The sequence below is a fragment of the Macaca mulatta genome, chromosome 6 (assembly GCF_049350105.2).
Source record: "Macaca mulatta isolate MMU2019108-1 chromosome 6, T2T-MMU8v2.0, whole genome shotgun sequence".
In the NCBI taxonomy this organism is placed as follows: domain Eukaryota; kingdom Metazoa; phylum Chordata; class Mammalia; order Primates; family Cercopithecidae; genus Macaca; species Macaca mulatta.
Genome location: NC_133411.1, coordinates 109,149,663 through 109,221,751, shown reverse-complemented (window position 1 = coordinate 109,221,751; position 72,089 = coordinate 109,149,663).

The window sequence follows — 72,089 nt, the reverse complement described above, 5'->3', positions numbered from 1 at the left end:
TCACATATGAATAATGTTCTAATTTCAAAAGTACTACCATGTTAATTTACATGGCACACATTTTAAAATGCTACTCAGGAGGCTTAGGCAGGAGAAGTGCTTGAGCCCCAGAGGCAGAGGTTGCAGTGAGCCGAGATCGGGCCACTGCACTCTAGCCTGGGTGACAGAGTGTGACTCTGTCTCTGAAATAATAATAGTAATAATAATAATAATAATAATTAGTAAAGTATACAATAAATTGTTGTTGATCATGTTACCCTGTTGTGCTATCAAATACTAGATCTTATTCATTCTAATTAACTGTATTTCTGCACCCACTAACCATCTCCACTTTCCCCTTTCCTTGCTTTCCTTCCTATCCTCTGGTAACTATCATTCTGCTCTCTGTCTGGATGAATTCAATTGCTTTAATTTTTAGGTCCCTCATGGGTGACAACATGAAAAATTTGTCTTTCTGTGCTTGGCTTATTCTACTTAATATAATGTCCTCCAGTTCCATCCATGTTGCAAATGACTCAATCTTACTCTTTTTATGGCTGAATAATATTCCTGTGTATATGAACCACTTTTTCTTTATCCATTCATCTGTTGTTGGACACTTAGGTTGATTCCAAATCTTGGCTGTTGTGAATAGTGCTACAGTAAACATGCAGGTATCTCTTTGATATACTGATGCCCTTTTAAAAATATATACATACCTAGTAGTGGGATTGTTTAATTGTGATGAAACATACATAACGTAAAATTTATCATCTTAACCATTTTGTGCATGTTTTTGTGGCATTAAGTACTCTCATATTGCACAACCCACCATCCATTCATCTTCAGAACTCTTCATCTTGCAAAACTGAAACTCTAGTTAACCCTATTAAAAAATAACTCCCTATTCCCCACTTCCTCAACCCCTGCAATCACCACTCTACTTTGTCTTCATGATTTTCAGTACTCTAGTTACCCCACATAAACAAAATCATATAGTATTTGGCTTTTTGTGACTGACATATTTCCCTTAAGCATAATGTCTTCAAGGTTCATCTATGTTATAGCTTGTGTCAAAATCCCCTTCCTTTTTATAGTTGACTGATAAGGAAGAATTTACTTGTCAATTTGCTATTGGTTTTCTATATACCTTATAGCTTTTTTGTTTCTCATTTTCTGCATTTTTATTTCCTTTTGTGTTTAGTTTATTTTTGTAATACAAATCTTTACATTATTTTCTTATTTCCTTTTGTGAATATTTTATATCCATAGTCACCATAATTATCTTATAGATTATATATAATATCCTTAAGTTATATACTAACTTAGATTTACACAGCTTAATTTTAATGACATACAGAAACACTGATCCTTTAACTTCTTTGTTCCCATTCCTTTCACTTGTTGATGTCACAAAATTGCATCTTTATGTATTGTGTTTAAAAACATAAAAACATAAACTAATATTTTTTAAACACATTATCTTCTTATGTAGAAAACAAAATGTAGAATTACAAACAAAAGTTAAAATAACACCAGCTTTTAAACTAATAATTATTTTTTAAAAATACATTAGTGACTGTCTGTTGAATAGAGAACAAAAAGTGGAGTTACAAACTGTTATGATAGTAGTAGATTTTTAAGGTGTTTAAGTATTTACCATGTATTTTCTTTACTCAGATCTTTATTTTGCATATGACTTCAAGTTACTGTCTGGTTTCACTTACCAGAATGAAACTAGACAGTACTATCTAGTTACTGTCTATACATTTGAAATAGGTATGTATACCACATTTTTAAATCCAGTCATCCGTTGTTGGACACATAGGTTGATTTGCTGGCTTGACTGTTGTGGAGAGTGCTTAATAACTTGTTTCTTTTTTGTTCCTCTGAAGATTCTTTGTCTTTTGAAAGTTTGATTATAACATATATTTATGTGTGTATCTTTGAGTGCATCTTATTTGGAGTTTATTAAGCTTTTTGGATGTTCATGTTCATATCTTGTGTCAAATTTGGGAAATTTTCAACCATTATTTATTCAAATATTCTCTCTTCTCCATTTCCTCTCTTTTTGTACATTTGCTATACCCACAATACATGTGTTGGTCAAGTTCATGGAGTCCTACAGGTTTTTTGGCTTTGCTCACTTTTCCTCTATTTTTTCTTTCTGTTCCTTAGACTTGATAATTACCATTGTTCTGTCCTCAAATTTGCTGCTTTTTTATTCTGCCTGATTAAACAGTTTTAAAATACCTTTAATATTTTTTTCATTTGCTTTATTGTATGTTTCAGCTCCAGAATTTTTGTGTGTATCTTTTTTGATATTCTATCTTTTTTATTGACATTTCATTTCGTTCATACACTGTTTTCTTGACTTCCTCAATTTCTTTATTTAGTTCTTTGAATATCTTTAAGCAGGTTTTTAAAAATAATTGTCTAGTAGATCTGCTATGAGGTCTTTCTTCAGGGATAGTTTTTGTTTTGTTTGTTTTGTTTTTTGTTTGAGTGGGACATAATTTTTGTTTCTTTGTATGATTTATGACTTTTTTGTTTGAAATTGAAGATTTGAATTTACAATGTGGTTACCTCTTGAAATTAGATTACCCTCTCTCTCCAGGGTTTGCTGTTTATTATTGTTACTTTTTATTGCTTTAGGCTGGCTCTGTGTTGAGGTGTGTAAACTTAAAAGGTATATTTTGCCCACCCTTGCTCCTACAAACTACATGCAAGCTGCTCCAGGGACAGGTACACAGCTGCCTGCCATGCAGCTGGAGGTAGAGGTAGTCCTTATTGTGCTAAAAGCTGTGACTGATTGTTGTCTAGGTGGGAAGACAAATTCCCTGTGTTTCCTGCTCACCAGTTTCCCAGAATTCTCTTTAAATAAAATATTTTTTTCTTTATATAACAACCTAGGAAGGACAGAACAAAAGTTCTAAGTTAAGAATATCCAAAAGCAGTTATTTTTAAATAATATGTTACATTCATTATTAAAAGAAAACTTTGGGCTGAAAACATATTTAAATGTGACAACTTCACTAAGGATTAAAATGGGTATTATCACAGGTACCCCCAAAATAGGTACATCTATTGTGTATCAGCAAAAAATAATAAAATAAATAAAATGGGTAACAGATACATTGGAATTTATTTCATACTTGAAAATATAACTTTTTTATTAATTAGATTTGTATTTTTGGGAAAAAAGATATAAATCACATAATGTTTCATATTCACACAGAAATGACTTTTAAAAGTTTTTTAAACAATATATTATACTTCCAGATGAATCTCTGCTGCTAATTTACCTCATGTTGTTTCCATCATGAAAATATTCTTCATTCATAAGCTTCAAAATATTCAGCTTAAATGACTAATTTGTTGGTTTCCCATAAGCCATGTAACAAATATTTTTTTGAATATATTCTTAAAGTTAGATACTATCGTAAGTGCTAGAGATTAAGAAAAAAGATAAATAAAACCTTTTTTTTTTTCTCAAAGGATATTAAGTCTCTTTGAGCACCGAAAAATATAAAAATAAATTCCACATAATGTATTAGATATAACAGACATTTATTTAAGGTTTAAAAATTATAAAATGATTTTTTGGTAGAATGCTAAACATTGCAATAAAAATTTGCATAATATACAAACATAGAAATGTGGGTGATAAACACATGTGGAAGACATGAGAAATGATTACATCATAGAGACCATTTAATATAATTGGAGGAAATACCTAGTCCATGTTTTTGAAGATGATAGGTACTCATACAGAGAATTATAAGGACATTTTAATACATAAATATGTACTGACAAGTAAGACAAAATAGTGTATTCAATCGACTACTAGTAATTTTATATTGCTAGACTGTGATGTTCAAAGATAGAAAACAACAAGAGATAAAGAAAGGAGACAATTTAAAAAGCCAGTACAGTGACCCAGGCAAAATGCAAAGAGAACCAGAACTAACTCAGTGGCAGAGACCTGAGAAGAAAAAGAAAAATAGCTTCAAGGAATACTCAGGAAACAGAAACTTTGGGACTTATTGATTATTCAAAAGTAGGGGATATTTTAATCACTTTATAGTTTCCAGTGCCTTTTTGATCTTTAAATAAATATAAGAGCTGATATTACTAGAACAAAAAATATCTTTAGGTATTTATATACACATCATTATATGTATATGCTTGCCATTTAAATGTCCTGCTAATTAAATTTTTCACTTATCATCTAGATATTTTATTGATGAGTACACAGAGAGTAGTTAAAATTATTAATACAAAGTGTGTATATATATATATATATATATATTTTTTTTTTTTTTTTTTTTTTTTTTGACAGAGTCTCACTCTGTCGCCCAGGCTGAAATGCAGTGGCGCGATCTTGGCTAACTGCAAGCTCCGCCTCCCGGGTTCATGCCATTCTCCTGCCTCAGCCTCCCAGGTAGCTGGGACTACAGGCACCCGCCACCACGCCCAGCTAGTTTTTTGTATTTTTAGTAGAAACGGGGTTTCACCGTGTTACCCAGGACGGTCTCGATCTCCTGATCTCGTTATCCACCCACCTTGGCTTCCCAAAGTGCTGGGATTACAGGCGTGAGCCACCGCGCCCGGCAAAAGTGAAATATTTTTAAAAATAATAACAATAAAAGATTAAATTTAATGAGTCCAGATTTATTTAAATCCCAAAGTTAGTCAACTGGCATAGAACAATAATTTTATGATATGCAAAACTTTCTAAATTCTCTTCTCTATTTTGAGAATATCCTTCCAAATTGCTCCACAAACCTCTTTGCTTTTAGTTAGTCAATATTAGAAAGAAAGTAGAATTTCTTTACCAGCAGAGTGCAGAGAGACATATTAGCTCCTTTCTCATTTAAAAAAAAAAAAAAAAAAAAAGAAACTTTTCTTTCTTTGATGTATGCAACTTTTAAAATATCTCCATCTGTATTCCCTTCTACAATATAACTAATTGAATTTTTGTTTTATTATAAACTGTAAATGCAGCTGTAATGTCCTGGTTACTAAAAGTGACTGAAGTAATGTAATTCTTCTTAGAATTCATTTGATTACAGACTTGTTCACTGTAATCAAGCAACAGCAAATACTTTTCTTGACAAAACGAGGAAATAATTTATAAAAACCAACTTCAAATTTTTGTTGTTGTTGTTCAGGAATAGTCTTTGCTAGGCATACTCGTAACAGTCATTTTGTTGCTAAAAAAGAAAAAAAAGGAAGTTACAGTTTAGTCGTACAAGGAGTATTTATGAGGATATATCAACTTTGTTCAGCTTCCTTCTAATATACAATCAATATTCAGTAATATCTATGGACCTTGGATTTCATGCATATGCACGTGTGTTTGTATACATACACACACATATGTATGTCTATACATATTAGATATAATAATCTGTAGGTATGTTTATTTGGCCACGTTTTTCTGCTTAACAACCACAAAACCTAATTGATTTAAACATGGTTTTCAGCACTTGAGGCTGTGTATCATCAATTTTTGTTTGGGCTCAGCAGGAAGTTTCTCATGATGTAACCTGGATCTACTCTTGCATCTGCATTCAGCTACTGATTAAGTAGGCAGATCTTCTTTTAAGGGATTGATTATTGGCTGGAACAATATGTGCAAGTGGGCTATGGGTCTCTCAATATCCAGTAGGCTAGTTCCGGTTTGTTAAAGTTGTGGTGACAAACTTCAATATGGAGAGAAAGCAAGCCTCAATGCTTAATTATCATTCAAGCCTCTGCAAGTGACATATTTGCTACTATCCCATCGGTCAAAGCAAGTTGTATTTAGTATGGCCAAGCATAAAATCCATGTAGAATGGAAATTTCCAAAAGGATAGGCATGCAGTGAGACATGAACAAATTAGCAGGCATTATTGCACTAGTCTACCACAACATGGCAGTCTGAAGGCAAGCTTGTCTATCTCTCTTTTTCTGTCTGTTTCTATCTAACTCTCTATCTATAAATCAAGTGACTAAACAAATAAAATCAGCTCCTAAATTTAGCAGTACAACCTCTGACCCATGAGTGGCCATTTCACGGAAGCCAGTGGCATGATTTGAAAGAGAAGTAGACAGAACGGCATTATATCATAGGACCTGTTTAGCCAACACCTTTTATATTGTGAACGCTTTCTAATTATTACTTTATCTACTTCTGTTTATTCTGGAAATGTATGTACTATTTTGCTAATTGCAGTGGGAGAGAAACCCTTAAGGTGACTCCCAATATTTCCCACTTTCTGGCATTTATGCCTGTTATAATGTCCTCATCTGTGACTTATAGATTATGGCAAATTGGATGTCACTCTTATGATTACAATACATTTTATAAGACTCTGTCTTGCTAACAGTATTCCTCCCATTCTTCTGCTGGCCTTAAATATGTTAGTTGCCATGTTGTGAACTGCCTGTGAAAAGGACCACATGACAAGGAACTGCAGGTGACCTCTAGGAGCTGACAGTATACAGCAAGAATCCAGGGTCCCGTGTTATAGCTTGTAAGAAGATTCTTCTCCAGTTAAATCTCTAGATGAAAAAGTAGCCTTGGTCAGCATCTTGAACGCAGCCTTGTGAGACCCTATGCAGAGGATCCAGATAAGCTGTATGTGGACACAGAAGCTCTGAAATAATAAAAGTATGTTGTTTTAAACTTCAAATTTTTGGTAATTTATTATGCAGCAATAGAAGACTAGTACACTGGCAAATATGTACTTCAGTTAATATCCACATGAGAAAAGCTTAAATTTGTCCCTAGTTGTTTTTGTTTAAGGCTATTTTTAATTCAAACCCAATATTAAAAAAAGTAATGGCTTTATGCATTTGAAGCAAATGGAAATGTATAGATTTCTTGCATTATACATTTTTCACACTCTCCACATATTTTCATACATTATACTTCAGATCAAGGCAGAATTAGCTTTGGGAATAGAAGACTTAGTGAAACAGTTTAAAAATTGTATTTCCTCACTGTATTCAGCATTTTCCCATGATGCGGCATATGTGTTTACAACCTTATTTCTTCCGAAACAGTAGGGAATAACATTTTCATTTTCATTGTATAAAGTACTGTGAATTTACAGTGGCTATTCTCTCCAAGTTATTATATATTTAACTGAAAATTTTTGAATATATGCAGAGTTCTTCACATTTTATGTTAAGGATATGTGTTCTTTTCAAGTATTCAGGGTTGGTTGGGTGAAATAAAAGACTAGTATCAGTTTTCGCTATTTGTGGGCCATAGAAAAAACACTAAAAGTTCATATTTTAAGATTGTTTATAGAATATTTATTGTGGCTTATCAAAATGTATTGATTTTAAGTTTCTTGTATCTACAGGCACACAATTATTTTAAGAGAAAGCTGTTCTTAACATATTTTATTTATTTTCATCTTCTATTTATATGCCCATTTTAACATTGTGTGAAATGAGAGTCAGCTGGTGAAAGATCATTTTGATGTGATTTTGACATAAAAGCATTCTGTGCCCTAAAATAAATGCTATGATGGTAATGTTAATGAGTTTGGAGCCCTATAGAATTGCAAGGGAAATATTAGAAAAGCAACAGTATTATTACTATTAATTGTGCAATTACCTTCCAGTTATTTCACCATTAAAACATTTTTTTTGGTACTTTCTTTAAAAAATTAGCATGTCTACTTGAAATGGAAATTTCAAAATCAAGTCCTATAATGCTATTGTATTATAATAGTAGAGGTAAGCAGAGCTTTAAAAGATGCATCTGTATTAAAAGAAAAAATATGTCTGTTGTTCTCCAAAGTTACTCTTAGAAGAAAGCTAGCATTGAGAGTAAGGAACAAATGCCAATGATGACAACCCAAACACTATGTGAGTAACAGACAAACTTTTATTTCCGGATGACCGTCACTCAGTGTTACAGGTAGCTTCTACATTGGACACTTGCTTAGAATCATTTAAAGATACTATTTAAAGGTTATGTTGCAGAGGTAGAAAAAAACAGGGAGAATGGAAGAAAGCAGATTAGACTGAAACTGTGTGTTTTCTCAGAGGCCATCATGGTGTTAGTTAGAAACTAAGCCACCTACAAAATAAGACCAAAGATGAATGACATCACAATGTTGTGGCAGGAAAGAGTCTTCATGGGTTTGAGCAAGAATCAAATAGTGTCAGTTTGCATTTTACCAAAGCCCATAGAGCTGATTAGAGATTGAAATTCATGATTATATTACATGTACCATTCCACATTTTCATGCATTTTTCTAGGTCATTTCCTTGAGGAGAGATTCTAGCAAAAGCCAATATATCTTGTTTCATTTAGGATGCCAAGATGGTGTGACATTTTTGCAATTGAGATAGTATTGGTAGAATAACAAATTGAATACTTGATAAATATCATTTTCTCAGCCAACCAGATTTAAAGATTGAGTATCGCAAAGTCCATTTGCAATAAAAAAAAAAAAAAAGGGACACAAAGTACAACCAGGGTGGATAGTGCGTATTCAAGATTTAAGAAATGACAATCAATTAAGCCAATTATAATTTCACAATATTCAATAAAAAAGGACTGTCAAATAGATATACATTTCAGCAGAACAAACAGTAGCATATTTAAAAATACAAGGTTTACATTCAAAACATTAACTAGCAGTGATACTATAATGATGCTATTCAAAACAATCTTTTTCAGATGAATGGAACTTGACACATATGTAAATTAAATATATTTAGATCTCATAGGATATATGGAAGAGAATAGAATTTGGAAATAATCTAATATAGTTTTCTTATTGTCTCAATGAATAAACTGAAGCCAAAATTTGATAAGCATGTTTTATAAATCCTCATTCAAATTATTCAGAAAAAAATAATGAGTAAGAGTGTAGTGGGTGAAGATTTATACAATTAGAATCATTTGTCCTCAGTAAGTTATTAGTCAAGAAATTATGGCTATCATTGCATAATGAGTTAGCATTATTAAATAATGTTAAATAATTAAATTATTAATTTGGCAGAGTCAGAACAAGGATTCTAGACATCTGACCTTAACACTTTGCTCTTTATATATTATGCTGCAGCAATTATGTAATGTTTTTTCAACATGAGAAAACTGAATATGTTATAGCTCTCAATTTAATACTTACATGTCAAGATAAATTTATAACATTTAGTGAGCATAATGAAGATAACCTGTTTATCACTATATATCTGTATATGTTTACTATAAAAAAGACATGTGTGTACAAACATTGTAAAAACTATGGATCTCTTTATTATAACAAACTATTCTTTAAATAAAGTTGCTAGTTTTGATATTTAAACAAATATTTTTTCAATAGGCAAATGTCACTGTGTGACTTTATTTATCTACTCATTTCACAAATCACCTTATGATATTTTTATATCAGGAACATAATATTTGAATGTGATGAATGTTAGTGCAACTAGGTGGATTAGTAACTCATTATGCAATGATACCCATAATTTTTGACTAATATTCTTACTGAGGAAAAATGATTCTAATTGTATAAGTCTTCATCCATTACACTCTTACTCATTTTTTTCTTGTTAATTTGAATGAGGATTTATAAAACATGCTTATCAAATTTTGTTAGAATACATTTCAAGATGATAGTCCTTTCTAAATATCAGAAACAGAATTCAGAAATACCATAGAGAGAGAACGAATAAAATGGATTTGATAAGATAAATTTTAACATACATAAATGTAAGACTTTCTGCCTAGAAAAAATCAAACCGAATAAATATCAGTACCAGAATTTATACAGTAATTCTCATATTTTAGTCCATCATTAATTATCTCAATATGGGGCATGTGACTTATTATTATAATGTCAGGGTAATTTCCAATTTTTTGCTAAGTACTCAATCAATTCATGGATCAGTAGATGGAAGTTGCAGAACACTAAGTGATATGTACCAATAAAAATAATTTTTCAACATTGGAGTTGAAATTCAATATAATATATAATAAAATATTATTCACAAATTCCATCAGCTTTTTGCTGATCAATATCTTTATACCATCTTATATATACATTTCCAAGCAATGGATTTTGTCTTCTTCTGCCCACCATCTTTAAGAGATGTAGAGAAAACTAGTTAGATCACAAAAACTTTCTCCAGCTTCCCCGAAATCCCTCATCAGTTGTTTGCCTTCCTGAGAGAGAAAACAGAGATGACCTTCAATTACAACTTTCCTTTAACATTTGAGAAGTGGGTATTCTCTGTCATTTACAGAGATTTTATAAAGTAGCAAACATGCAAAACTCTCATGCCATATAACAATTTATAAAGACAAAGAGTCTCTCACATTTTTGTTCCATTACTATACAAATTATCTAATTGGAAGTAGAGAGTCTAAGGCTTATTTTGCTATATTCTCCCTGTAATGTAAATTGAGATGACCTGTGCTCATACTGGTTCTTTTTTAATGAACTCACTGTATTATGGTTAGCTCCTGACACCAAATAAATAAATAAATAAATAAATAAATAAATAAATAAAAATAAAAGAACACATAGAAGTGATTATGATGAGATAGAGCATGTGTCAAAATAATGTCACTATGAACAAAAAAGCATATAGGAAAGTTTTATCTGAGTGTGTTATGGTAGCTGCCTTCAAATGTGTTTTTGTACAACTTTAAAAGTGGAATTAGTAAAATTAGGATATATAGTTATAAAGTTAGGTGGAATAAAACAGAGCTCCCTAAAATGGAAGGCTGTGTAACCGTGTATTTCGTAGATGACACAGGTATTGTCAGGATTTGAAAATTTCTGGTTTATGCAGACACTTGATAGTCATTTATAAGAGACTGATTCTTTAGCAATTAATGTGCCTTAGCTTTAAGCCTAGAATTTCTATAATTTTGCAAGTGGTTTCCTTATTACTACTTTTCATTCAGCATGATGGGATGCTGAATGGGATGGATAGATATTTATTTAATGCAAAATTATAATTCTTATATATTAAGAGATAAATATAGCCATCTGTGAAAGCAGAAATGATAACATGAAAATTGTAAATGAAAAATCCTATGCTATTCTGTTCCAGTTACAAATGAGCCCCTCTTATATATTTTTTTGTATGTATTGATATTAGCGTGTACATACATGGAGCAGGGAAGGGGCACACAAAATATTGCCTTATGAGTCGTAAATCCTCTACTCTCTGGAATCTATTCTATACACAAAGTTTTTTCTTTATGATATTTTGCCTTTTCATTTTAACTCAACCCATTTGTTCATTCTGTACTTTAGAAATTCCCTCTTTGAAATGTTCAATAATTTTTAGCCCTACCTATTCTTACACTGTCCATATGTTTGTAGGCTTTTATCATCTTACCTTTTAGTTATCTTTTTGCACAGTTATAGAGACTTCTTTTATTAAAATCTTTTTTTACAAGTCAAAACCTATATTCTCCTAATCATTTCTGTTATACTTCTCTAAACTTCTTTACAAGTTTCTTATGTACAGTGTTTTAGTTCTGAGATGTTTAAAACCAAGCCTTTGGTAATAGTATAAAAAAGTGTGTCACAAATGTGGTTTTGAGACTCTCTACATTGAGAAATGAAGAGTTCCAGTTTTTCTCTGCTATACTGCTGTACAGAACATGAAGAACCTCAGTTTCTTAAAAAAAAAAAAAAAAAAAAAACTTGTTTAGAGGGAGAATTTACAGTAAGATATATTATATCTTATATCTATAGATATAGATCTATGTGTATTATAGATCTATATCCTATTATAGATCTATATCTATAGATATAAGATATAATATATCTTACTGTGGAAAGTAATTTACAGTAAGATATATAGATATCTATAGATATGTCTATAGATATAGATAGATTTATCCATAGATATAAATATATATCTTACTGTAGAAAGTCATTTTGCTATAGATAGATAGACAGATAGATATAGTACAATGACTTTCTGGCACTCAGCTGGTTATTTTGAAAAGGTATCTGGGTTTTCTGTAGGCTCATCTGCATGATTACTTGCAAAATTCTGCAATAAATTCTTATAATTTTATATTACTTTAGCATCTATTTTCGATACTTTGTTTTTAATTGGAACATAATAATTTTACATATTTATGGAGTACATAGTGGCGTTTTGATACATATATACTGATCAGATCAGGATAATCGGCATATCTATTATGTCAAACATTTATAATTCATGTTGGGAACATTCAGTATACTTCTGGATATTTGAAACCATGTATTATTGGTAACTGTAGTCATCTTACAGTGTTATAGACCACTAGAATTTATTCTTCTTGTCTAGTTGCAATTTTGTATCCTTTAGAAAATCTCTCCCTTTCTTCTTCTTCCTACCCTTTTTAGCCTCCAGTAGCCCCTGCTCTAGTTTTTATGTCCATGAGATAAACTTATTTTTAATCTGGCTTCAAAATTCAGTGAGAACATGTTGTGTTCAACTTTCTGTTCCTAGCTTATTTTACTTAGCATAATGTTAATCAGTTCCATTTATCTAGGAATCATAAGATTTCATCCTTTTCATAGCTGAATAGCAGTTCATTGTGTGTGTGTGTACATGCCAGATTTTCTCTATTCATTTACCTGTTGTTGGACACTTAGGTTGATTTATATCTTAGCTATTGTGAAGAATTCTGCAATAAACATGGTGGTGCAGATGTCTTCTGAATATACTGATTTATTTTCATTTGGATAAATGCCCAGGAGTAACACTGCTGGGTCATATGTTCTATTGGTAATTTTCTGAGGAAACTCATACTCATAGTGGCTGTACTAGTTTACATTTCTACCAGCAGTGTAAAAGAATTACTTTTTCTCTGCATCCTCAGAGAATTTATTGTTTTTTTGGTCTTACCTACACCAGTCATCTTAATTGGCATGAGAAGATACACCATTGTGGTTCTGATTTGCATTCCATGATAATTAGTGATGTTGAGCATTTTAAAATTCACTTATTGGTCATTTGTATGTCTTCCTTTGAGAAGTGTCTGTTCAGATCATTTGCCCATTTTTTAAATTCATTTTTTTTTTTTTTTTTTTTTTTTGCTGTTGAAATATTTTGAGTTTTTATATATTCTGGATGCTAATCCCCTATAGCATGACAGTTTGTAAATATTTTCTCCCATTCTGGTGGCTGCTTTTCACTCTGTTAATTGTTTCTTTTGCTGCGCAAAAGCTTTTTAGTTTGATACAATCCCAATTGTTTATTTTTGCTTTTGTTGACTATGCTTTTGAGGTCTTATTTATAAAATGTTTGCCCAAATAAGTGTCCTGAAACATTTTCCCTATGTTTTCTTTTAGTTGTTTTATAGTTTTAGGTCTTACATTAGGTCATTAATTCATTTTGATTTTTTTTTCTTTTCTGTGAGGTGAGAGATAGGTATTTAGTTATATTCTTCTGTGTATGGATATTCAATTTTCCCAGCAAAATTTATTGAAGAGACTGTCATTCCCCTGATGAATGCTCTTAGCACCTTTGTAAAAAATGCATTGCCTGTAGAGGCATGAATTAATTTCTGTGTTTTTTATTCTGCTCCATTGGTCTATGTGTGTATTTTCATGCCAGTACCATGCTCTTTTGGTTACTATAGCTTTGTAATATCTTTTGAAGTGTGGTAGTGTGATGCCTCCAGCTTTGTTTTTTAAAAATTAGGATTGCTTTACCCATATGGGTTTTTTTTCATGGTTCCTACAAATTTTAGAATATTTCTTCTATTTCATTAAAGAATGTCATTGATATGTTGACAGAAATTGCATTGAATCCATAGATTTCTTTGGGTAGCTTGCTCATCTTCTTAATTCTTCTGATTCATGAGAATCGGCTATCTTTCTATTTGTTTTTATCCCCTTCAATTTTTATTTTGCAGTGTTTCTTATAGAGATCTTTCATCTATTTGGTTAAATTTATTCCTATTTTTCATAGGTATTGTAATTGAAGGTGACTTCTTGGTTTGTTTTGCTGGTAGTATCCACCAATAAATTAAAAGAAAACTTACAGGAAACGGACACAGCCCTGGATAAACACAACTTACTAAGATTCAACCAAGAAGTAAAAGTCCTGAACACACCAATAACAAGTAATTGATTTAATCAGTAATAAAATGAGGTCAGGAGATCGAGACAATCTTGGCTAACACGGTGAAACCCCGTCTCTACTAAAAATACAAAAATTTAGCCACGCGTGGTGGTGCGTGCCTGCAGTCCCAGCTACTTGGAGGCTGAGGCAGGAGAATGGCGTGAACCCAGCAGGCGGAGCTTGCAGTGAGCCAAGATGGTGCCACTGCACTCCAGCCTGGGCGACAAAGCGAGATTCCGTCTCAAAAAAAAAAAAAAAAAAAAAAAAAAAAAAAAAAGTCTCTCACCAAGAAACAGCCCAGGACTAAATAGTTTCACTGCTGAATTCTACTGAATTTTTAAAGAAGAATTAATATTACTTCTTCTAAAACTATTCCAAAACACTGAAGCAGAGAGAATTATTTCTTTTCTTTTTTTTTTTTTTTTTTTTGAGACGGAGTCTCGCTCTGTCGCCCAGGCTGGAGTGCAGTGGCCGGATCTCAGCTCGCTGCAAGCTCCGCCTCCCGGGTTTACGCCATTCTCCTGCCTCAGCCTTCCGAGTAGCTGGGACTACAGGCACTCGCCACCGCGCCCGGCTAGTTTTTTGTATTTTTATTTATTTATTTTGAGACGGAGTCTCGCTCTGTCGCCCAGGCTGGAGTGCAGTGGCGCGATCTCGGCTCACTGCAAGCTCCGCCTCCTGGGTTTACGCCATTCTCCTGCCTCAGCCTCCCGAGTAGCTGGGACTACAGGCGCCGCCACCGCGCCCGGCTAATTTTTTGTATTTTTAGTAGAGACGGGGTTTCATCGTGTTAGCCAGGATGGTCTCGATCTCCTGACCTCGTGATCCGCCCATCTCGGCCTCCCAAAGTGCTGGGATTACAGGCTTGAGCCACCGCGCCCGGCCGAGAGAATTATTTCTAACTCATTCTGTGAGGCCAACATAACTATGATTCCAAAACAAGATAAAAACACCACGGAAAAAGGAAAACTACAGGCCAATATTCCTAATAAACATACATGCAAAAATTCTCAACAAAATATTACCAAACCGAATCCAACAGCATACCAAAAAGATAATACATCATGATCAAGTGACATTTATCCCAGGGTTGTAAGGATGTTTCCACATATGCAAATAAGTAAATATGATACATCACATCAACCAGATGAAGGAGAAAAAGTATATAATCATTTCAACAGATGTGGAAAAACAATGATACAATTTAACAATGATATATGGTAAAAGTTCTAAATAAATTGGGTTTAGAAAGAAAGTAGCTCAGGCTATGAATGTCACATATGACAAACCCAAAACTAACCTAGCAAGTAGGGGAAAGCTGAAAGCTTTTCCTCTAAGAGCTGGAAAAAGAGAAGAATCCCCACTGTCACCACTTCTATTCAACATAGTACTGGCAGTCCTACCCAGAGCAATTAGGCAAGAGAAAGAAATAAAGGGAATCCATACTAGAAAGAAAGAAGTCAATTTATCTCTGTTTGCAGATGAGGTAAACGTATGTATATAAAAACCTGAAGACTACCAGAAACTCTTAGACCTGTCAAAGAAATTCAGCAAAGTTGAAGGATACAAAATCAACATATGAAAATTGGTACTATTTCTATACATGAACAACAAGCTAGCTGAAAAAGAATTATGTTTTTTTCTGAATCTGGTTCCTACTGTTGCATTTCTTGTTAAAGTATTATTCATGCTCCTTTATTCTATTTTGATTATCATTGTTTGAATTTATTCAATTTCTTATCATTTCCTTTCTGTTATTTAGCACTGCTTATTTAAAATTATAAATTTGAGTCAACTATTTCACAAGATAATATTCAACCATATTTATTACAGTGTGGAACATGGAAAGGTTCAGATTTTAAAAGGCTGATGTCTTAAAGGAGCAAAATTTAATTATACTCTGAATATTAAGTATATTTGAGGGAGGCATCTTCAAGTTTAAAGTCCTTTTTTTTGGATTCTACATCTGGAAGACATAAAATGCAGAGTTTTAAAAATTTCTTTTAAACTAGCTTCTGAATATCATCTCTGATTTTTATAATTTTCATCGGGTCACATATCCCAGAGCCATTATTTCATTTAATTAGGGGATTATTATTCTCTGCCCCATGGGCAAATAATTTCTACACTTTGAGTCTAGATCTCAGACAGACAGCAGTGTTTGTGCTTGAGACTTGATCTGTTCGAAAATTGACAGTTTTCACTTTTTTGACATTGTCATCTTCTGATTTCTCAAAGAAAAATGTTCCCAAACCTTGAACTCAATGGAGAACTGAAAAGTTAGTTCTTCTTTAAGTAATACCTTAGAAATATAATAATTTGAATTTGTATAGCTGTCCCTTAGGATTATGACCAATCATCTTTTACTATGCAACTAAAGCACATAATTTCTGCAGTGATAGGATTAATTTGCAATATCCTGAAAGATGAAGGTAATCAACATGTACATAAATCACCTTGTTATTATTTTAAATAATCAAATTTATTTTACACAGTAATGTCAATCATTAGCTGAAAAAGAGCTTTTACCTTTTTTTTTTCTAACATAGAGGGAATGAGACAACCAGTTTAAATAATTTCAAGCCTTCAAGACCAATGACACACAGTTGTTATTTATGCAATTCAAGTTACCTGAGTGAAGATACAAACTGTTTTGAAAAGGTAGACCCAGATTCATTTTTGAAATTATAGTCTATACCTTGTAATTCACAACATTTATAGATCATGTATTAAATACACACAAACACACATACACACACAAGGTTAAACAAAATTCAAAGCAGGCAGTGCATCAGGTAATTAGACTAATATGTTGTTTGGAATTAAAGTGAAATTCTTTTAATTGGCACATCTCAGTAGGAATAGAAATACAAACTTGTAATTAAGTGATTGGCCTGATTATCAAAGCCTCATTGGCATGGATTGTGCACAGAGAGTCACTTTTTTTTTTTTTTTGGCTTGAGTTTCTCAAACAACTATAACATGTTATGAGAGATGCATAGAATAGCCATAATAGGAATTTGATGTTGACCAAAATGAATAAATGTATATAGAGTGAATAATCTAGGCCTTTCAAAGCTATTTGACAACTGTATGCAAGAAATAGTGTTTTTAGAAAAAAAAAATCTTATTTTAGTAAAATAATCGATTTCCTATTTATAATCAGTTAAATATACTAAACTAAAGCCTCTGACAATTAAGTAGGCTTGCATAATGTTTGTCATTATTAGACACAGCAGTTTCAGCTCAGATCTATACTCTGGAGTCCAGCCACATTACTCGGGGATGTATGAATGGAGTCAATAAACAAGAATGAGAATTTTTCTTCCTTTTAATCAAATGTAAAAGCCTACACGTGTGTGAGCGGGGTTTTATTTTTTCAAAAGTTAAAGGGCTGTAAACAATCGACAAATCACTATAGATGTTTTTAAGGAATGATGTATGTAGTTATTTAACAACATGTAATTGCATTTTCTTTCCCTCACCTCTTTCTCTGTGTCCAGATAGTGGAAATCGGGACTTCAACAATAACCAAACTGTGACATAACAACCACAAACAATTCAATGAAGATTATTCAAGCATTCTTAATTAGGAATTTGTAGTAAAACAGAAAGGGTCTGAGCAGAAGCTTAAAATGATTTGTTAATAGCAATGGGTTCTCATGAAATCTTAAAGAATATGCTGAAATATTTAAGATAATAAGCTATGTCAAATACTTTAGAAAACTTATTTGCATTTAATTCCAGTGCTATTTAGGAATTACTTTTAAGTGTTCTTAATATGTTGTTTGGATATCCTATTTTATATATATATATAAAACATATATATAGCTAAGCCTGAGTGTTACGTGTGTGCACACATTTGTGTGTATATTAACTCTAACTACATTTCCTACCAATAAGAAAAGCTCTATGACCTATAAAGAAATTAGATTAAATGAGAACATGAAGGACAAAATTAAAATATGTGAGTTACAAGTTATTTTCCTTGTCAAATATACTGAATGGTACTGTTATCATTTTCAAGAAACTACTAAGTTCATAGATTTAAAAAATAGAAAACAAAGGGAAATAAAGTCTTACATATTGTATTTATACTGCATGGACAGGTGGTCTGGGTGAGATAGATGCTAGCTCACCCCCAATCATTCACATTAGCTTTCCTTGCAGTCAAAGACTATTTATACTGTGAAGATTGTTGTTATTTTATAATGAAAATTCAGCCCAATAATGCTTTGTGTAATATGCTGTATTACATGAACACAGTATTAATAGACATGCTAGTAAAATATAGAGATGAGCTTGCACTGTAGTTTGGGTTAAAAGGTCACCTCAGCAAAAGATAATCATTTTCCATTAAGGTTGAAATCACTATGCACTTCACTGAACTATATGGAAGGACACAGTGTCTTATTAGAAGATTAGTTTATATTATGGGCTAACAGGAATGGCTTGTAAAGTGTGATTCATGCTCTGAAATAGCACATTAAAGATCATTTTTCCTCTGTCTTGTCTATAATAACGAAAATAACTAAGAAACTCCATCCTAGACTTTACAGGTCTATAAACATATAAGGGAATCAAGTCACCCTATGCCACCACTGTCACTCCCCATTCATATGTATTGTGGTTGTTGTCTTTATCCAGGTCCACACTTGCATAGAAGTGGAAATAGAATCTGTTGTTCAGTTTGCAAGAATACTTTCTCATTTCCAGAATGAACATGATATGGAGCACCAAATGATAAGAAGAGAAACTCAATTGAATATGCTCTGTGAATTTATTCTATAATTTATCTATTGATATATTCATAGTAAGAATAATTTTGCCCAATTAATGTAGTTACTCATGGCCAAATAGTTCAAAGATTTTAAAATATTTAGAGAACTCTCAAAATAGTTTAAAATAATAGAAACAACCCATGATCCTTGGCATCAGGAAAGGTATAGTACAGAAGGCTATCTAGTGGTATATTATTTATTATTATAATTTTCATACTTACCATTTTATAGACTATATAAAATTCTGGTGGTGAAGATTTGCAGCAATCCTCTTCAATATAAAAAATTCCATATTGAAAGAAAGACATAATAATTATAACATCAGCTTTATATTTATAAAACTACATAGTTACTATGGAATTACAGTATTGGTCAATGGGTAGAAATTTAGTAACCTTTTAAAGTATATTGTTATCTAACAGGATACATCTTAACTGATAGAGGTAATATTGTTTGCTAGATTATTTGCTATTATTTGTTACTTAGACAAAATCTACAGTTGATGGTTTCCTATCATATAAAATACAATATCCCTTTACACTTCATTAATTGTATTTTTTTAAAAGCTTTCTCTTCAAACCCCAGTTTAGATGCCATTTTATTAATAAAAATTTCACTGACCCATTCTCAGAAATAATTACTCTGTTTCTTGTGCATTTCCCACTATAATTCAATTATCTATTTACATATAGCCTCCCTATCTAGCTCTTGAATTTATGACAATTATTCATCCAGCACAATGGTACTACAATGATGTGTGTGTATGTGGATTTAATTCACAAAGATACTATTGGTTATATGGAACAAGACTTTTAAAAAGAAAACTGTAATACAGCCAAGTCGCAGAGAAAAGGGTACATTGGGAAAAATTAATTACCAGCATCACAGATAAAACTTGAGGTAAATTGCTGCATTTTTAGCTTGTTATAAGGGACTGCAGATATTGACATGTACCTTACTGGATCTATTCCGATTTGACTTTTTCCTTGAAAAGATATAAGAAATACAAATTGCTTAAAAAACTAGAATAGATTAAATGATTTGTAATTGTCTATTGAATAACCATACATTAATTGATACAAAAAGAAACTTAAACTAAGAAACTCTGCCAGATGTGTTATCTTTAGCCATCTGGAAAATGTATAATTCAATTATCAACATATTGAACTCAGTTAAACACATATCAAAAGTCTGGACTAATTATAGTCCCTTGATTTCATAGCAAAGAAATAAAACAATGAGTCCGTATATTCTTCTAGAAAAGTAGAGTTGGTAAGGAGTCAAGCTCCTAGTTAAAACCTGTTGGTGATTTTTCAGGCCTGACCATAGGTGATTTCAAAAGCTTTACCCGGCAGTTCACACAGGGAAGCTACCCTCCCTACACAGAGCGGGTGCACAGCTGGTTCCTGGCAGCCTCTGAGAAGAGTTGCCCTCAAGATACCAGCCCTCCCTTGCCCCCTCTGTTCTTCTCATATTTACATTCATTGCCTGGTAAGAACCTGCCTCTTTTCCTAGGTCTCTTTTTCTGAGGCCTTGGGTAGGGGTCTTCAGATGCCTTTGCCTAGGCTTCATCATGGAGGAAGAAGCGGGAAACATCTAGGCACTTTTCTCTAGTCTGACTCAGTATCACTCGTAACCCATCACCCTTCAACCTCACCCCCTTTCCCACATCCTTCATCCCAGATTCCATACTTACTGTCATAGCCTTTTGTTCTGGGCTCCTTCAAAAATGAGATGACCCCCAAGTCTGTGCTGTTTCATGAGGGAAAATGAAACAGGGTGAGTCAGTGTTTTCTCTGGTTTTAGATTCTTGCTTATACCATAGCAGGAGGTGACTAAAGGCTGAACTCTTTTATTTCTGTCTTGCTGCTTTAAATGGCTACTCTAACAGCTGATGCCTGCTCAGCTGAGTTATCCAGGTGAGATAACTCTTAAAACAAACAAAAATCCACAATATGTAACAATATGCAGAAATCAATTAACATTTTGAAATGCCATGAAAAAATAGTGGTAACTGGCAGGGATATTTAAGTCAGAGGTTGATATATCATCTCCTCTTTATATTTAGACCAAGGGCCACGTAGTAAGTATTCTCCAAGAGTAATGGCGTTTTTTGTCTTTCCTTTCACCTTTAGCTATATTGAAATGAATTATTTAGAATGTAGGATGTTCCCTCTTCACTTGATGAGGGATGCCTACCTTGCACTTGAAGAGAAGGAAAACTACAAGGAGGCTAACATGGCAACAGGGCATAGGATATGTGTACTCCCATCCATATTTGCAAAGCTTCTTAATTAGGCATTTACCTAAAGGTAAGTTAACTGATTATTAAAAAGTTTCTGCACTATATTTTGCAAGTAACTCAAAGTAACTTTAAAAAGTCTTGAGGTTCTAAAATTGTGAATAATTATATGACTATATTCCAATATATATTTCATGTATATTTCATATATATAAATAATATAATATATAATAATAGTGTAATATATATTATGTAACATAATATTCCTATAAAGTATATTCCAATATGCTTAATGTATGCTTTCTGAAACATATATTTTATTCTTTTTATTTCAATCTACATTTTTATAGGATTGTAAGTTGTAGAAGTTTGTAGTTAAGTTTAGGTCAATTAGAGGCAAGTCACAAAACAACACAGACCAGAGAAAACGGGACAATAATTGTTGTTTGTGGGGGAATTTATTTTTCTATTTAAAGGCTTGACTATAGCTTTTTTACTGATTTTACTTATACGTTAAGTGACATGAAACATACAATATATAATAATAAATATAATATATAAGTATATATTATATGATAATATATAATAAACAGAATAGTAAATATAATAAAAATAATAAATAATGTATTAAAATATATAAATATATATAAAAATTCTGTTGCATCTCCATTATCTTCCTAAAGGATGAAGTGAACTAACTAGCATGGCATTTGTTGACTTTGAGCAGCTCCAAACTTCTTTTCCATTCTCTTCTGCAAAACTGCCATAGATCGCTTTTTGCTAAAAGAGTAAAGAGGTTGTAAAATGAGGCTAAGTACTTTCTTGTTACTAAGTCTTACTTTCATATCTCATTCATTCTTGTAATAATCAATATCTGCTAATGATTTCTCTGACCTAGCTAAATACTATGTTGTAAATTACTAGAATGCCATTTTGATTTATGCAGTCATTCATTCAATTATTAATTCAGCAAGTATTTCTTAAATGTGATTATTTACTAGGGACTCTGCCAGACATTGGGGATGTAAGGTAAACTAGAAAGCTGATGTGATCCTTGTCTTTTTGGGCATGTGTATTTGACCCTGTATTTTCCCTACTTCTACCTACTACAATTCCCTGCTCAAATGTTTTATCTTCTATGAAACCATAACACTGTTTGCCAAATTCAGCGTAGTTCAGTTGTCTGTGTCTCATAGGCTTGCTTCTGTCCTCTGTTAAAACAAATCAAAACTACATTTGTATCTGGTGTGGAGATACGCAATTGATATTTGTTTTTAAATGTTACTAGTAAGAAAGCAATATAATGAGTATGGATACCAAATTAGTACCTATAATTTTTTTCTAATTTGATGCACAAAACACAATACAAAATAGGTTACATTTCCGTATTCATCTTGACACTTATATTTGATATTCAAGAGCCCCTGATTATAAAAAGTTGTCTTTTTCCTATTTAGACCCTAGATCAAAATAGATACATTTGCTTAGCCCTCTAGTTTTCTTTTTTCTCCCTTCCTCTTTTTTTCTTTTTCTTTTTTTTCTCTCTGAGACAGAGTCTTGTTCTGTCACCTAGGCTGGAGTGCAGTGGTGTGATCTCGGTTTACTGCAACCTCTGTATCCTAGGTCCAAGTGATTCTCTTGACTCAGGCTTCTGAGTAGCTGGGATTACACACACATGCCTTCATGCCCAACTAGTTGTTTTTATTTTTAGTAGAGACTGGGTTTCACCATGTTGGACAGGCTGGTCTCGAACTCCTGACCTCAAGTGATCCACCCACCTTGGCATCCCAAAATGCTGGGATTAGAGGCATGAGCCACCACGCCTAACCTCACTTTCTCTTTCTTGTTAAAGTGTCCAGCCAATGAGTATCAAACAGCTATCTGCACACCTTTAATATTCTCAGTCATGTCTGAATGTAATGGATACTATGAGGGGAACTCAGTAGGACTGAAATTTTGTCTTTCTCTCTGAGAATTTTGAAAGGCAAACGTCAGCAGTCATTGCTTAGTTTTACTAGGGGTAATCAGGACCAAATAAATTATTAAGTCTTTGGTACATACTTAGGTATTGCTTCATATGACTAGCACAGATTCAGGAAACTGCATGTTTATATTTAAAAGTTTTATTGTACATATAAGAATGCACAAAATTTTTTATGAGCAAGAGATAAACATGATTATATTATATACGTTCTACAAGGGACAGTCTCTACTTTTTATCCTTTATTGTTTTGTTCTTCTCCTTCCAACCAATATCTTTTCCAATCTCCTTCAATTAACCAGTTAAATCAAGTTGCCAACTTAGAGAACATTCTTTCTTATTCTTCTTTAGAGCCACCAAATACACACCCTCAGAATCTTGCTTTTCTCACTCAGTAATACTTTGTGAAATATTTTCAAGTCAGCTGGAATATTTCTCACAAATTTTTGTTAATGGTCAGTGACATTTTATGGCAAGGATATCATGTAACATTGTTAAACAATTACTCTATTAACAGGCATTCCATATTTCTTTTGCTGTTTGTTTTTCATCATTGAAGGCAATACTGTAGTAAGCAACTTTTTTATGCACAATCTTACCTACTTGTAGCTTTACTTTAGCAGATAAGCTTACTGCATTGAGAAATATATATATGCTTATATACACACATATGCACACAGTAATATATGCGTATTTGTGTGTACACATATATATTGTCCCATATTTCTTTCATAAAAGATCAAAACAGTTCACATTTCCATCAGCAGTACATGCGAACGATTTTCCAAAATCATTTCTTTAAGGAATATGTATACCAAGTTGCCCACATAGACAAAATTTGAAAATTTCTTTATAACAGCACTATTTAAAATGTACTGATTATCTTCAATGTTGCAGACGTTTAGGTGTAACACTTAACAAGACCATCATGATCCCTGCATTTATAGAGCTTACAGGTAAATGGCAGAGAGCAACAATTAACAGTATGATACACTAATGATAGAGAAAGTACAATATCATTAGAAAAAATGAAGGAATGATATCTACCATGGACTTCAGAATCAAGGAACATATGAAAGTGACACCTATCTCAAGGTCTGAAAGATGAGTGATAATTACAGAGGCAAGGTATGGGTACAAGTATCCCAAGGAGAGAAATAAGGACAGTCTTAGTTCATTTTTGTGTTGCTAAAAATTAATAACTCAGGCTGGGTAATTTATAAAGAAAAGAGGTTTATTTGACTCACAGTTTTGCAGGCTGTACAAGAAGCCTGATGCCAACATCTGCTTTGGCAGGGGCCTCAGGAAGGTTACAGTCATGGTTGAATATTGGGGTCCACGTGTTTCCTAAACGGAGGAATGAACACACAAGACAAGACAAACATGGCGGCCGCCTCGAATGGCCCGCTCTGCTTTATTTTATACAGTCGTTTGTGGAATGTTGCCAAGTCACAAGACACATTGTTGTTTTTCTGACCTTTCCCTGACTTTCTGGATTTTCAAGATGTTTACACATAAACAAGCCCCCAATGCTCTGCTCTGTTTGCAAGAGCAGGACTTATCGGGAACGTCTCCTTTGCGAGCACGTAGTCCTCTACAGTTGAAGGTGAAGGGGAGTCTGCTATATGTTGATGGCAGGAAGCAAGCTAGAAAGGTCCAGGTCCCAGTCTCTTTTCAATAACCAGTTCTCCTGGGAACTGAGAGTGAAAACTTACTCACTCACCTGGGAATGTTACTAAGCCATTCATGAGAGATCCATCTCCATGACACAAACACTCCCACCAAGCCCCACATCCAACATTGGGGATCAGATTTCCACACGAGACTGGGCTGGGTCAAACAAACATATCCAAACCATAACAGTAACCTGGAGAATCTAAAAAGCAAAATGGAGCAACTTCAGGTATCTATCACAAAAAGTCTCAGTGCAGAACCTTAGAATTAGAAAGTGGAAAGTGGGAACAAATGAGACTGCATAGCAAGAAAAGCATGAGATAATGAAGAACATTGCAGTCTTAGTCATGCTAAGAACATCCTGTGACAGCAAAAGGCTAATAATGGTTTAATATATGTATTAATATAATTAGATATTGTATTTTTAAGCCGTCACCCTGTTAGATCCTGATCTTTGTACTGGACATTTGGAATTCATCTGACATTTAATGCTTAATGTTTAAATGTTATGTTTTTCCTGGGTTCCTACTTGGGTGTAAGGAATACTATTCTGTTTAGATTCAAGGTATTTAAAATGTTGGTAATATATCTTTCCTAGTTTTGATTGATCTTTGTAAAATGTTCATAATATCATTAAATATTTTATGTAATTCCATGTTATTTTATTTATTATTTGTATCATTATGTCATTGGAAAAAAATTGCACCATTGTTAGAGTTCATAAAGATACTGAATAATTAAGCTCATGGAGTTTATTCCACAAAGCTGTCTCCTTTTCATCAAAGGACCAAGAATAAATTCAGTGAGAAGACATACATTTAGGACCTTCTACTGTGATGCAAGTTAAATGTTAGCATAATAGTACTTTTTGAAAAGTATTTTTAAAATGTTATTAATCATTATTATTATAATCCTTGTTATATTAGACTATCTTTATATTTAACAAAATTAATTTAAATGCTATTGAAGCATGTTTTTAAGATACTTAACCTTTTCTTCAGACATAAACTAATTCCTTCTTTTTATTGAGAAAGCCAAGTCTATGTTGGCTGTTTCAACAGCAGCAGATCTTGGGAAAATAGAATAGATATACCACTGCTTTAAAAGCGATAGATAGATAATTTAATACCACAGTACAATTAGAATGTAAAGCCCCAAGATAGTATGCGTATGCAAAATAGGAGAAATTTCTATAATTTTTCTTTCTTGTTTTTTACACAAATAATGGCACAATCTCTATATTTTTTGTATGTTTTTCACTTTATAATGTACCTTAGAAATCCTTTCATAATAACATATAAATAGCTACCTTTTCCCCACTTTTAACCGATATATTATTTTTCATCATGCAGGAGTCTCACAATTTAATTTTTTACCCCTTGTTGATAGATTCAGTTTGTTTCAAATTCTTTGCTAATATAGACCATGCCTTGACGAGGAACCTTTTACATTTTGCACACATTTTGCACATATGTGAGCATATGTGTAGGCTGATTTTCTAAACTACAATTGCTGGTATATTTATAAATACTCTCTAATTACTCTCCATAGATAGTCTACTTTTAGATTTTTATCATTTTGCTATGTGAGAAATGGTACCTCAGGGCAAAATTAATTTGCATTTCACATATAATGACTGATCACCTGCACTCCATTTTCTATAACTTTTCTTATATTCTTCACCTATTTTCTATTGACTGTCAGTCTTCTTACCATTTTTTCAGGAACCATTAATTTATTATAGACGTTAGCCCTTTGGTTTTAGAATAATTTTTCCCTCCTTTTGTTACTAGTTTCTAAATCTTGTATATGATGGTGTGTGGTCAGGCAGAAATTCTATTTATTTTTAATTTTGATGAAGCCATAGTTAGATGAAAACAATTATTTGATGTATTATTTTGGTTGTACAAGTCACAATTCTGCTGTTAAAATTTTCAGAGTTAAGTGAAATGAAAGATGAACCCAACAAAATGAATATAACAATATGATATATGATAAGTTAGAGGGAAGTAAAAAGTGTTATATAAGTGTAGCTCTACCCCAGCTATGAAATCTGATATAATTAACAATATTCTGCCCACCATACCTATAAAATATTGTACACTTTACACTAAAGTTTTACCTACCTAATACAAATATTCTCAGGTTGATTTTTTCTTCCTTATACAATTTCAGTCTCCTCAAGAATAAGCACTCACTCTTTTACTTTAATGCCATCAGACAGTGAATGTTATATTTAACTTTAAGTAAATGTATTGACTTAATTCATGTAATCTTTGAAAATTTGTTTCCATTCTAAGACTTGGGATTTTGTGTTTGATATCTACCAGATAAATAAGTCAGATAGAAGGAACTTAGAACCCTTGAATCAGAGATCTATGTAGTACAAGAATTTATGGTAGCATTAGTCCAATTGTTATGAGAAAGAAATGTGTGCCAAAGGGAAGATGATAGCCACATAAAGTCTATCTCTGTTGATTCAGCACAAGCTCCTAAATTTGCCCAATAGTATCATGCCTTAGTGAGTATTCTCCAGAGAAATACAATCAATAGAATATATATAGATGTATTTTAAGAGATTTATGATGGAAATTGGCTCATGAAATTATGGCAATTGAGAAGGCCCAGGATCTTCTCTCTGTAAGCTGGAGAACCAAAGAAACTGTTTATGTATTCAGTGACAGTCTGAAAGGCTGAGAACTAGAGGAAACAATTATTAAACTCCCAGACTAAGGCTGATTGCCAACTTGGGGTACTGGTAGTGTAAGTCCTGGAATCCAACAGTTTTAGTATCAGGAGGTCTGATGTCCAAAGACAGGAGAAGATGGATGTACTAGCTCAAGAAGAGAAAGAGTGAATTTGCTTTGCCTCAATCTTTTTGTTCTATTTAAGTGGGCCCTCAATTGATTGGATGATACCCATTCACATTGGGGAAGGTGATCTTTACGCAGTCTAGTGATTCAAAGATTAATCTCTTCCAAAAATACCTCACAGACACACTCGGAAGTAATGTTTTAGAAATATCTGGGTATCTTTTAACCCAGTGAATGTGACACATACAATTAATCATCACATATGGCAACAGTGCCATCTGTATTTTTGGCATATATATAGCATTGAATTATTCAACCACCAACATATCCAACATACACTTCTGAATCTGTCTATTCAAGCAGATGCTGCCTGTGTTTCAAACTGAGATATATCAGTCTGTAGAGTAAATTGCTGCATTAAGGATAACCATTGCAAAGAAAAATACTGACAAATTTAAAGAGATTACCATTCAGTAAGAATATACCATGTCCCACATTCTTTATTCTATTTCTACTTTTACAATGATCTTAAAAGTTTGTCAAATAAAACTGAGTCATAAATAGTGGATACCAGTCTTAATTTAACATGAGTCTATAATAGAGCTGGAATTCATGTCTATGTCATTCTGATTTTAAAACCATTTTTTTCATCACACCATGAATTCACCAGGACTTTTTCACTGAGTTAAGATTTAACAGTGTTCATTCAAATTTTCTAGATTAAATTTCAAAATGATGTGATTAGACCTAATTCTACATTTTTAAACAATAGTAACAGAAGACATTATTAATTATATTTTTGCTTCTATGTATATTATTGAAAAATAAGTAATTTCTTCAATGCATGCCTTCCTCTAAAAATGTCCCTCTTGAAGTTTTGAATCAAGCAGTATTGTACATAAAATACAACCCATTCAGATGGTTTAAATAAAGGTAATTTAAAGATGGAGCTGGTTAAAGATGTAGCAGTATTAAAAAAAATAGGGAGACATTACGCTACTTTTTGAGAATCAGAGTGAAAATGAGGAAATGGTGACAGCTGGAGCCAAGGGTGAGAGGCTAGGAAGTAAATCATGGCACAATGCACTCTAGCCAGAGAAACAACTCTAAATAGAGAGGGGGCTGGGAAGAAATGTTATCAATTCTCATCATTCTTATTTCACTGACTCTTAGTAGCTAACCCGAACTATGAACTAGCTGGTCAGGGAGCTAATATGAAGCAGTCTATTGGTTTTGGCCTCCTAATGTATAGAGCAAGACAAAGATAGGTGGAGACCAGACAGGAGAGTATGTGCAGAAGAGGAGGTATCAAATAATAATAATAATAAAAATATCAAGCTTTAACACTGATGACAAAGATATGTCTAAAAATACTCCTTGTCTACATTAGTTAGTAAAAAACTTACAAATAAAAATTCTTTACTTAACTGTAATAAATTATCTCAGCTATTCTCTAACATATATTCTTCTGCTTTTCTTAATTTTGCTCTTCTAAGTAACAATTTTATGATGCATTGAATTTAGAAAATGTTGTGATACTGAAAATGCAAGATATGAAGAAAAACTGATAGTAATATAAAAGAAAAAAGATAATATAAATGATATACATAATATAAAACTAATAGTATAAATTGCACAACAAAACATGTTAAATATGTTTCACAGATACAAAATACAAATATAATTAATATTAAAAATACATATTTTGTGTATATTAGAAAATTATAAAAGAAAATGTATGATCCTTATAACTGGTAAAATAGTAATCATTGTCTTTCTTTTTCTACTTCACAAACTGAATATTTTTAGCAAATGTTGCTGAAATAAAACCACTAGATGACAACATACTAACTTGAACATATTTGATGACCTCTACGAGATGCAAAATGCAATTATAGACTGCTAAAGATAAAGGCACAAATCCAGTTGCTTTTACTGATGAGGAAATTGAGGTCCAAACATTTTATATAACTCGTCCAAGTGTGAGATTAAGATTAGAACCTAGATTTTTTGCGTGTTCTGTTCTTTGCCTTACGCCCAGAAGACTTCTCATATGCAAAGTGCATTTTCAAATTCTGGCTTTACATAAAGAACTTTAACAAGGACCCACAGCATCAGGGCACATCTCAGATTTGTGTACTGTGTCTGTAGTTTACTATGACAGAGACTTGCAACAGTTGTGGAAAGGTTTCAAAACATAAGACTACAACAGGCCTCCTTAAGCCATAGTGAAGTGTTTGGTCTTATCTTAAAGGCAATGAGTATTCTTTGATTGGTTCCGAATAGTGTAATAATATGGTCAGTTCTGCATTTTAGAATGCACATTTTAATGCTTCTGAAATATTTTGAAGGGATAAGCCTGGAGGTGGGGATTCAGATGAAATAAAATAAATGCTTAATGGGATAAAAGGACAAGAATAATTAAATGCACAGAATTGATATGACATGTTAATTGATTGGGTGGGAGAACTAAACCAAAAGGGATAAAGTATAACTCCATATTTATGGATTAAAAAACTAGGTAGATAGTGGTTGTCATTCACTGAAATTGTAAATGAACTGGTATATGTAAGTGTGAGTGGAAGACAAATAATTCCATTCTAGATATGTCAAAGTGTAGTGGCTGCAGGTTATCTACATAGGCATTAAGTTTGGGATAAAAATGTAGAATTTTCAGTCATTTGCATATACCTCTGAAGCCTTTAAGCCGATAAATTATTTTAGAAAACTCCTGAAAATCCTGAAATGGTAAACAATAGGTAATGTATGTGTATATGCACCTCTCTGGAAGAAAGTTGGTAATTTTCATTAGATTATAAAATGATTTTCTTCTGCATATGGCTAGCCTGTTATCAAAGCACCAGTCACCTGTACAACAAACCCCCATGACAAAAGATAACCTATATAACAAACCTGCCCATGTACCTCTGAACTTAGAACTTAAAAAAAATAGCTAGTAGTAGCAATGAGAAAAGGAAAATGTACGTAGTCATGGAAGATATTAAAATAATTATAAGAAAAAAAAAGATTCTCTAGCACATTAGTGCTTTCTGAAGTCTTGCCAAAGAATGAAATCATTATAATCTAGGAACAGTTAACACATGAAAAAGGAGTGACTATAATACATTTCTTAGACTAAGATTTTTTCTTCATATTTAGTGGTATATTCTAAAGCCACTGAATTGCTGAGTAATAACAAGTTTCCTAAGCAGGAACATTTTAATATGCTTTTGATTCTATCCAGATTTAGATATTTTTAAAATCTGTGGTCTACAAAATGCCAGAGACAATGTTATAAAGTGTTCTCTACTTTATATAGTTCAGAACCCTTCTCAACCAAGACACTCTGGAAAAAAGTAACTCCCTCATGACATAAATATAATGTTTTTAGAGCATGTTTGAAAAATACTATAATCGAACTTTTCCAAAAGTAGCTCACTGATATGTCAATGTACTACTTGTGTGGGTGTGAGTACAATAGAGAAATGTCTTGTGGAAGAAAAGCCCTAAATTATGTACATAGGAATCCCATATTTATTTAGACTTCTATCAGTTATTCTTATCAGGGTAATGTATCATCATCTTATTTTCCATGATAGTAAATTAGAAAAATTAGAAAGAGAACATTTAAATTTGAGTATATACTGTTGCTCACCTGCAACATTGAAGTCAATTCCAATTTTCCACTCCCCCAAAGTAGTGGAAAACATACTCCAGTTTTCAGTTTCACAAACTAATTTTTGAAATGTTCTGTATATAAGATGTCTTTGATGCTTTTTCAAATGACACATAGGCTAAAATATTTCAATTCAATATTGATATTTTAAACCATGAAAATAGTTTGCATAGCTCCTATAGTTCCCATCACAGGAAGGTATTTTCTGGATTGTGTGTGTATTTAGTAAGTGAAAAAGAAGTGTGATGTTAAAAAATTATACATTAAATAAAATATTTCAATCCAAATATCATAAATGTATTGATAAAGAAAGATATAATCTCTGACATACTGGAAATGAAATAATTTTAAGAATAAGAATGATGGCTGGAAGGATAGCATTTTACTTCACTGTATTCCTTAGTCTTTGTTAACCTGTTAATAAAATACCAATGCAGGCACAAATAAATGATGAAAGTAACTAACATTAAGATTTACACTCAAAACAATTATCAGAATTAAGGAAGAATTTCCTTTGACTAAACAGATAAAGAACTATAATAACTGGCTTCTGTTAGCATATTGTCTGCTGTTTGAGAATAAATTGCTTTTTCTGATGATAAAGGAGTATCTCCTTCCTTCCCAATTATCTATACTCTTACTTGAAGAGGCAGTATGAACCATCTAAAAAATTGAGATGCTGACCCTGTACAATGGTAGCTTATTCTAGTACTGCCTTCACTATTTTTCTTTCTGTATATATAAAGTAGAAATAAAATATATATTAGATTATCCTGTGTTCTAGACAATGTGTTCCTCACTAGCAATGGCGAACACAACATAAGTTCTGGTTTCATAGACATTATAGCTTAAAGCGTGATACAGACAAGTAAATAAGTAATTATAATGTTATTTTGAATGTTATGGTATCAGTAAATTGGTAAGTGTTCTAGGAGTATTCATTCAGGAAGCATATTACCCACTCTTTGGGACTTCTCAGGGAAACGACTATCTAAATCTCAACTTTATCTTATGTAATTGGGTAACCATTCAATGGTTTTAGACAGAGCAGAAATATAATCAAACGTGTTCTTACAAAAGATCAATAGTGTGTTACCAATTCTTGAAATACCAGTACTTCTGTCTATGGTCATATTAAGAGTTCAATTCTTAATATTGCAACCTGACTAGCAACAGAAAAAGAAAAGGCAGTAATTCTTAGATTCCAGGTATGTGAGGCCAATGCCAGGAAGAATTTTGGTTCTAACTATTAAAATAACATTGCTACCCAGAATTTCAGTTAGGATTACATTTAATCTCATATCTAGGACAACCATATGTTCTGGTTTGTCTAGGACAGCTGGTTGCTGTCAGTTGTCCTTTAGACCCCAAATCTGTGGTCATGTTTATAAAATTCTTAAATAATTATGGAGTAAAGTAAATACATGCTCCCTTCTGAGTCAATTCAAAAATCAGAAATGAAATCAGACATTTTAACATGAGACAGTTTACTACAAAACTGTTTTAACCATGGTAGTCACAAAGATAATAATTGCAGGTGACAACTGGAATCCTTAGGACTGGATAATCAAAGGGAACAGACTGAAATGATTGCAATTTAGTAACTTGGAGAAGGCTCCCCACGAAGATGAATACCAGATTTCTGAGGAGTGGGTGCTGAGCAGTAGGTGCTAGTGTTTCTGAGGACCTGTGATGGAACTGATTCTATAAATGCTGGGAAAAATGCAAATTCGATTCAATTGCTGAAGCTATTAGAATAAACATTTTCCCAAATGTTAAACCTGGGCCTGGGTAAAGCTGACAGGAACAGAAAGTAGGCAGAAAGCGCAAGGGAAATTCTCTAGCCCTGCAGTCGTCCTCTAGCTCCCCCTATTGGCAGAGCCTTACTGGCAGTGCTGATGGGCAAGTGAGAACGTGGTTTGCACACGGAGCCCCAAAACTGCATGCTCATTTATTGCCAATTTATTGGCACACTGGAAAATGCTTATACAGAAAAATGAAGACTACTTTTAAGTTGATTTTTAAATTTTTGCCTATGTAGTTAAGGATATCAGAATATCAGAAAAATTAACCTTGTTTTTCTTCAAAGTCTGTCTTAAAGTACATTATTTTAAAAGGAATATACAATATATTAAATATTAGATTGGATATTACTATGTAAGTAAATACCTTTTACATGTTACCTGAAGGCATTTACTTTCACTAATACACTTAGTCTATTTCTTCATATGTGAAATAAGTTGGCTTAAGTGTAATAGATGTATCCGCATAAACATTCTGTTTTTGCAAAATTAAAGTTTGCTGTGCTGTTTTTACTGCACACAGAAACACACAGATATGCATTTAGGTATACCGTTAGTAAAGATGATTGAATTTTCACCTTATTTGCAAGCATGACCATGTGTCTTACTTTGCATGTCCTTCAGGCCTCATCGGAGCACAAAGTTTCAAGTGACTTCAAAGAGTTTTCTGTACTCGGAGCAGCTCTATGGGGCATGGAAGATGAGAAATGAACCGACACCAGAGGTGCAGTGAAAGGTAAAACTCACAGCATTACCACAGCTCTTAGGTAAGTGGCAGGCTAAATTACTGCACCTGGATATATGAATCTCATGGGTTCATGATGGAAAAGATGACAAGCATTTAAGGCCAAAAATAAATCTGAGTTTGTTCACTGGATGCAGGAAAGGTTTTCCTAACCAAATAATGTGGGTAACATTGCTTTATTAGCATGGAAATATGTCTGCTTTCATGTTTAGAGAAGGAAATAATAAATGAATGATCAAACATAAAAGCAAAATACAGCATTCACAGTAGGCATCCCATGTAACATGCTATTTAGATAAAAACAGTCCCTTCAAAGTCCAGTATGTTTTTAAAGGCCTGATATTTACAGTGGTGTGATTTCTAGGGAAATTGAGAAATTAAATATAGATCCAGAAACATACAGAAGAAATTCTGTATATCCGTTTGTACCAGCCGCTCCTCTCTCTGAAAGATTGACCTTCGGACAGTGAAGGAAGATTGGATTCAGACACTGTGTCTTCTTATACAAATTGTTGTGATAACTTGTCATAAACAGGAAAATATAAAATTAAATGCAGTGTTTACGTACATATAAATGTTAAAAAGAGCAAAATAGTACAAAATGAAGTGGTTTATATTTTAGGTAGATTGTATGTGTACTTGATAAAATATAAAGTTTGCAGTTTTGATAACTTCACTCTTTGAATAATTGTGATTTGATATTAATCTGAAATTTTTTCTGCAGGATTTAAGATTTTTATTCTCTCTTAATTTAAGTATTAAGTATTGCACTTGTGGACTTTCTCTTTATTTCTTTTTATTTTCATGAAGATTACCACCTTACAAATATCACTTTCAGGGTTCTTAAGGATCATATTACTATAATTTTACAATTTATTGAAAATGACATGAGATTAGATATCATCAGATTCTTTTGGAAAGTCATAAACAAGAACATGTTTCCCTTTTTAACTGAATGACAGGATATCTGTTTAAAATGAATACTTAAAAGCAGCTTGAATTTCATTCTTCATGCTCATCATTTACAGAGTTTTCTACAGCAATATTATTTTTTCTGGAATGTCTAAAATGATTGCTCATAAAACAAAATTATATGATAATATTGTCTTAAAACCAGCTATATTCAATAAGTCTCTTCTCACTATCTTTCTCTTTAATGTGTTAGCAACTCATTCTATTCAGTTTGTATTAATATATCTTATACTCTACCTCTATCCCTGTTATTAGGCTTCACTTTAACTAGATATTTAGGATATTATCTTTACCTGGGAATGAAATTATGTGATCGGAAGAGATTCCCTATAATTGGCAATAGATTTCCTCCTCTAAAATGTTAGTTTCTTTCTTTTTTTCTTTATTCTGGGATGTGGATGTGGCCTCTTGGTACTAACTGAAATTTACAGTGTTGTATACCACTGTCAACTTTATCAATGTCTGACAGCTTAGTGGGGCCCCAGTTGCAGCCACTGCTGCTACCATGTTCTTCCACTTCACTTATTGAAACAACTTTCTCCATGGTTTCATGAGAGCATTTTCTTTTCACTGCATGGTATTTGACTCCAATATTTACACCTGCCTGATATATTTTATTTATGCTCTATTATTTCTGCTTGAATAACCTACTTTTACTAGAAATTTAGCCTATGAAACTTTGAAGGTACAGGGCTAATGAAGATACAGGGCTATAACCCACCTATGTGGCCCAAGGACCACACGTCTTGATAAGAGACAGATTATTTTAGATTCAAAACACTAATATTGTTTTCCAGTCTAGTTTAGTTTATGAATTTGTTTTTCATATGAAAAATTAAAAAGTCAAATGAATAAATAAATGAGGAAAGGATAAAAAAAGAAAAAAGAAAAAACAAAAGAAGGAAGGGATGGAGAGAGGGAGGGAGGAAGGAAGAAGGAAGGAAGGAAGGAAAGGAAGGAAGGAAGGAAGGACGGACGGACGGACAGAAGGAAGGAAGGAAGGAAGGAAGGAAGGAAGGAAGGAAGGAAGGAAGGAAGGAAGGAAGGACTAACTGAGGAGACCACTGTGAGGACAAAGCATCACCAGTGTCATTGCTAGCAACCTTGGCAGCAGCAGGAGTCAGGGATATTCCAATAGGCATCCATTTTTCAGGCATTGTTACCAGTTTTGGCACAGCCATTGACAGCATTCGAGCTGTCTTCAGTACTTTCAAAACCTTTTTGTAGAAACAGCCCCTTCAGCAGATACTGGTGGAAATTTCAATGATTCCCTTCAGAGGACTTTGTAGTTTAAAAAGTTCAAAGTAACTAAAGAAAACAATAGATGTCATATGAATTATTCCTAAAAGTAGATTTTGGATCACATATAAAACACACTCTAGGAACTTGCAAAACTGAAGGAAATTGATAAGCATGGTTGGAGTTTTTGTAAAATGTGTAGGACTGGTGTAAAAATAATGCTATATTGTAACATTTATTGTGGCTCCTTATTTTGTGGCTATCTTATCCAGTTCACCTTACGATATGCAAGCCACATGAAATTCTGACACTTAGTCTGTTTTTCTTTTTTTTCTTGCTGTGATGGTAAATGGATACTCAGCAGGATTTGGGATTTAATTTCTCTGGGAAGATGCAAAGTGTTTCAAGTTGTTAATTTATTCATCGAAATTCCTCACAGTAGGTAATCTTTGCTTCATGCTGTAATGTTTAATATTAACTATTTCTTCATAGTCTTAATGTAAAATTGCTTTCATTAATACAGATATTCCTTAATAATTTCCCCAGATCTATATGGCACTTTCATCCTTTTAGTATTCCAGGTTACAATTTTTAAAGTCATTTTATTTTTTTTTAATTTATTTTATTTTTTTTGAAACGGAGTCTCATCCTGTAGCCCAGACTAGAGTGCAATGACGCTATCTTGGCTCACTGCAACCTTCGCCTGCTGGGTTCAACCAATTCTCCTTCCTCAGCCTCCTGGGTAGCTGCCATTACAGGCCCCCGCCACCACGCCCAGCTAATTTTTGTATTCTTAGTAGAGATGTGCTTTCACTACATTGACCAGGCTAGTCTCAAACTCCTGACCTTGTAATCTGCCTGCCTCAGCCTCCCAAAGTGCTGGGATTACAGGCCTGAGCCACCGTGCCCAGCCTTAAAGTCATTTTTGACTACATATTATTGTCACTCTACATCTTACATGCATGAAAGTCAGTAATTAAAACATCTTAAATCACTAACATGCAATTTTCCATCTAACTCTCATAAGCAGAATATGAATTGAGATGATTAATTGTTTCCATTTCTGGATCATAATAATAGCTTCTTAAGAGTCTCTCTAACTCCATTTTTTCCCTTTTTAATTATCTGTCCATATTACTGCTAGATTGATCTTCCCAAAACTAATTTTGTCTTGACATGTAATAGGGGAAAAATAATTTAATTCTCTGTTCAAAAGTCTATAACATCTTTATGTTGCCTATCATATTAAATTCATGTCTGATTTGTGTGATTTTTCAAATAGTATGGTTCTATATTATTCTTCTCAATTTAGTCCTTTATTTAATCAGAAAATCTTTCAGTGATTAAGTAAGTATAAACTATTAAGTTTATTTAGTAAGTTTTACCTTTCCAATGAGAATGTGAACTTATTGAGGGCAAGGATAATGTCTAATACTTCCCTTTTATTTTTCACAGAACTTATAGTAATTTCAAAAATGTAGTTTTTAAAATGATCACAGATTTATAAATGAACTTTGAAAAAATAGTCGATTTCAAATGCTGCTGAAACATATATTTCAAATAAAAATAAACTAAAGTCATGTGAAGTAAAGATGAAAGCAAAATATTTGTATGGTTCAACAATTGTTTTTATGTCATTCATATTTTAATGTTCTTTGTTCGTAGATGAAAAATTAGCTCACCATGTTTCCTAAAAGACAAAATGCTTTTCTATCATAAATTGTTTACAGATTTGATTTCAAACCTCTACCCTTTGTCTTTATATGAAAACTGCTTTGTATATTTCAGAATAGTTGTGGAAATTCCAATGCACAGCTTACACCTTCTTTGATAATTGCCTACTGCATTGTCATTGTGTCTAGAGTTGGTTCCTGCTGGTGGGTTTGTGGTCTTGCTGATTTCAAGAATGAAGCGGTGGACCTTTGCAGTGAGTGTTACAGCTCTTAAAGATGGTATGGACCCAAAAAGTGAGTGGTAGCAAGATTTATTGTGAAGAGCGAAAGGACAAACCTTCCACAGTGAGGAAGGGGACTCAAACGGGTTGCCACTGCTGGCTGGGGTGACCAGCTTTTATTCCCTTATTGTCCCCTCCTATGTTTCGTTTCTGTCCTATCAGAGTGCCCATTTTTCAATCCTCCCCTCAACTGGCTACTTTTAGAATCCTGCTGATTGGTGCGTTTTACAGAGGGCTGATGGGTGCATTTTACAATCTTCTTGTAAGACAGGAAAGTTCCCCAAGTTCCCATTCGCCCAGGAAGTTCAGCTGGCTTCACCTCTCAATTGCATATGTCAAGCTCCCTTACAAAGAAGAATCCATTTATAATTTAATTGAACTTAAATAGTGTTAGTATTGTTTTGTTCATTTATAACACATCTACTTCAATCTACTTTCCAGAATACATTTTTCATAATGAAAACCAACTTATGCTCACCTAAAAATAACATCATGTTTCATTTCTCAATGTCACAGCTTTTGAGGTACGCTCTCATATTTTTAGTTTATATTTTGTATTGTGTAGGGAAATGTGTGTATTCAGTCAAAAGACATTAAAAACTTTAAACTTAATCCTATTAATCACTCACCGCGAAGGTCCGCGGCCTTCGTGAGACCACGAACCCACCGGTAGGAATCAACTCTGGATACGTGTTAGGGGCTCGTCTGGGATATCGCCATGCAGTGAGTACCATCGCACTCCTTTCACTTGCTATTCTGTCCTGTTTTTCCTATTAAGTTCTATTAAGACTTAATCACCTCTGTATAGGCCTTATATGGTATTAAATCCATTGCTTTTAACCCATTGAGACTATTTGTTTCTTTTCTCCATTGTGCACTCAAGTAAATGCTATTTTGCTGACATTTTATACTTAACATGTTGGAGATCAGGTTTATTACTTTTACCCAGCAAATTTTTCATTTCTCCAACAGCTAGAAGGTCTCAGTTGTACTGAAGAAGCCTTGTTGTCTGGGATAGATACCAAGGTTCTTCGTCTCATGGCCAAGGAAATCAAAGTCATGGGCACACACACACCCATAGAGTGAGATTGAAGCAGGAGTTTAATAGGAAAAAGGAAAGAACAGCTGTCTGTCACAGGGAGGAGTCCTGAGCGGGTTGCCAAGTTGTAATAAAAAGTCAGGGATTTTATAAATGGACTAGTGAGGAGAGGTGTTTTATCTTCCTAAGGCCTGAAGATTTAGTTGGAATCAGGTGTGCTATCTGCATAGCGCAGAGTTTTCTATCAGCTCTCACCCAATTCCTTAATTCCGTAGGTAGACTCTTAATTTTCGATGCTCTCTTTTCCTCATCTAGGAGGGAGAGTTTCTGTGTCTGTTCCAGACAGCTCATCTTCTTGCACAGCTGCAGGGATTCTCCCCCAGCCCCCTGCTTTTGTCTTCCTTATCTTAGTGTGCTTAAAGGGAATGGATTTCTGTTCTTGCGATAGTTTGCTGAGAATGATGGTTTCCAGCTGCATCCATGTCCCTACAAAGGACACGAACTCATCCTTTTTTATATCTGCATAGTATTCCATGGTGTATATGTGCCACATTTTCTTAATCCAGTCTGTCACTGATAGACATTTGGGTTGATTCCAAGTCTTTGCTATTGTGAATAGTGCCACAATAAACATACGTGTGCATATATCTTTATAGCAGCATGATTTATAATCCTTTGGGTATATTCCCAGTATTGGGATGGCTGGGTCATATGGTATTTCTAGTTCTAGATCCTTGAGGAATCGCCATACTGTTTTCCACAATGGTTGAACTAGTTTACAATCACACCAACAGTGTAAAAGTGTTCCTATTTCTGCACATCCTCTCCAGCACCTAACACCGCATGTTCTCACTCATAGGTGGGAATTGAACAATGAGATCACTTGGACACGGGAAGGGGAACATCACACACCGGGGCCTATTATGGGGAGGGGGGCGGGGGGAGGGGGGGAGGGATGACATTGGGAGTTATACCTGATGTAAATGACGAGTTGGTGGGTACTGACAAGTTGATGGGTGCAGCACACCAACATGACACATGTATACATATGTAACAAACCTGCACGTTGTGCAATGTACCCTAGAACTTAAAGTATAATTAAAAAGAAAAAAAAAAAGGGAAAGGAATGTTGTTATTAAGGCCCATTGTTTTTACTAAGGCCCATTTTATGAATGTGAAGTTTGGTGATTACCAAGGAGACGACCCCACCTCTTTCTGTGCCCAAGTTGTTTATCTGTGTTTTTACAGCCTGATCTTTCAGGTTGTTCTTTGTTAGAAGAGAAATGATTTCTTTGAACTTCATGAGGTTAGAAAGGGAGCTATTTCAGAGCTGCTTTTTGTTAGAAGGAAAGTATTCTGCCAGAGACTCTCTTTACTCTGTCTACCCAAATAATTTATTTTTATCTCCTATAACAAACTCCCCCTCAGGAATGAAATTCCTAACTGCTGTTAGGGGGATTTGGGCGACAACTTATTCTGGCTACTTCCTGCTGGAGAGGGGCGTGGTATGGGAATAGCAGCTAGTGCTCCTCCTGGGTCAATTTAAGGGTAGCCAGTAGAAGGGCAGTTTCATTTTCAGCTCCTTTTGCCACAGCATTTGAAGCTTGATGGTTTCTAGCCAAGAAGAAACAAACTTTACAAGGAGGTTTAGAATATAGGGTTAAAATATGAGTATTAAGACTACCATTATTAGTGGGTGCACTATAGGCCATAATCATAATAACAGAATTTGTTTGATACCTGTGAGCCATTTAGATGGGTTGCGCTGTTTTAAGTGAGTGTATGCGGCTAGGCTTTGTTAAAAATTCTTGGTCTTACTTTCCCAAAAAAAGAAAACATTGGAGTTATAGGCTGCCTGGCAAGATTTATAGGATAATCGCCCAGCTAGAACATTGTTCCAGATTTTTACATTACCTATCGCTTTCTGTTTTATTTGAGCCACAGCTGGAGATGTAGTTGGATTACAAGAATTAGCATGGTTAGTTTAAAATGTAGGCAAGAATTTAAAAATGACTAATGGGACTAGAAGTCAATGACAGATATATGACAAATTTTGAAACATAATTTCTCTCTCTCCAGCCCTCATTTTGTTAAAAAAAAAAAAAAGAAAGAAAAGAAACAACTTAGGACTGAGCTGTTTGCAAAATAAACTTTAGTCGTATACTTGTCCTGATTATTTGCATGAAGTGAAGCAAGAGTAATCACCTCTCTATAGGCTTTTTTGATTGGCTTTGATGGAACTCTCTGTTCCACAAGGAATTTCAGATAGGACTTTTTAAAACCAAGCCCAGCCATGGGTTTGTATCTTCAAATAACTGTGAGTTGGTTAAACTTTTTTCTTCTTGAGATTTTAGAAGCGTGGGGTTCCTAGGCCTGTTAGAAAGTGACATTTTCTGCTCACCACAGGTCAGTTATCTCATACAGAGACTGTGTAGACAGGTAGGAGGCCAGTTTTCTTAAGGGGGTTTTATTGGCTTTGCAAGTCAAGCTTGATTCCTTAAAGGGAAACACACCATTCCACTCAAAGCCTTGGTTAAACAGTTTTTCCAGTTGTATCTTGTTGAAAAAGAAAATGGATTCTTGTTGTACTGATGCAAACAACTGTATTGTTGTAATTCAAGAATACTTACAACTAGTTTCCACATTCTTGAGGAACTAGGTACAGAGAAACAAACATGTTTTAAATCTTGTTCACAGGAGTATAACTTGTTTAGTTAAAAGCCTTTAAGAAAGTTTCCTTGACTTTGAAAAACAAAATAAGAATCAGCAGTGTTCCAAGCATAAATTAAGAATATTGCTTTAATTTTCTATTAGTTCATTCCATTCTGTTGACTCTTGTTCTACTTGATATTCCTAAACATTTCAGCTTTTTGGGTCCTATACATTTTTTTCTGTTATCAGAAACCTGCATTGAAGAGCACCTGTTAAAGTTCCACAGCTTGATTATAAACCATCTTTTGAAGACAATTAAAACAAGACAAATGTCTGTAAATGACAAAATGTTCAGGATGGTTACAGTCCAGAACATGATTGACAAATTTGGTTATTTCCATGGCTTACAATAACCCAACATAACAACCTTAATTGTGATTAATAGCACATATTCAGACACTAGAACCTTAGACAGCCCAGACAGTTTTGGAACATATGTTGATATTATTCCCTAAAATATAACCTGAAGAGTATTAAACATCATTTTGGCAATTCCATGTGCCTAAACATGTTAAATAATCCTGTTTACCTCTCTTCCGGGTGTTCCAGGGGCCCTCTGCAGTACCCAAAATCTAGGGGTCAGGAAAGAAAACCCTGAGACTAAAGTTTGATTTGGGGAAGCCTGTTAAATATGTTGAGAATTTAGAACACTTGATACTATGAAATAGAATTTTAGATTACCATAAGTTATTTGTTTTGCCAAAATGATGAGGCAAAAATTTGAAAAAGCAAAATCCATTCATCAGCATTTTTAATTACATGAAAATCCCGTTCAAGAGAAAAAGTTAAATTTTACCCATGCATTAGTTTGTTATTAATGTTAACCCTAATTTTTAATGAAACCTTGCAGACAATTCTACATAATCTTAACCAGTTTGACCACGAAATGAGATTTTCACAAACCTTGTATAACCCTCTACAAATTTTGCTAAAGAGTGGATTGGTACCTTAAGAAAACCTTGTTCTGCTTTTATTATAGTGCTTACAGGAAAAACAAACAAACAAACAAACATGTAATACCCTTTTGAATTTAGTTAATATATTCACACACAGAGTTTCCTTTGAAAGATTTTTACAGTCTTTTCACAATTTGCTTAAACCTTCTACTTTAAGACAGTTGTTTATTTCTAGACAAAATGTACGTTTCCCTGCCTTCTTATAAACACATTTTACTGTTTTTTTATACACCTTGCATGTAGATTTATTTTCAGTAATTTCCATTACATGTCATAATGGTAACTCTTAGCAATTTTCAACTTTAATGTAAAATCTGATAGGTTGTTTTAATTATGTGCTACATGCAGGTAAAGTTTGACTCCTTTTAGCATAGTTGGGGCATGGTTACTTCCATATGTTCTCTGCTCTTACCAATTGTGAAGCAGGCAAGTTGACAGTTTTTAAAGGCCAAAGAAATGTTTACAACCTTAAAATATTTAGCAAACCTAGTATCTGACCTGCGTAATTTAGACCACATTTTTACACCTTGAAGACATTTGTATTTTACCAATAATTTCTAGGACTTTTTATTTGTAAAGATTAAAAGTCATGTGAACTGAAAAGTAACACAGCTTTTACTTTTCCCTTAAATATATTTGATTTAAGTGCTTATTGTTCTTAGGCCAATTAATTAGAGCCCTTTTTAATAGACATTACACACATAACATATATATAGCCACACAGACAAACAGAGGAAGATCCAGTAGTTACGAGATTTTTCATTGGCTAGTTTCCTAATTGGATTATTAGGCCTCCTAGTGAGACACTCTAAGAACAGAACCAGGACTACAAATTCCAGGGCCTCATAAAAAGCATAGCCAGAAGACAAAGACATATTTTGAGACGTACTTACTCACCTCTAATTCCAGGGGTTCCATGAGTAAAACAGATTTTTCCCAAAATGAGATTTGTGGCTCCTTTTCTGTTTTCCCAAGGAGTCCCAGGCGACCAGAAGTCATTTTAGGGTCTTTCATGCATGCACTAAGAGTGGCAAGGCACAGTGAAAAAAGTAATTTGCTCGACTGAACTGAAATTCCTTTCCAGGAAAACAAGATCGATGAAGAGAAAAACATAAAGGCCTTTTAAATATACCCAGAGCTTGGATATCCACTTTCGATTAAGCTGAGCACCTTTTAAGAAAATCCTTTTTCATTAATTAAAACTTTACAGAGAATGCAAACAGTGATTCTTACTATTTTTTTTTTTTTTTTTTTTTTTTTTTTTTTTTTTTTTTACCAGTTTGCTCCACTACCTGTTCACAATTATGTTCAGGTTCTCCAGTTTTCTCTGGGAGAAAGTGGCTGGGCTCAGGCAAGGGCAGGTTTTTGAGTGGACTGCAGATCCCTTTAGCAGAAAAGTTTGATATTTGACGAGGCAATTTTATGGTAGCCAGAGCCTTTCCTTAAAGGACAGCATCCTGCTATACTATGTGGGGTACACACAGTCAAGTTATTCCCCATGGTTAACTCAGTGGCCTCTGGTACCGGGAAAGCCACCACTGTAACTGCTTGGAGGCAGGCTGACCAGCCTTTAGCCACCAAGTTAAGTTCCTTGCTCAAACAACCTTTGTTATGTGTGTAATGACTGTTGAGTTGGACCTCAAGCCTTAGCTTAAACTTCCAGGGCTATTTCCTTCCTTTCTGATACTTAGAGACTGGAAGTTTTCCCTATGGGATGACTGAGGGCTGGTGTTTTCAGTAAGGTTTACTTGAGCTGGTTAAAGGCTTTTGAGCCTTAGGGTTCCCCCAAAAGGGGGTGGGGGTGAGTTTTAACTGTTTGAGTTTCTCTTAGGAGGTGGTACAAAGAGTGAGCCATTTTCCTGTACTCGGGTACTCACAGTCTGCAGTATCCTGTAATATCCCCAGAATCCTCTTAGTCCTCTTTTAGCTTCTATATCTTAGTGTGCCTATAGGGAAAGAAAGGTGCTTATTAAGGCCCGGTGTTTTTACGGGGGTCCATTTTTGAGTATGAAGTTTGGTGATTAACCAGGAGACTCCCCCACCTCCTTCTGTCCCCAGTTGTTTATCTGTGTTTTTACAGCCCGATGTTTCAGGTTGCTCTTTGTTAGAAGAGAATTGATTTCTTTGAACTGCATGAGGTTAGAAAGGAAGCTATTTCAGAGCTGCTTTTAGTTTGAAGGAAAGTTTTCTGTCAGGGACTCCCTTTACCCTATCTACCCAAATAATTTCTTTCTATCTCCTATAACAATATATTCCCCTCTTTTTACTCCAGATAATTTGCTAGATAATTGTCTTCTTTAAAGGTCATAATATTGAGTGAGAAATATATCTAAAATTTATAGTAAGTAGATGTGAGAAAATTCCAGCTGTTCCTATTGAATATTAGTTGATATCTGGTCATTAAATGGACATAATAATATGTTCCCTTCTGTAGAAGTCTGGAAACCTGAGATCTCCAACTCTATCAACTGGTGACTGAAAGTTAGTAGTTCAATCTCTTTTGTTCTCCATTCCCTCATTTGTATAATTCAGTTATTGAAGTATCTCTTGGAAGTCCTTTTAACACTGACACTGGCCATAATTCAGTGGTTGGGGGGATTCTGTGAGTGCTTCTCTGTATCTGAACAATCATGGATAATCAGTATTTGAAATTCTTCTAACAATACTACCTATAAATGCAAGTTTGCCTCAGGTAATTACTTGCCACCTTGCGTATATATATTTTATATTGGTAAATCAAAAGTGTTACGACTTTTAGTCATGGTACACTGAGGCATACATTTATTATATAAATATGGATTATTATAATTAGCATTTCTCCTTAAAATCATTTAATTTTTCTTGATTCCAATTTTTTTTTTTTACTACTGTGAAATAGGAGATTCATTTTACCCTCTGAAAATAGAAATCATTTAGAAATCGGGAAAGAAACTATGTTCCCTTGGCAAAATCCCCTAGGCTAAGATGCCAGACTCATTTTTCTTCATTGTTCAGTGTTAATTTGGTTCAGCTTTGTTTGCTGCCAGTGCAGTGTCATTTGAAATCCAGAAAACAAGAAAAGAACTTCCATCCTAGTAATTCAATATATTGGACCCATGGGGAGTTCTTGACTGCCAAATGTTTGATAATCTATTTATTTACTTCTATTTATGATATGATCATTGGAAAAATGGCATTTTTACTATAAAGTATATTGAATATATCTCTGTGCAATCTCCCATATAATATTCAATGTCATACCTCCCTGGTCAAGTCACTTGGCTCAGAAATTTATAGTTATCATTTTTATCTTCTCATGGGGAATTAAAAAAAAAAAAAACAAATCTATGCTTAAAAGAAGAAATGATTCTATTTTCATAACTTTCTATTGAAATTGATGTGTCTAAATACATAATTATTTTGGCCTGGACTCTACAATAGACTTTTGTGGAGTACATTCAAGAGAGATACTATTAGTAAAATTATATTCTGCATATAACTATTTGGCACATCAAAAGAAAAAAAATATTATAGTGGTGTTATCACTAATGATCTGTTTGGTTTAACTATCATATAAGAATAATCCTCTATTCTTGGCTTTTATTTAAGTTGCATGAAATTTCCTTTAGAATTGGGTATGTCTAAAAGGATTTTGGAATAATAAGTATTTCTGAAGAAACAGTATCTTTAAATACATTTTTAAAGAAGCAAGTTTACAAGAATAAAAAATGATGGCAGCTTTAATACTTACTGCCCTGCTGTCATTATCCTAATTGGCACTAAACTACTTTATCTCTCACCTGCCACACAGCTGCTGAGGGTTAGGGTCTGGTAGCAAGGCCTCAGCTTTAAGTGCAGTCTCAAAGAGAGAGTTGTATTAATTTTCCCCACTGGGCTTCAGATCATTTTGGAACAAGTGGAGGGAAGTTTATGATGAAGATCTAAAGAAATCAGATGGACTCCAAAGAGAACCCGACCTGTGGATATCCTGGATCCCAACCCTCATACTGGGAGAGACTGCATCTTTTTCTTGAGTGTTTCATGGAGCACTAGCTTGTCCTCTGCACCAGAGGAGGTGCGGGACAAAACACTGGCATGCATGTTGAGCTCTCTGTACCCTAAAAATTAGAGTAACTTGAAACTGAAAACTTGACTGTTGTCTCTTCTTAAGCAAGGAATACATTGTTTTGCACCTCTCTCCACATCACTGCCATGTCACTCCAGTATTAGGAATGAGCTTTAGTGAGAAAGCAAGAGAAGGCAACCCATCAGACAGAAAAAGCAAAAGAAAGAGAACAGACACAAATCAGACGGCTCTTAGCAGATGAATATTTTCAATAGAAGTAACAATTTCAATTTAACTTCAAAAATTGTATTTTAAACAAAAACAATAAGCATTTTATATCTGTGGCTTGATATTGATCACATTTGAGAAGTTCACAACAAATATTTCTTCAGTTACAATTCTTCCCTATTATTTCTCTTCTCTCCATTGCGAATTCACTTACTTGAATGACTGACCATTAGCTCTTTTGTTCTTTTCTTTATTTTCCTGGATATTTTTCTATTATCTTCTACCTTACTTGTCTTCTGTTTGTTATTCTACTTTGAATTTACTCACTAAATGTTTAAATTCAGTTAACTGTATTTCTCAGACTTAACATTTCCACTATTTTTTATTTTTATTGATTCTAGTTTTCTGGTATGAATCTTCAGTTTTTCCATTTTCTCTGGAATATATTAATCGCAGGAATTTAAAAATTTGTGTCTAGAATTCTTATACCTCCGCCATCTCTGCCTTTGTTTCTTTTGTTTGATTTTTTCTTTTTGATTTTTGTCATTTCTATTCCATCTTCTGGTATTCCTGGAAATATACTTTACATTTTGAAGAAAGAAAAACTTTTCCTGGTCTAAATAGGGATAGGGTATTTCAGTCCTTGTGAAGGTTAGCCAATTTCCTATTGGCCTTTCGTTAGGCAGTTCTACAGTATGCCTCTTTTCCTAACACACTTGCTAAGAAACTCCTTTTTACAATCAAAATGTTGGGATGAAACAGGAGTCAGCATGCTTTTCCTTTGAATAGCCAAATGATTAATATTTTAGGCTTTGTAGGTCAAAGAGCACATACATAAATGGCTGTGTCTTTGTTCCAATAAAAGTTTATTTACAAAAACGGGTGTTGGGATGAATTTAACTTGAGTATCCCAAATTGCTGATACCTAATTTAGATCCTGAATATGTTCTCTCAATTTCTTATCCTTTGCTCCATGACTGACTGAAATTGCTAATGCCTCAAGGATAAAAACAGCACAGCAAGGTAGGCTCATTTTTCTGCAGTTCCCTTTTCCACAGGATCTTTCTCCTCTAGTATTAACATAATTTGTATGCTTGCATTGAAATTGTTTAGCCGTCTAACACCATGAGACCACCATAAATTCTGAACTGCAGTTTCTGCTTGTTTGCTAAGTTTTCTATTGTTATCAATCAACAAATATTTGGAAGGAAAAGTGGCAGAGAATGTCTGGCTCATGTCAATACTTTTCTCTCCATGACCTTGGCCCTATGCAATTCAGGCTTTCTTAATTGCACTCTATCACATTTAATGAGCAGTCTTTGGCATTTCTTACAGTGGTTTTATTTCTTCTTGAAAGGATAAGTTGGTCTAATACAAGTAATCTATCATAAACGGAAGCAGAAGTACCCAAAGGGAAAATTAAAATGCAATTTGTAGCATCTTGAGTAAGTCAACAAAATATAGAAATGAAAAACTATAATAACAATGAAATATATAAAAGCAAACACTGGATGAGAAAATGGAACTAAAATCAAGTATATCTAGTGTTATGCTACATTTTGAAAACTGCTTAATCTTTATAATGCAAAAAGAAAATACGAATAATAGAATGACATGCTGTGCTTTTGATAGGAAGATTAATACAATAAAATTGTCAGTTCTTTTTGAATTATATTATAAATTTAATGTAATTTCCATTGGAATCACATGTGTTATTTCTTTGGTTGGGTAAAAAGATCTCAAATTCCATTTGAAAAATAAATACCTGAGAATACCCAGGACACTTATAACAAAGTAGAATAGTTACAGAATAATAGACTTATACTAAAACAATACAAAACCACCAAAATTTTTAATTGACATTGCTATAAGAATGAAATAATCCAAGAGTGAAACAAATGGATTCTAGTGCATGCATAGTTAAAATTTTTATGTTTGACAGTGGTGTATTTTAATTTTGTGGAAACATGACTGATTTAACAAATATGTTGACCAAAATAGCATTCCAAATGTGAGAAAATACAGATGATTATGCCATACTACTTATACAAACACATTTTACATAAATGTAAACTAAGGGTAAAAATTAAGTGTGTTAAAATAAGATGTAAGAGATTAAACATACTATTAGTTTGAAAAAACTTATAACCATGTCGAGAAACCTAGAAACTGTGAAAAACATAAAGGTAGACATATTTAACTATATAAAGTTTTGTTTTGTATAGATGGCTTCATGCTATGTTGCCTTGGCTGCTCTCAAACTCCTGGACTCAAGCAGTCCTCCAGACTTAGCCTCCCAAAGTGCTGGGTTTACAGATGTGAGCCACCACAATTTCCTGGCCTAAAGTTTTAAACATATGCTGATTCACAAAATACAGTATAAACAAAGTTAATATATCTATTATTGATTAGAATTAATATTTGCAACTGAGTTAAAAACTATAAGACTGCAAGCCCGTACATTCTGAAAACTTGAGGCAAAAAATAGGTTATTGTTGCTGCATTTCAATAAATAATATGTTCAATATGTTTTTGTCTCATTAGCAACTGCTAATGTTAACAGAACAAAAAAAAACATTATAATATATTTTGCTAGTGGAAATACACATTGCACAGTACTTGGAAATCTCTTTGGTGAAATGCATTAAAATATAAATGTGTATATTTAACATGTCTTCTGTGAATATATCCTATGGAAATACAAGCCTCAATTATATAGCTACAAGGATGTTTATTACAACTGGATTGTGGAAAACATAAAATAAGATAGATATTAATCTATAAGAAAATGATTAAAAATATGGAATATTTAACTGTGGAAAATATGAAGATATTAAAGAGAATGCTCACTCAGAAGTTTTTTCATTTTATCTATTAAGTAAAAACTGTAAGATACTGAGCAGATGAGTATATATTATATGATCACATTTTTAAAAAGCAAATAAATATATTAAAACTATACTTATATCTCTAAATATACAATTTTATATAATTTTCTTAGTATGGAAAAACAATGGAGGTGAATATATGTTAGTTTTTTTGCATGTAGTTGGGACAAGGAGACATGGCCCAGAAAGGGGATATGCTCAATTTACTTAGCCCTTACAGACAAAACTCAGCAATAAAGTCGAAGTTTTAAGAGATTTTAGAAAGTAAAATTCTAAATATCTTGAAAGAAGATATGTAAGAAATCTTCACACACTGGTAGGTACAAGTTTATCTGGACACACAAAAGAGGATCTTCAGTGGTAGCAGAGTAAGTCCCTTAATCACACTTCTTATAAACACTTCTTTAGAGCCTTGCTTCTCGAAGTGTGACTTTTGTACTAGCAGCATTGACATCAGCTGGGAACGTGTTAGAGAGGCATACATCAAGCACATCCCTGAGTTATTATTCAGAATCTCCATTTTTACCAAGCTCCCCAAATAATTGGTATGTATATTAACGTCTGAGGAACAATGCCTTAGTGGATGACAGATGGACTAAAGTGAGAAGAATGTATTTTTCCTATTTAAGTATCTATAAGCATGCATAGAAATGTGTGACACGTTCTTATTTTTAAGATTTTTTTTTTTTTACAATAGACAAAGTTCATTTTAATGAAGACAATGCAATGAATGAAGCAGAAATAACTCTGATGGATTTTGGTGGGAAACTCACAAATAATTCATTGTTACACAACTTAGATTACTTATTGGCTATTGGAGTCTTAGTTATCTCAACTACAAATTGGAATCTTAATCAAGTAAACCTGTTTCATTAGACTGTCCTCATAACAAAAAGTGTATGCAAAATAATTGAAATATTGAAAAGCATTACGTAAATATAAAGGAGTTGTTTTCATTGAGGTTCTTATTAAATGCACAGATATCTTTTCCTTCTTCTTTCAGTGTTTTTTCAAATTGATGTTTCAAAGAAGGTCATGGAAAAATTTTAGTCAATCAAGAAAACTAAAGACATAAAATATTTTGTACCTACTTATTGACACATACTTAACAGATTCTTAAAATTTTGCCTTCAATTCTGTTTTTCTGTTTGCCCTCAAATCTAGTTTTTATGATTTGCACTAACCTACATCTCTGTTTTATAAACATTCTGTAATTTTTATAATCTAAATAATGCATGAATACTAAATGCAATATAACATTATAAACTAAGTTATTTCAATAGAAATAATATATTTAAAAAATAAAATAATGTGATCTGTGATCACAATTGGTAAACTGCAGTTAGAAATTTAAATATTTCTACTAGTTTTCATCAACAGATTCCACCTTTAAATCTAGAGAAATATTTAGAAGGTTGCTGAAGACTCAGGTATTTTATTTTGTTAATGAAAAAGAGAACATTTTCTTCTTTTGGGGAAGAGAAAGGAAGTACATATAACGTCTTATAGGAAATATGAGAAAACCTTCAAAAATGTAGTATTTTCATTAAAACAAACTACTTCCAATATCGTATTATTAAAAACCTCTACTCACTAAAATACAAGCCCCATGAAAACAAGTGTTCTCAGTTTTGTTTACTGCTAGAACCCTAATCTTAGAACATTGCCTGACACAAAGCATAGAAATTTATGCTTTAGCAGTTAAATATTTTCCAAATATTGAATTTTTCAAATAATCTTAGCACAATGATTTTTCAACTCATATTTCAGAAAGTAGATTTACCTCTCTTTGTGTAAATTCTCATATTTTTAAGCTACATGTAATTAAATCACATTAAAATTGAGACAGTGCAATATTTCCAAACTATATCTTACAGAAGCTAATATCCAGAATGTGCAAGGAACTTAAGGAAGTAAGAAAACAACAAAAAATGAATAACCCATTACAAAGTGGACTAAGGACATAAATAGACACTTTTCAAAAGAAGACATAAAAATGGACAACAAGCATATGAAAAAATGCTCATCGCTAATTATCAGATAAATGCAAACTAAAACCATAATGATATATCATCTTATGTCAGTCAGAATGGCTATTATTAAAAGGACAAAAATAACAGATGTTTGTTAACATATGGAGAAAAGAGAATGCTTATATTAGTTTGTGGGAATGTAAATTTGTACAACCTTTGTGGAAAATAGTACGGAGATTTCTCAAAGAACTAAAAGGAGAATTATCATTCAACCCAACAAATACAGCAAATACTCAAATGAAAAGAAGTAATTATATCAAAAGATATCTGAACTTATATGTTTATCATAGCAATATTCAGAATAACAAAGGTATGGAATCAATCTAAGTGTCCATCATTGTCAGATTGGATAAAGAAACTGTTGTGTGTGTGTGTGTGTGTGTGTATATATATAACAGTTATGTAATCCTGCATATATATATATATGCAAGATTACACACACACACACACTGGATACTACTCAGCCATAAAAAGAATGAAATCATGTCTTTTGTAGCAACGTGAATGGAACTGGAGGCTATTATCTTAAGTGAAACAACTCAGAAACAGAAAGACAATACCACATTATCTCATTTATAAGTGGGAGATAAATAATGTGAACAGAGGCTGGGAGTGGTGGCTCATGCCTGTAATCCCAGCACTTTGGGAGGTCGAGGTGGGTGGATCATGAGGTCAAGAGATTGAGACCATCCTGGCCAACATGGTGAAACCACGTCTCTACTAAAAATACAAAAAATTAGCCAGGCGTGGGGGCGGGTGGCTGTAGTCTCAGCTACTCAGGAGGCTGCGGCAGGAGAATAACTTGAACCCGGGAGGCGGAGGTGGAAGTGAACCAAGATTTTGCCACTGCACTCCACCCTGGTGACAGAGTAAGACTCCATCTCTAAATAAATAAATAAATAAATAAACAAACAAACAAAGTGAACATAGATTGTGGAATGAGCAGCAGCAGATCCTGGGAAAGCTTGAGGAATGGGAAGGGGGTGGATTATGGAGAATTACTTAAAGAGTACAAAATAAGTTATTTGGGTGATATAGACACTAAAAGCCCTGACTTCACCACTACGCAATATATTCATGTAGCAAAATTACACTTGTACCCCTTAAATGAATACAAATACCAATCAAAAATAAATTTAAAAATTTGAGAATGCAGTTCTTAAAGAATAGCACAAATAATTTCTGTAAGTTAAGAATATTTTGTGAAGGTCAGGCGTGGTGGCTCACTCCTGTGATTCCAGCCCTTTGGGAGGCTGAAATAGGCAGATCACGAGGTCAGGGGTTTGAGACCAGCCTGGCCAATATGATAAAACGCTGTCTCTATTAAATATAGAAACATTAGCCGGGGGTGGTGGTGTGTGCCTGTAATCCCAGTTATTCAGGAGGCTGAGGCAGGAGAATCACTTGAACCCGGGAGGTGGAGGTTACGGTGAGTCGAGATCGTGCCACGCACTCCAGCCTGGGCAACAGAGCAAGACTCGGTCTAAAAAAAAAAAAAAAAAAAAAAAAAAAAAGAAAAAAGAAAAAAGAAAAAAAATTCTGAAGCAAATACTTCAATTTCCTTTTGCATTTTTTAGTGAACATTTGGATTTTATTTTAGTCTCTAAAATTTATCTTTTCATTTTTTTTTCTCTCTCTGAAGACCGGTCTTTCTTCCATGGTTAACTGAGCAGAAATTTTAAAACTTTATCAGGAAGCAACTACTAAATGAAGCCTTTTCAGAAAAAACTGCTGTGTTTCTTCTATGGGGTTCAGCCAGGATTAGTTAACACCAAGGAGATGAGACAATATTTCTGTTGTTCACATACCCCTTTTGTCACGAGCAGTAAAACTTCACATTGGCTACAACAGCAATTGGCCTGACATTTTCAGCCCCGATATTCTCAGCTGCATGGTACAGCCCCCTGCAAAATGATGGTAGAGCAGTTATTGTTGTTTCTTGCCAAGATTAGAATTTTAAAGTGTAACCAGGAAGTATTTTTCCCTATTTGTATGCATATTGATAATTAGGCTCAAGGAAATGAAGTGCATAGAATGGGAATTGAGATTTTGTTTTTTAATGTGAACTTGTTTGATATCAGCTTCCACTGTTCTCTGACAGATGGATTCTTTTTGGCAGATGATTATGCAAACTGTTCCTTTCGTGCCTGTCTATATGAAATGTATTCTATAAACACATTGAAGAATCATGCTCCTCTGAGTCCTCAGTGCTTGGGAATGTATTAGCACCACGATGATTTGGATGACAGGATTCAAAAGCATCTGAGAGTGGAAACTGGGGGAATAGTAGTATGATTGCTTTGGTTCTCTCAAGGGCCATGGGAGATAATAATGTGTGGTTCCCTTGAAATTGGACATAGGGCATTTTTATGTCAACGAAAAAGAAAAAAAATAACTCATAGATAACAGGAAATTTCAAACGAGCAAACTCTAAATAAGTTTTAATAAGTGTTTTAACAGGTACTGGAAAACTGAAGCATTTGGAAAATAGTACTTAGGAAATTTTAAATTCATGACAAGCATGTAAGGAATAATTCTTTCTTTCAAGATCTAATTGTCAAGGTCAATTTTCCTCATGATTTAACAGTTTTATAATGATTGCTCTAATATGTTGATCACAAAGAGACTCTGCCTTTTATATTTCTACAATCAAGGGTATAACAGTTGTATCAGTTGTACTTTTACAATGCACATTTTAATGGGAATTTTCTTGAGGAACTATCCCCCCCGACAAAAATAAATAAATAAAATCTGTATTTTAGGAGAAAAAACTAGATTGCTTCAACTGAGCCACAGGTAATGTTAGTTAAGCACATCTAGCCATTCTCTTGGGCAGTGTAAGAGTGCTACATTATACAATCATTAGGTCAATAAAATACTACCTTACACACCTGTCCAGTCAGCCACTTACCTAAAATTCTGATAGTCTCTCTGAGGGGATCCTAGAACCTTAAGACTTCCTTCTTGTTCATTGATATTGTTGGGACCTTTGTAGAATACAAAGGGGAAGGAGATGACAGTTAAAGACTTTCTGAAGTCCATTCAATAAGGTTTTGGTAAAGGCACATAGGGTACTAGCAGAACTACAAAGAAAGGAGTATGTTTTCTAGATCCCACAGGCATGACATTTTCTCTCTGAAAGGTAGATTTAAAAAAACAAACAAACAAACAAACAAAAAAACTATGATCTTTTATTTTCCAGTAACTAAATCCACACATTGCAAAAGGATGACACACAGTTATAGATGCTTCTGGACAAATGTGGTGACAGCAAGAGTGCTCTGAATTAAGTAAAAAGAAGTGGAGTAAAGCATTTGTGTTTTTGAGAATGTGCGTGCATGTGTGTGTGTGTGTGCACGTGTGTGTATGAAACTATCATCTAAGTCAAAATAGGTGAGATCAGAGAGGCAGGCTGAGAATGGTGGCTCATGCCTGTTAGCCTAGCATTTTGGGAGGCTGAAGCAAGAGGATCATTTGAGCTCAGGAGTTCAAGACCAGCCTGGGCAACATAGTGAGAACTTATCTCTACATAAAAACAAAACAAAACAAATGAAAAACAATTAGCTAGGCATGGTGGCACACATGTGTAGTTTGTAGGTACTTGGTGAGCTGAATTGGGAGAGTCTCTTAGCCTGGGAGGCCAAGGTTGCAGTGAGCCATGATGGTGCCACTGCAATCCGTGAAAAATAATCTAACTGCAGCCACAGATTGGATTTGTGTGTGTGTGTGTGTGTGTGTGTGTGTGCGCGTGTGTGTGTGAGTATGATTGAACTGGCGATTTTGATGTTGATTTTTCTAATTTATCATAACACATTTATCCAAGTCCAATCAAGTTACATTGGTTTGTGATCAACCAGCCAACATTACAACTATCTGGATATTTCAGTTGTAGGTGTAAGATACCATTGTCATTGGTCAGTTATGAAGATTTGAGTCATTTATAATCTAGTTTCTTAATTTGATAACTCAATATTTGAGAAATAATGAGAAAGGATTTGGGAATACAGAAGATGGACCTATAAGCTTCTAGTATTCTCTGTCTCTATTACCACATAATCAGATCCTCTTTTATGGTAAAGTTAGTAGAACATAATTAGTGATTTATTTATTCAATAAGTGTGCACTAAGTGCATGTATATTCAGGTATTACTCTAAGTGAAAGTGATATAGCAAATAACAAGTCAAACAAATTCCTTTAATTTATGGAACTTGTGTTCTAATTACGGCAGGAGTGGGTATATACAGATAAACACTTAACAAAACAAACACAAAAGAGATAATGTGATTGGCTTGAGAGTATAAAGACACCTGAGTATACGTTCTTATGATATTTCATTTAAGTGAGTACTAAATAGTGAACAAAACTAGCTCTGCAAAGATTTGTGTGATGATAATTCCACGTACAGCAGAAACATTCTACTGTGAAACTACTCTGGGATTTGGATTATCTATTTCTGGGTAATAACGCCAAACATATTGACTTGAAATAGAAATTTTATATTGCTCCTGACTCTGTGGATGAAGAATGCAGGATGGGCTCTATGGTGTTCAAATCTTTGTTCTATGTGCTATCAGCTGTGGTGATTCAACCATGGCTAGAGCATCCACTCACATACCTGATGAACTGGTCCTGGCTGAGAGCTTGGATCTTAGCTGCAGCGGTTGGCTTGCGGCCTCAATTCTTCCTCATGTGGGCTTACTTCAACTCCCTCACAGTGTGGTGGCTGGCACCTAAGAGTGAGTATTTCAAGAGAGAAGAATTGAAAGTTTTCAGTCTCGTAATCTGTCACTTATAGTATACTCAGGTAGCCAAAGAGTCCACAGATTCAAGGAAAGTGGGTATGGACTCCAGCTGTCAATGAGAGAAATATAAGGAATATATGATCATTTTTGATCTGTCATAGTAAACCTCTGGCCAAAAACTCTTTACAATATTCCCACATGAAAAATACACTCACCCCATTTCAAGACCCCAGAAATTTCAGTTCAATATAGAATTAGTTTCAAGATCAGGATTCACAATGTAAATCAGGTTTAGGTGTTGAGGAGGCTCCTCACATGCAAAAGGAAGTCAATGTTGGCTGCTCAGCCGTGCTAGTCCTCTCCGTGAGGCAGCTTTGGCTTTCTAACAGCATGATGGCTGACTTCCAAGAGTGAGTGTTCCAATAAACAAGAAGTGGAAGCTGCCAGTCTCTAAAGGTCTGGAGGCAGAAACAGACACACACACACACACACACACACACACACACACACACAAAAAAAAAAAAAAAAAAAAAAAAAAGAAAGAAGCCCTCCAATACATTTTATTAGAGCAGTCACAGAGCCCATCCACTTCGTGGGAGGAGTATCAATGAATGTGTGATTTTCTTTAATTCTCACATCTGGTATATCCAGAGACCAGAAAGATGAATGCTTAGACAATATCCCTTACTGCCGTTGTGTACTTCTAATTTAAAATCAAATTCTTTAAAGAAATCAGAAATGTAGATAGTGCTCTAAATGGTATCTTTGAGTACAAGATATCTGTATAAGTTATAAAATTACTTAACTATGATAAGTCCGTTTGGAGTATCAGTCAAGTCAATGGGCACAAAAGTCTTACTTTTAGAGTGCAATGAGAGAAGAAGTACAGTGGCCCAAAGTAGTCAGGAGCAGGAGGAGCAAGAGAGTGATTAAGAGCTCAGTACTGAACTGCAGCTGAAATTAGAGGCATTCAGTGTAAAAGTCTGTTGGTGGAGGATGACAAGAAGACCACAAATTGAGCTAAACAGTACAATTTAGAGGTTAAGTTCAACTGAAACACAACAGGAAGTGAGAACAAGGGGAACAGAAGAGTAAGGGAATTTAAATTCATTGTCATAAGCAGGACTTAGTATTAGCTCCCTAATACTGCCTCCCGGTGCTACTATGAATGGTTAGTTAAATTTAAAAGTACATAGGTAGGAAAAAAAATATTAATGATTTTCTTCCTCTGGAAATCAAAAATAGATAATTACATATTGCTTAGAATGAAATATTAAACAGCATATGGGAAATATGGATTACCAAGCTCTAAAATATTTACAAGTTTTTCCTGGGATCCAATGGGGACCTGATTTGGTATTTTGGAGGATACCCTTGAAACTAAGTTTATGGGATTTTTCTGATGATTTTTTTTAATGCATAAGTTAACACTGGAAAAAAATTCCACAAGTACCAGTCACGTGAATAGAACAATCTATTTTTGAAAGTAGGCATGATCAAGATGGTTTTAATTGTGTAGTGTTTTTTTTTTTTTTTTCCTGCAAGTGAGCAAAGAATCAACTTGGCTCTAACTCCTAGTCCTACTTCAAGACAACTGTTTTTCTTTCTTTTTGAAACTTTCCTTTATGTTTCTCCATTTCTTCTAAGGTGAGTTGGAGCATCTTCAATGTTCCTTTAGTCACATTACATCTAATATTATGCTTTTTGAATTGTGCTTAAGGATTCTACTTAATTGTTTTCTCCCATTATTGTGAAAATGTGGGCAGAGTAACTGTTTCTAACGGCCATAGATCTATCCTGTTTAATGTGGTAGCCATTAGATACACAAATATGTTACTTAAATTTAAGTGTAAAGTATTATTTAAACTTACATTAAATTAAAATTAATTTCCTCAGTTGCACCAGCCACATCTCTGGTGCACAATAGCCATGTGTGGTTAGTGGCTGCCACTTTGGAAGGCATAGATATAAAACACACACATCATTGCAACAGATCTATTGGACTGTGCTGCATAAAATTTTTCATAATTTGTATAGAATGACAGAAAAATATCTGAGTCAAGATTGTTACAGGAATTTTACTTCATGTGGAAAATTGTGAAAATTTGCATAAACATATACACACACACACAGAATTTCAGTTTTCTTGGCATGGATTGTACTTAAATATAAATATAATTTGAAATATAAATTAGAACCTGGGCATTCTAAATAGAAGCATTCCATTTCACAGAAATAGTTAATGACCACATTTAGTCATAAATTCTATTTATTCCAAAGGTTGTTTGGACAGTCTAGCTTGGTTATTCACTAAGATGAGCTGTTGTCCTCTTTCATGGTTCATATTGAAGATCATACTGGGGGAAATGGAATGACTAAGAGAATGAATCTATATAAATCTGTACCATGCAAAACCTGAACTTATGTCACACTAAAAGGTGCCTTAATACTTATTTAAATTTATTTTTTTTTAAATAGCTTAAGCTATAGAATCCTTTAAAAAGTCAATCTGAAAGACAATGATACAATGAAAACCAGTCAGAGTTACAAAAGTGCTTTTCACACACAAGTCATATGACCAGATAGCTAGAAATCAACAACTAAAGGAAAATAATTTTCTGATGGTCTTATTTTTAGCTCTTTGGAAAATTACAGAGATGATCTGATAATTCGATTTTTTATTCCTTGACTCACATAAATAAGACAGGAATGACAAAACAGTTGAAAGAATGTGCTGCTTGGTCCTTAGTGGAATGTGTGCTCCTGCTACTGCTCAGTGACTCTCCAGATTTATGCATTTTGCTTCCTTAGCTGGAAATAATCACAGACCTTCAATTCTACATGAAGAGGGGAGAGGGAAACCCCTATACTATGGAAAATATGAGAGAATGAAAATTAAATATTGACTGAAGAGGAAAATTTCTCATTGGATGGGAAAAGTTAATACATCGTGGAATAGAAAATGAGACCATACCTCAAAACAGACTCAGATACATGAACATTTACTAGTTGTGTTTTTCTATATAGATCGCCATGTATGGCAGGATAAATTTTTCATTTTCCCCATACGGATGTTCCTACATTGAATGTTTTCTCATCTTTGCTATTCTTTCATAAATATTCTGAAGACAGCATACTTCTTATTAAATAAATACAAAACAACTTTCTCCAGTTGGCAATAATTATGCAAACAGAGATTATTGCTTTTGCTTATACCTGATGGAAATCTGTATATTCAAATATTTATTTTATTTCATATATTCTCCACACTTATTGCCTTTTTTAGATTTTTATTGACATATTATAGCTGTACACATTTTGGGGGATGTGTGATATTTTGATACTTATATACAATGTGTAGTGATAACATCAAGGCAATTAGGATATCAATCAACTCAAATATCGATCTTTTCTTTCTATTGGGACCATTATAATTATTTTCATCTAGCTATTTAAAAATACGCAATAAGTTATTACTAACTGTAATTTTCCTTTATTCCATCTATATAATTTTATTTGTATGCCTTTAACCAATTTCTCTTTAACACTTTTGTTTTGTAATTCTCCATCCCATGGTTTGTCTCCTTTCCCAATGTTCTTTTCTATCTATTCCTATAAACACTAGGCCTTCCCTTCTGAACTACAGTGTAGTCATTATAAATTTCTTTCAAAGATAATCTGATGGGAGTTTTGGGGTGATGGGATAATGGCTCCCAGTATTAAAAAATCCACATATTATAGCCTATCCTAACGTAAAATACAAAGTCTATCTTTTGGGAACAACAGTATTAATAATGAAAGTAGACAACCTTTTTTAATGCTTTGTAGCATGATTATTATATATTAAAACTTTATCTTGTTAAAAATTTTAATCTACCAAAGTGTTATTAAAATCTTTAATGTGGTCATGACTTTTGGTCAATTTTGTATCATTATTTGTATAATATTTTCCATTATATTTGTCCAGAATTTCGGAATTTGACCCACTTTTATTCCTTCCCACTTCTATATAGACAGAATCAGAATCTGAATGTATAATTGATGTCATCATAAATTTTAATTGGTCTTGGCCATCAAATCTGATTTTGGACACGGATGGAATGACTCCAATATAAAACCTTCTTGGCTGTAATAGTAATTTTCCTTTGCATGCTGGCATCATCAAAAAGTTTTCGATGTCATTTTGTATTATAGCAGTTTTTGAAGCATAGGTAACTGGACATTTCAGAAATGTCCATGTCTTACCTTTCAGAAATACAGGAGATCTCTTTATGGGAGAGGGATCCTGTGAAATTGTCGATATTTGAAGACCGCAGAGGAGCTCTTTGACTCTATTTTCAAAGAGCAGTTCCAACAATATTTCTGTAGCGTAAGTACAAAATGAGCATATCACCACTACTCTGCTTTAATATTTCCATGTCCTCACACCCCTGGCACAAATTTCACATTCCACAGCATGGTTTACAAGTTTCGAATATGTTCCCTAATTATTTTTCCAAGCTTATCTCCATCCATTTCCTGCCTCTCATATGCTGCTCCTAATAAGCAACCTGTCGTTCTATCATAAGTAACCTGCTGTCCTCCTAATCATCATACTATCTTTCTTAAGCCTTCACATGTACACTTTCCCCACTGCCTTGATATCTTACAATATCCCTTCTATATCCCAGGCAGTTACTTAGCTTCTGTTCTTTCATTTGACTCTCAATATCTGCTTAGCCTTTTTTTTTTTTCCTGTGAAGTTTTTGACCATTTTTTGCTCTATACACAGCCAAATAACTAGAATCCCTCCTTCATGAACTTGGAATGGATAGAAAAGGAGGAAAAATTGGAATTTTTTCATGAAGATAGAAAATAAAAATCTATAATTATTGCATCTGGATAATGTGTGATTCCCACTAAGTATTTTGATCATGGGATATCTGTGGGGGCCTCTTTTTAAAATCTATCCAAATGCCTTGTTTCCCTCTAGGGAAGCAGTCATCACATTATACATTTTATATATATATATATATATATTGTAGATATAGAGACACATTTTGCATGTCCTTCAAAGAATAACTTACTGTCAAGCTTCAGGGAATGTGTGAGTGTGCAGCCTTTATTTGTGAGCTTCTTCAGGATCTGCCTTAGCTGTAGAAATTCACTTTGCCTGAGGTCATAACTTTCCCCTGGCAGTTTGTCTGTTGACTCTCTGCAGTAGGGCTTAAAAGCCTAGCTGTTTACTTAAAAACAAACAAACAAACAAGAAGAAAAAGTGCACTAAAGGAAAAGAGATAATCACAGTTAGAAGATTGAGGACAAAAGGTCTGGAGTTAGAGGCATATATCAATGGATATATGGGAGCAGCTGCAATGTGAGAAGATCTCTGTGTTACATATTAATGTCCACCAGAAAGCATCTACTGCAGAAGAGTATTTACACAGCCAAGTGGATAAAATAGATCCATCAGATGATGTCAGCTTGTGTGTGTCATAGACTCTTTTAGTACCAACACAATGAACATATGCATGATGTTGACAGAGTGGTTGTTATGGAGGCTGCACATAAACCAAATAACACATACTCCATTAAGTTTGATTTACAAGGAGCCACCAGTGCTGAACCCCTGATAGGGACCCTCTCTCAAGGAGACAAAGTGGCCACTTTGTGTCAAGTCGACTATATTTTTCTCTTTACATTCTAAAAGGGTCAGTGGTTCATCAGAAAAACATAGACATATTTTGGGTACATGTTTACCTTTTCTGTCCTCAAGGTCTTAGCCAACAATACTATTTGAGGGCTCACTGAGTGTTTGCATTCCTGGTACTGGATCCCACATAACGTTATGTCACATCAGGTGACTCACTTTATACAAAGCAGGTCTAGGAATTTAGGCCCTCATATAACATAATACCCAAGCTTCCAGCATGATAGAGCATTTGAGAGGCTTTCTGAAGACCTAGCTGGGCGGGGGGAAGCCAGGGTGCAATATGCTTCAACTATGGAATATCTTATATCATTATGTAGTATAAGCATTTAGTTGAAAATCTTTGACTCTGTGATTGTAATAGGAAGAATATATAGTTCCTCAGGGACCAGGAAAGAAAATAAGAGTGTCTCCTTTACTTTTACTCTCAGTAATTCACTAAATTGGATGCCATAAACATGAGAAGGAGAATGCTTTCTCCAGGCAACACAGTAAGAATCCCATTGAATAAGTATGGCTGTCACTTATGCACTTACAGCTCTTGTATCAAGGGATCAACAGGGAAGAAAAGGAGTCGCTGTATTTACAGAGGTAATTGACACAGATAATTGGAAGGAAGTAGGCTACGAATAAATAACGGGACAGCAAAGAATATTTCTTCTGCAGCCTGCATCTGGTGACTGACTGAGGCTGAAATAATAAAGGCCTATTTCACCCCCATGCAGGACACTTTGATGCTCAATACTTGCTCCAAAGCTCTCTGCTGAGTTGGCCATGTTTTTGATGGGTCTGTATTTGCAGCTCAATTATTTCCCCTGCCAATCCTGTTACCTTCCTTTTTGTTTCACAGAGCCTGATCCCTAAAAAACACCTTGTGCCCTAAATTCCATCTTAGTGTCTGGATCTGGAGAATCCAATTTGTGACTATGTTGCAATAGCTTTGTGCCTTCTGTAGAAAGCATACTTTGGGGGATGTGAAGTTTTGTCAAGATTACCATGTTATCTACAGAATCTATAGCATGTGGCACATCACATGTTCTCAGTAAAGAATAAAAAAGTAAACATGCAAGAAAGTTAGAAACATGTATATGCTATGGAGTAATACTTAAATTCAGTTTTTAAGAAAATTACATTATATTGGTTCAGAAAGAAAATTATTTTAGTGACAAGATAACAATATTAAATAACTTGTTCTTTATACACATGAGAATTACTCCATTATTTTCCTGAATCTATAATATGATTTTATAAAAAATAGATCTAAAATTTCACGATGCCTTTGTAATAACACTGTTGTTTTCTTTGCGATCATTGCTATTTCTAAGTAATTAGGAGAAGGGAGTGTCTAAAATATATCCACAAATGGAAGAAGATGTAGTAAGATCACTCTAGATTTCTTCATTTTTAATTTTCATGTTTTCTTGTTCATAAATACTTAAATGTCAGGTTCATATTACAACAAAGAAAACAGCATCTTCTATCATTGTCAGCAAATACAAATTTTTGCTTTGGATTTGAATTTTGTTTTAATATAATTCTGCATGGCATAGAAAAATTTCTCCATAGTAGGAAAAGGCAGATAGTGTTACACCTTGATAATTTATGATAAGGTACAAACTAGAGGTTTCTACATTTTCCCAACACAATCTCTTGAAAAAATATAAACATTTTATGAACAAGTGTAAGGAATTTCTGTTACTGAAATATCATGCTGTGTGTTTAACAAGTAGAAGGATTGAGTTGATTTCATGAATGGTTGAAAGTTTTTTGTATATTAGAATTTTGTAAAATTTTTAAATGAACGTTTTTAAGGAAAGAAGGAAATGCCACTGTTTTACAATGTACATTCAAATATTTAATTAAATGTATCTTTATAGAATATATTTAAACTACACTGTCAATATCAAATCAGTAATACGAAAAAAAGCTACCACAAAAGCAGTATAACTGAACAATAAATATGGTTATGGTTATAGAAAAGACTGATTATCTTATTTCATTATGACTTTTATGGAATAAAATCAAGTGTTTCTTTGAAGTATATGTTATGTCCTTGCTTTATGGGAATATTTTGAAAGTAGAAGACACAATCTTCTTAAGAATTCTATAATTTGCCATAATGCCTTCAAAATATACTGGAAAAAAACACACTTGTAAAAAATACTACAGATAAAATTCTGGATTAGCTAATTCCTAGCTATAATATCTGGGCAAATTACTAATTTTTTGTTTTTTCTGAGGCTCAGGGTCCTCTTCTGAAAAAAAAAAAAAAAAGGTGATAAAATTACCTATCTTTCAGGATTGTTGCTGTACTTCTTAGCCTTTTAACAGTCTTCTTCTCTCTTTTAACCTGCCATAAAAACTGGTAGGTTTATTCCTTGTATTCCTTGAATGTCTAGTTTTGATACATTACTTTTCTCTCTCTTCCCATTTATGTTGTCTGATTCAATCAACTCACTTTTTCTCACTATGTGTTTACTAATGGATACCAATGTCAAGCCACCAGTCTGGTTGTCTCCTCTGAGCTTGAAACTTGGGCATGTTAACTTAGTTGATCCCACAAGCTCCTCCGACTTGACTGCAGAATTCTGGTCCTCAACCCTGCTGCTCTTGGCTCCCAAGCATTTTCCCCATAACCAGCACCCTCATTGTCACCTTATTGGGACAATCTTCCCAGATCAAGTTTTAACTGTCACAGTTTCAGTACTCCTAACTCCTCCTTCACTCTCTTTTTCAGATGTTTTCATGGAATGGGCACATGCCATTCCAGAGCATAGTCACCTATGTAAAATAAAAATAAAATAATCACTGTCTAGGTTACAGTGTTCAATATGTCCCACTTCCCAGGCACACTTATGGCCACTTAGAGTGGCAGGTAAGGCCTTTTATGAGCAGATTCCTATTTACAACAGCTCAAGACATTCTTCTCTCTTCTGTAATCTATGATAGTGATATAAAGCATAGAGAATTACTTTCATTCTTTTCACAGTCATATTGTTTCTACTTGTACATTTGGCTGTACTGTTTGCTCTACTTTGTATATCCTTTCCAATTCTTTTTCTGACTAACTCTTTGGTATTTAATTAAAACATCTTCTCATTCAGAAGGTCTTCTCTGAATCTTCAAATTGAGTTATCTCTCCTCCTCTTAGCACAAATCATATTTAAAATTATTTGCGTACATCTGTTGTCACCCTAACCCTCCACATACATGGATATGGAGTTCAAAGGGCAGTTATCTGTCTCTTTCATTTTATAAACACTCAGTATCTAGCAAAATGCCTGGTAGTAATTGACGGCACTAGAGTGCTCAGTAATTGGTAGCACTGGGGCTCTAAAAAGTAAAAGGGTTAGAAGTTGCCGAGAGGCTTTAACTGACACTATCTCCATTAGTTACTTTAGAAATAACCCCAATAAATATATCAAGTTAGTGAAAACAGTTATTTACTAGGCAATAGTATAGATTTATAGATAAATCCTTTAGCCATCAACTTCCAACCAGAATGTCACACACATTCTTTTGATATAAAAATTGCCGAGATACTATTAAGTAGTGTTTGTGATAATTACAAAAACAAATGCTTTAGTTACTTTTGTAAAAAGTTAATCTGCTTTTATTATAATTATTATCTTCCTGAGACTCAGTATTGCTTGAAATCACAATTTTTTTTTAATCACAGATTTTTGAAGGCAATACTATAAAAATGGAATTTTTCCCACTCAATGGCAATTATGTACTTCAGACTACTTACTTCTGAAGACATTTCCTTTATCATCAATTGTATGTCTATCACAATAAAAATACTCTATCATTTACAGATAAATGCCAAAGTGAAAGAAAAGCGAGTACTTTATCAGCCTTATAAATCTCAGTTTAAATTACTTCCTGCTACTCTTGCTGTTTATTTACTTATATTTTTGCAAAATTAAATTTTATTTTAGAAAAAATTAATATATGTTGTTTTAACCTTAAATAAAATGTTTATATTCATAAAGTTTGAATCAAAATAATTTTTATTTCAATATGATGGGGTATAAACAAGAGAATAAAAATAATCTAGTTTTTTTTTTAGTTTTATCTAATGTCTCATCAAAGTTTTTAAAGTCTTAATACTTTCTAATGGATTATTTTATTTTAAGTAAAAGCATTTTTACATTTATAAAAGACTTTCAAAACCTGTTGCCATTTTTTAAATATCCCTAAATGGATTCACAACTTGCACTAAGCCCATCTTCAGCTATTCTTAGGTAGGCACTTAATTGCAGAAGGACAGGACTCCGCTAAGGATATGATTCATGTGCCTGAAGACCCCAATTATAAGATGTCACTAAAATCACCAAACCAATTGCTAGGGAAAAAGGCATAGAATATTTTTAACAGCAAGAAAGAACAAAAGAGAAAGTAATTATTATGGTGCTATAATACTTGCCTTGGTTGTGAAGAGCAATTTGTTAGCTGCTGTGACATGGTGCACCTTGTTTACTTTACTCCTAATGGGAAAATGTTAATATGCCTGAGTCGTTGCCAAAGCACACAATCCTAGTGACACTGAAGCAAATGACTATTTGTTGAAATTAATGACTCTACATGGCACCATTATTTCGTTTCGACAGACATATGGTTAAAGTTTATCACTAAAACCAAAATCCAGTTTTTTATTCATGTAGATAATTGTGGTCATTTCATACTGAAAATATTATTTTATTTTGTAAGTTCTGGGGTGCATGTACAGGATGTACAGATTTGTTACATAGGTAAACGTGTATCAGGGTGGTTTGCTGTACCTATCAACCCCTCACTTTTGTATTAAGCCCAGCATGCATTAGCTATTTTTCCTGATGTTCTCCCTCTCCCTGCACACCCACAAAAGGTCCCAGTGGGTGTTGTTCCCCTCCCTGTGTCCATGTGTTCTTGTTTTCTAGCTCCCACTTACAAGTGAGAAAACGAGGGTGTTTGGTTTTCTGTTTCTGTGTTAGTTTGCTGAGGATAATGGCTTCCATCTCTATCTATGTCCCTGCAGAGGACATGATCTCATCTCTTTTTATGGCTGCTTAGTATTCCTTGGTATATATGTACCACATTTTATTTATCCAGTCTATTATTGATGGGCATTTGGGTTGATTCCATGTCTTTGCCATTGTGAATAGTGCTGCAATAAACATATGCATGCATGTATATTTATAGTAAAATGATTTATATTGCTTTGGGTATATACCCAGTAATAGGATTGCTGGGTCAAGTGGTCTTTGAGGAATCACCACACTGTCTTCACATCTATAAACATCTGATCTTTGATGAACTTGGCAAAAACAAGCAGTGGGGAAAGAATTTCCTATTTAATAAATGGTACTGGGAGAACTGGTTAGTCATATGCAGAAAACAGAAACTGGACCTCTTCTTTACACCTTATTCAAAAATTAACTAAAGATGGATTAAATACTTAAATATTCGTTTCTATTTAAACTTTTCTTTTCAAATATTTTTTTAAAATTATTATTATACTTTAAGTTCTAGGGTACATGTGCATAACGTGCAGGTTTGTTACATATGTATACTTGTGCCATGTTGGTGTGCTGCACCCATCAACTCGTCAGCACCCATCAACTCTTCATTTACATCAGGTATAACTCCCAATGCAATCCCTCCCCCCTCCCCCCTCCCCATAATAGGCCCCGGTGTGTGATGTTCCCCTTCCCGAGTCCAAGTGATCTCATTGTTCAGTTCCCACCTATGAGTGAGAACATGCGGTGTTTGGTTTTCTGTTCTTGTGATAGTTTGCTAAGAATGATGGTTTCCAGCTGCATCCATGTCCCTACAAAGGACACAAACTCATCATTTTTTTATGGCTGCATAGTATTCCATGGTGTATATGTGCCACATTTTCTTAATCCAGTCTGTCACTGATGGACATTTGGGTTGATTCCAAGTCTTTGCTATTGTGAATAGTGCCGCAATAAACATACGTATGCATGTGTCTTTATAGCAGCATGATTTGTAATCCTTTGGGTATATACCCAGTAATGGGATGGCTGGGTCATATGGTACATCTAGTTTTAGATCCTTGAGGAATCGCCATACTGTTTTCCATAATGGTTGAACTAGTTTACAATCCCACCAACAGTGTAAAAGTGTTCCTATTTCTCCACATCCTCTCCAGCACCTGTTGTTTCCTGACTTTTTACGGAGTTTCACTCTTGTTGCCCAGGCTGGAGTGCAATGGCATGATCTCGGCTCACGGCAACCTCCACCTCCCGGGTTCAAGTGATTCTCCTGTCTCAGCCTCCCAAGTAGCTGGGATTACAGGAATGCACCACCATGCCTGGCTAATTTTGTAGAAACAGGGTAAAGCTGGGCTCAAACTCCCGACCTCAGGTGATCTGTCCACCTCTGTCTCCCAAAGTGTTGGGATTACAGGTGTGAGCCACCGCGCCCGGCCTTAAACATTTAGATATAACATTCATCAATAGCTATGTTTTTATGCTTTTTAAAATGTAGGCTAACATTAAAAAAAAGGATAAGAGCATTCATTAAAGAAAAAAACACAAGAGAATATACTATATACCATGGAAAGATTTCAAACATATTCATTTCTGAAAAATGAAAAGATATGATTTAAAATGTCAGGCTTTAGATATATGAACAAGCTTCCCATAATGCATCATCCAAAATAAACTATTATTTAGGAACTCTGTGAAGGCAGACAAGCTAAAATCATGTTTCATAAATGAAAGAGTTTACACTAAAGTGTGTGTCTGTCAAGAACTGAAAATGATTTTTAAAGGTGTGTATGTGGGCTGTTTTTTTTGTTTAGTGGTACAAAAGTGGCTTTGTATTTCCAAACTCTGCTTGCAATGCCTTCTCCAGTTTCCATTAAAATCATCTTCCAGTTAAATAAAATTGATGGAAATCTGTATCAACAGTATTGGTGAACAAAAAAAGCAAGATATATATATATATATTTATCTTATATATATATAGACACACACACACACAAACACACACACACACACACACATACAGTGTGATGTTTTGTGGAGGGAGGTAGTAAATATACACACATATGTAATCTGAATTAAAGAAGACTTCCATGTTACACATGTTCATAGTGGGTTTTTTTTTTTTTAGCAGTTTTACCTAAATTACTTGTATAATTAGAAAAAACTCACAATTTTAAAAAGATAATGGTTCATATGTAGATACTGCAATTCACTCTTTCTCAATGGGAGCTTTTCTTGACACCCTCACTAAAATCGGCCCAATTTACATATTCCTCCATTGTTGCTTCATATTTTTTTACTAAGCATTTTGCCTTAGCCAAGGTACTATATTATCTTGACTATATAATATACTATATATAAGACACTATAATATATAATAGGTATATACTATACCTATTTATTATGTTTATTCTTTGGCTTCATATTAAGAATATAATTTTGGGAAGGTAGAGATTTTTATCTGCTGAGTCTATTTGACCAAAGCATAGATATATAATAGCTAGGTGCTCAATGAATACTCGTTGAATGGATGAATAGATATAATTTTACTCATTAATTTATGCAAAAGTATGCATATATGGACACTAACATATAAACTATATGTCATATAGAAAAAGTCAGAGTCCTCTACTTTTGTTTGTTCCCCTGACTGACTTTTTTAAAAGGGGAAAAGAGATATTAATACAAATAACAAAAATTCCAAAGCCTCATGAAGAATCCTGCCCTTTATGTAAATAACTGCTATTTTTAAGACACATGACAAAGTTGAAACAATGCTCTCCCAAAAATGTTTGAAAAGCACTTTTTAAAACAACTTGAGAACAAATGAGGTATTTGATATATTTATGCTTGTGGGCATAATTGTTTCCTCCAAGTATGCATATATCTCGGATTTCAAAATTCATCTTATTTAGATTGCAGTTCTTGAAAATAAAGCAGTTTTCCATAATGTGAGCACTGTTTGCTGCATCCTGCTGTGAAAGAATGTTTATCCAGAATGAAAAAAAAACATGCTGTACATCAGGACAGTTGTCCTTTACAGAATCTTGAGCCTTTGAAAATTAAACTATGAAATGTCTTAATTCACAAATATGCTTTACGTAGCAACAGAATTAAAAGGTTGTGATTAGTATTTTGAAGTCGAATCACATGCTGACTTTTATATATGTATATGAAGAAGATGATACATGGTTATGTATTCTTGCTAGAGAATGTGCTTTAAAGAGTTTAGTGAAAAATTATTAAGAACAGACCATATGCAGGGCATCATGATAAACCCATGGGAGGAATATAAAAATAAGCACCATGTGTTCTCTTAATAATAACACTTCCATCTACAACAGCTGCCAGTTATTGACCACCTATCATCTACCAGACAATTTATGAGATAAATTTTTACCCATATGATTATTCCTTGAGATATCCCTTTGTGCAATTTATTGTGATCATCATTTTACAAAAGAAATTGATATTCAGAAAGGTCAAGTTATTGATTTCAAAATCATCTGATATTAGTCACCTGTTTAAGTAGGCACCTCTTTCTATGAGAACTGCTTCATCACCCATAAGTAATATAAGTTATAGTTTCCACATTTATAATGTGTGGTCCTATTTCAGTGACAATCTGATCACTGGTAGGCACTGGAATATATTTATAATATTAATATTATCTTAAGAATTTGAAATTGGAATTGAGAAATTCCAGTTCATTTGCCCAGAACATTTAAAACTCACTGAAAATAAATTGAGGATTTGTTGGATGACACTACATATACAAGGAGAAACAGAAAAAGCAAATCTCCAAGGATAAGAATGAAGCAAGCACGTAAAACAAAGGAGATATGTGACATTTTCGGCAAGAATTTTAATTTCCATTTGTCAAGATAATCAAGCCTATCTTCATTTGATTCTTTGGGCATTTTCCTCTTTTGAGAAAGATTAAAAAAGATGGTGTGCAGCTCAGCAAACATCTGCAACCATGCAGTAGTAATTTGCTAGTATACAAACCAAGTTTCCAGTCTCGTGTACTATTGCTTTTATATCTATTACTCATAATTTTAATAAGGAATTGATTTACTTAGCATGCTCACTTATTTATCTTATGTTGATACATGTTCATTATGATTTCTAGGTTTTTTTTTAAATTGCACTACATAGAGGCATTTGTATACAAGGAACAGGTCAATAATATGTCAAATTTGGCTCTTTTTAAATAGTTTTTATATTACATCATCTTTGATTCTACCATATGTATAATTAATTTATTTGTGAAACAGAAATTTTTGTAATGCTGAATCCACAGATCTATTAGAAATCAATGACTAAAAGAGATATTAAGAATGACATAATTGGAAGAGAATTAATAGCCATGTATTTTCATTCATTGATAAATCTGATGCAACAAAATAACCTTTTTTAAAAACTTTTAAGTGCAGGGGTACATGTGCAGCTTTGTTACATAGGTAAGCCTGTATCATGGGGGTTTGTTGTATAGATTATTTCATCACCCAAGTATTAGACCTAGTACCCAATAGTTATTTTTCCTGATTCTCTCCCTCCTTTCACCTTCCACCTTCCAATAGGCCCCAGTGTGTGTTCTTCCCCTCTATGTGTCCATGAGTTCTCAACATTTAGCTTCCACTTATAAGTGAGACTTTTGGAATTTGGTTTTCTTTTCCTGTGTTAATTTGCTACAGATAATGGCTTCTAGCTCCATCCATGTCCCTACAATAGACATGATATCATTATTTTTTATGGCTGAATAGTATTCCATGGTGTAAATATGCCACATTTTCTTCAT